Source organism: Eretmochelys imbricata, chromosome 21 (assembly GCF_965152235.1).
Source record: "Eretmochelys imbricata isolate rEreImb1 chromosome 21, rEreImb1.hap1, whole genome shotgun sequence".
Lineage (NCBI taxonomy): Eukaryota > Metazoa > Chordata > Testudines > Cheloniidae > Eretmochelys > Eretmochelys imbricata.
Window position 1 is genome coordinate 1093151 of NC_135592.1, and position 72089 is coordinate 1165239.

The 72089-nt window shown below is 47.2% G+C and overlaps 1 protein-coding gene across 1 annotated transcript; it reads left to right on the forward strand.

Moving 5' to 3' along the window:
- Nucleotides 1–2710: 2710 nt before the first annotated feature.
- Nucleotides 2711–60491, forward strand: SYT6 (synaptotagmin 6). Its single transcript, XM_077839154.1, is given in 7 exon segments — nt 2711–2806; nt 2809–3215; nt 9005–9563; nt 47129–47249; nt 49924–50095; nt 50821–50971; nt 58084–60491. Coding segments are annotated over 7 exon segments (1578 nt in total). The 3' UTR covers nt 58156–60491.
- Nucleotides 60492–72089: the final 11598 nt, after the last annotated feature.

A 72089-nucleotide genomic window follows, 5' to 3' on the forward strand; every position in this document is an offset into this window, starting at 1 on the left:
TACCAGCAGGGGGGGGGGGGGGGGAATAAAACCTTTTGTAGTGATAATCAAGGTGGGCCATTTCCAGCAGTTGACAAGAACGTCTGAGGAACAGTGTGGGGAGGGGAATATACATGGGGAAATAGTTTTACTTTGTGTAATGACCCATCCACTCCCAGTCTTTATTTAAGCCTAAGTTAATTATATCCAGTTTGCAAATTAATTCCAATTCAGCAGTCTCTCATTGGAGTCTGTTTCTGAAGTTTTTTTGTTGAAGAATTGCCACTTTTAGGTCTGTAATCTACTGACCGAAGAGGTTGAAGTGTTCTCCGACTGGTTTTTGAATGTTATAATTCTTGACGTCCGATTTGTGTCCATTTATTCTTTTACGCAGAGACTGTCTAGTTTGGCCAATGTACGTGGCAGAGGGGCATTGCTGGCACATGATGGCATATATCACATCGGTAGATGTGCAGGTGAACAAGCTTCTGATAGTGTGCCTGATGTGATTAGGCCCTATGATGGTGTCCCCTATAGATGTGAACACAGTTGGCAATGGGCTTTGTTGCAAGGATAGGTTCCTGGGTTAGTGGTTCTGTTGTGTGGTGTGTGGTTGCTAGTGAGTATTTGCTTCAGGTTGGGGGGCTGTCTGTAAGCAAGGACTGGCCTGTCTCCCAAGATCTGTGAGAGCGATGGGTCGTCCTTCAGGATAGGTTGTAGATACTTGATGATGCGCTGGAAAGATTTTAGTTGGGGGCTGAAGGTGATGGCTAGTGGTGTTCTGTTATTTTCTTTGTTGGGCCTGTCCTGTAGTAGGTGACTTCTGGGTACTCTTCTGGCTCTGTCAATCTGTTTCTTCACTTCAGCAGGTGGGTATGGTAGTTTTAAGAATGTTTGATAGAGATCTTGTAGGTGTTTGTCTCTGTCTGAGGGTTTGGCGCAAATGCGGTTGTATCGTAGAGCTTGGCTGTAGACAATGGATCATGTGGTGTGGTCTGGATGAAAGCTGGAGGCATGTAGGTAGGCATAGGTTTCAGAGTAGCAGCCGTGTTAGTCTGTATCCGCAAAAAGAAAAGGAGTACTTGTGGCACCTTAGAAACTAACCAATTTATTTGAGCATAAGCTTTTGTGAGCTACAGCTCACTTCACTGGATGCATTCAGTGGACAATACACTGCACATCTACCAATGTGATATAGATGTTCCTCAGACGTTCTTATCAACTGCTGGAAATGGCCCACCTTGATTATCAGTACAAAAGGTCCCCTCTTCCCCTCCACCCCCCCTCCTGCTGGTAATAGCTCACCTTACCTGATGACTCTCATTACAGTGTGTATGGTAACACCCATTGTTTCATGTTCTGTATGTATATAAATCTTCCCACTGTATTTTCCACTGAATGCATCGGATGAAGTGAGCTGTAGCTCATGAAAGCTTATGCTCAAATAAATTTGTTAGTCTCTAAGGTACCACAAATCCTCCTTTTCTTTTAACAATACTGTGGCAACCCAGGTTCTTGAGAGCTTTGGGTACTGATGGTGTGAGCTTTATTTTCTGCATGTCAACCCATGGCCCAGCTGTCTGCACGGACACAGGACAACAGGGGGCACAGTTTCACTTCGGACCACATTTTGGAACATTGAGATTTTTCCCTTTTTGCCTGTTTTTCTGTTACCCATTTTGCACCTGAGAGTCTTGGCTAGATCCTGGAATATAGCTTTAATGGTCACTAAGCTGCACAGCTAGGCAGGGGAACAAATCTGCAGTTGTGTACTCAAATCCAAAACTACCAAAACGGTTATTTGCAACTCTGTGCACAGACCTACCTCAGCTCCCAAAGTCCCAGGGCACACGTCGATGCTGAGTGGGCCGTCTCTTCTTCATATATGCCAAAGTGCCAGAATCTAGGCTATGGGGAGGAATCTTCCTATGATGTTATATCAGTGATTTGTCCATTAATATGCTGCAAAAAGTGATGTAAAAATAAACTGTCCTATCCTGTTCTGAGATATTGTGGATCCTATTAAACCCCATGTCATGTGCATGCTCTTTATTTGTTCCATGATTCTTCCACTAATGTTATGAACCCTCTTCCCTCTCCAGAGAAGAGATTTAAAACCTGAAACCTACACCATATAAGGGAAAATGACTAAACAGCCAGACGACAGTGTCAGCTTTCACTTTGGGTTTGTCTGTTTTATTTAATGCAGGGGAGAACATGTACTGCCTGCTATAAAACCTCCCTCTCTATTTGATTTCACTGTGTCAGCAGCCTGTGGTTTTGTATTCTCCATGAGCCCAGCTGGATGGAAGGTGCACTTTAATAGGCCAATAACCAGCCTGCCTTTGAGAGTCATGGCAGTGGGTTTTTAATAGCACATCAGAAAGCCCGTGTTTTGCAGTGGAAGGCACTTTCTGCCATAACAGCAGAAAGGTGCGTCTCCAGGGTGGTTTATTAAAGCTCGGTCCCACCGCAGTTCTGCAGTCAGGCTTGCGGCTAAGCGGCCTGCTAGGGACACAAACCCAAGTGCAAACTCAATATCTGACAGTGCCAATGAGCCAGATCAAATGTAGTTTTACCCCTGAATCTGAGCGTTCTGAACCATTCACAGCAGAGATCGCTATTGCCTGGTAGCCTTGCAGCCCCCGCCCCTTCTCGTCCCTGCCCCTTCTGCTGACTCCGTCTGTCTGAGTCCAGCGCGCGACAGGGGACCTGTGCGTGTTCACCGGTCATGCACAGAACTGCAGGGCCCGGTGTAGAGACAAGACAAGCCAGCTTGGACCATCTTCTCATTTTACCTTACAGCTTTCTCACAACCATCTTTTCTTTTTTTTTCTTTTCTCTTCTCCCTCCCTGCCCCTCCTGCTCCCTGCCTGTGTGTCACCCTCACCTCTCCTGCCCTTAGAGCTCTCCATCAGCCTCCTTGCAGTGATAGTTAGTGTGTGTGGCCTCGCCTTGGTGGCAGTTTTTCTCTTTCTCTTTTGGAAGCTGTGCTGGGTGCCCTGGAGGAACAAGGCCATTTCTTCTAACGTCTCCCAGAGCGAGGCGGCCTGCAACCAGGAGACCATGGCAGACAAGCTAAAGGACACAGGCACGCTTGGCTTCCTGGAGGCAGCTGTGAAGATCAGCCACACCTCGCCGGATATCCCAGCCGAGGTCCAGATGTCCATGAAAGACCATATCATGCAGCACGCTCGGCTACAGAGGCAAACAACAGAGCCGGCATCGTCCACCAGGTGAGTGCAGTGCTGTGCTCCGTGCAGCATGGAGACCGCATGGGTCTGTGCAGATCGGCACCACGAGCTTGGCTGAAATGGCTTTTCCATTTACATTCCGAGAGCCTTGCATTTAAGAAGCTGTGCAATACCTGGGCTGATCTGCAGGCCTTCCCAGACACCCCACACCTTGGTGACTGCTGGCACTTAAAGCAAGAGGCGTAAGTTCAGGCTTCGGTTGGATTCTTACTAGCATGAGCCTGCAAGAAGAGACAGTTTTGCCCCATACATAGAAGAGATGTAAGTTTCCTTGTTAATACAGCACCTCCTGGTGGCTGGAGGTGGAGCTGCGTTGTTGGCCATTGGTCAAAGACTATTTGCCTACTCTTCCAGGAGGTGGTCAAGGATGGAGTTAGCAACTGTTGGGGGGAGGTTGGGTTTCTCAGGGAGATGTTGTTCCCTGAATTTACAGAAGGTACAGTAATCCTGAGCACAGGCTGAAGAAGAATGGAGCCTGGCCAGCAAACCAAGAGAGGATTAGAGATGCTGTAGGTATCCATTGACATGGTCTGCGGGCAGAGGCTGTTAGGTTCTATATCCCTCATGTACGTCCCAGCCCATGTTCCCCAAGACCGCTCCCACTGCACTACTCCTTGGGAATGGCTTCAACTAAATTTACCAGGTGGTGCCTTTCCATAGGGGAGAAACGCTGTCTCTGGAAGTTCAGTAGTAAGTGGCACTGAGCTGCCAACAAAAGCGAACCATTGTTTCTAGTTTCAGAGTAGCAGCTGTGTTAGTCTGTATCCGCAAAAAGAAAAGGAGTACTTGTGGCACCTTAGAGACTAACAAATTTATTTGAGCATAAGCTTTCGTGAGCTACAGCTCACTTCATCGGATGCATTCACGAAGTGAGCTGTAGCTCACAAAAGTTTATGCTCAAATTTTGTTAGTCTCTAAGGTGCCACAAGTCCTCCTTTTCTTTTATTGTTTCTAATGTCTGCCTGGCGCTAGAGAGAAGCCCTAAAAGCTAGAGTACAGCCTGCAGCTTCTTGGCTTCTGTGCCTAAACCAGAGGGGCTCCATGGGCCCCTGAAAGAATCCCCATGATGTGTAACGGGGGCGTTCTTCATGTTCAAGTTTAGCCTGGACGATTCATCCCATCTGATCAGTCCTGGAGCTCAGCAATGGGAAGTCAGACTTTCCAAAACGGTTATTAACTAACTCACAAGGAATCAGATATTATATCACTCTACACTAGCGACCCTAGATATGTGTACGTGTCTAACTTACTCCCAACAGGGTAGTTATACCCTGGGCTCAATGCTGTTTGATTATTGAGAATGTGTGATAACACGTACCTCTAGTTTCCGGCAACTGGCTTGCCTTGGGTGTGTTCTTAATAATTATTTGTTGTTCGATATGTAAGAACTATGTCTGAGCCTGAGGGGAGATGTACCGAGTGGGGCTGAAGGAAATACACCCATCCCCATGCTGGAGCGTTTGCCAAAGATTTGTTTGGTTTTGAACCAGCTGTCGTATTAATCTTAGGATAGGCTCTTGATTAAAAGTAAAAGATTCAAACCCTGTTACTGTGACTTGCCCTCATTGTGTCAAGCTGTCAATATGCTTGTGGCCACTTTAATTTTGTGACAGCACAGACAGGGCGAGGGAAGGATTGGTATATTGTCAGATAGAATTAGACCCCTTTGCTCTCTTCTTGCTTCTCTGGCTCACAGCAGGACTCACTGGATAAACAGAATTGAAGTATCACTTGCTGGCCACGTGTAGGAGTAGCTGCATGCCAGTGCCCCTGATCAATGGCTCATTGCTGCCCCAGCCACAGCCCAAAGGCCTGTGCATGAGAGTCATTAACATTAGAGGTGAGATGCATGGGCCTTGGATGGCTAGTCTGGGGGAGAATCCAAAAATTCTCCCTGTGTCCAGAGTCTGGGAAACAAGGGCAGGAAGCTGAGTCCATGCTTCTGGCTGAAGTGCTGGCCACAACTCCAGTGAGGTGGGCAGCACCACCGTGCAGGCAGCTGTTGCTCAGAACTCTGCTTGCACTGGTGCCCAGCATACAAGACACACATCTCAGTCTCCCGTTTGAAGGGGAACTAAAGCTCAGCTTGTGACAGCTGGAATTATGCCAGGCTTTGTCTGTGACCATTGCATTGCTTTTCGGGCAGCTCAGTCACATGGACACATGACACACGTGCAGCATGTGCACACGCACACACACAAACACTGCACACATGCCCAGACCCCCCTCTCTGTGCACACACAAACACACACACGCTCTGCCTCTCCAGCACCTTTCATGCACAAGAGAGGGTAAAAGCTCGGTCAGGCTGAGCATGTGTGGGGACAGCTTGCCGGGGCCTGCCGACGGTATGCCAGCCCTGCTAGTTTTTCGTAGTCACTTGCATCATTAAATTCACCCCCAAGATGCAACAGAGAAAAAAATTAAACAGGAATTTGTGTCAGACTCCACTGGCAAACATTTCACTGCACCCTGAGTTACAGAGGGGTATTTGGGATAATGGTGCGGATGTGTTATCGTCACTCATCTCCCTCTTGCACCTTCCTCAGATGTACGGAGGTACGAAACTGCATGGAAAAAATCGTGTACAAACCTCCAAGAAAGAGACACAGCACGTTGGCCTTTGTGGTAACACACTCAAAATTCACCTGGGCTCCAAGATTTGCATAGTGGAGAAGGCCCCCTGGGTAGCAGCCCTGTTTCTTTTGTGCACTTTAATCATCGTCCTGTCACATCATTTCTGGCCCCTAAGTGCCACATCAAAACCAGAGATCAAGCTGCTAACGCTGCCCTCCTTTGTTTGATTCGCTGCCCTGGGGCTGCTTCCCTGTACTGAGTATTGCATAGCTGAGTATCCTCTTGAATCCCTAATTAATGCATGTGGATGGGTCTGAATGATCAAATCAGGCACATGAGACGTCTCTGTAGCAGGTCCAGCTGCTGTGGGTGTTGAGGCTGCAGGTAGGGTAGAGACAAGTGCTGGAGCAGGGATTGTTCTTGGATTTATTTCCAAATCGCCCCTTCCTGTGCTAGCTGAATGCCAGGCACGCACATTTTCATTCTGTACCCTCCTAGTGCCTGGTGAGATCCCCATCCAGCTCCACACAACCACGACACACTCACTGCCAAGTCAAAACTCCCCCTAGCCCTCCTGAGTCCAGTTCCCTGCTCTCACAGGCAGCCCTGTCACATAACCCTGTTCATAAATGCATCGCTAACAGCTGTCGTAAAGCTGGTTAGCTGGTTGGCCCCACTGCTCCTATTGGGAGGCTGTTCCAGAGCCTCCCTCCTTTGATGGGTAGGAACCAGCTTCTCATTTCCAGTCTAAATGTATTCATGGCCAGTTTATTGCCATTAGTTCTTGTGCCCACACCGTCCTTCACTTAAACAGCGCCTCTCCCTCCCTGGTGTTTACCCCGATGTGCTTACAGGCAGCAGTCGCATCCCTGTCAGCCGTTGTGTTGCTAGGCTAAACCCGCCAAGCTCTCCATCCTCCTTGTCATCTAGTAGCCCTTCTTGGTACCGCTTCCAGTTTGAGTTCATCTTCCTCGGGGCCTGCTATATTAAGGAAGGGTAATTCCAAAGCCAAGCTACATGACCCCCAGTGTCAGCCTTCTCCCCTCTCTTGGATGCTCCACAGTCCCCAGGCCCTAGAGTCTTCTGCCAGAGGGGTTGTTAGAGGGCTTATTCCTTCACCCACTTACTTCCCTGGTCCTTCTCACATGAACAGAGAGCAACAATACCCGAAGTCCAAAGGTGCAAACAATTCGATGATTATTGGGGTGAACTTCCAGCAAGCATGATTCCAGTTTCCTTCCTTAGTATCCTCCTTCCCAGCTCTGACACCACAGAGCCTTACACCTGTGTCCCTGTTCCCATTCCTACCCTTAGCCAAACATGATTCCAACTTCCTTACTCCCATTCCCATTTCCCCCTTTAGCAAAACATGATTCCAATTTTCTTACCCCCATTCCCTGTTCCCATCTCACACACCCACATGCCCACCCCTCCACCCCCCCAGTCACTTCCTCATTGACTACAGATTATATAGTAAAACTTGAGTTCTGCTTAGCTATACCTTAACCAATCATTTTCCTGAAATTTAACTAACCAATCCTAACATATTGTAACATGATTATGTAACCAATTATATCCCACCACGTTAATTAGTTTACACCCAGCAAAATTAATTATACAGTAGACAGGAACAATCACAGAACAGACAGAGATTATACAGACAAACAACAGCAAAGTGGGAACTATAATGACAAGACAATACAGAAGTGAGGATTTCACATCCCAGCTATTGATAAGTGAGTTCTTGCCAGACAGGATGCTATCAAACTAAGTTTCCTTTTACATTTTCTAGGCACTTCCCTTTCTCTGGAGGTGATAGGAACTATCAGGACAGGATTGTATTCCTAACAGCCGAATAGCACCTTATTTCAGTGTGACTAGTTTGGAATGTGAGGATGTGACTGTTTGCTTCCCAGCTTATGGCTGCCTCTGTTGCTTAGCCAAAGGCCTTAGCCTAAGAACAGGGCCTCAGACTGTCACAGTAAGAGAAGGCCCTTACACCAGCAGACAGTGATTTTGATTCTTTCTTTTATACCTCTATCACTAGCCAAGTGATAAGAATACACCTAAATTCTTAGAGTATAGGCCTTTACAGACAGGCCTGAATATCTATATCCTAACAGGGGTGCTGCCCCCTCCCCTTGTATTCGGGGAAAGTCTAATGAGCTGTACCTGCCCCAATGATTCAGCAGTACCTAGGCTGATGCCCCAGGGGATCCTGCCATGCTTTCACATGGCCTCTCACACCCCACCGGGCAACTGGCAGGCTCAGCACTGTGTGGTACAGGCCCAGCTTTGGGAGTGTGGCAGGTTATGGGTGATCAGGCAGGGAATGGGGGCTCCTTGAGTTCTCAGTTTTTAGCTACAGAGCAAAAGGAAGAACTGAGAGGAGCCACTCAGCTCACGCAGGGGGAGATTCTGCAGCCCTGCAGAGACCATTAAAGTGAATAACAACAGCAGCATCCTGCTAGAGCACAGAGAACCTGTACTGGGAAATCAGCAGGGCCTCTCTGAGCCCCTTCCTGTCAGAGGGAAACATGAAAAATGCATCTGAAGTAGCATGAAATGCTTTTAATGCTGAGGTCCCCTGGGGCTGGAGCAGCTTCCACGCGAGATGAGGACCCAGCCTGCTAGGTCTGCATGTGCCACTGCCCGATTGCCATCTGTTGGGGAGGTCTGGGTGCAGCAGGGGCCCGGAGGCAGCCATCTTAGCTAGTCCTGCCTCTGCTTGCCTGGCTTTCACAGTTCTGTGAATTCTGAGGGGAAGGAAGTTTAGTGCCAGGGTCTGGCAATGGAAAAGGGCGAGAGAGCTGCAGAGTCTCCCCGGCCTATGGGCTCTGGCTTGGACACAGTGTATTTGCTCTCATTTGTGTCACAGGGGCATGGAAGGAGAACAAATGAGAACTGGAAGGACCCTGGGTGTCTGCTTGTTATCTGGGCTCCTCAGTCGCAGGCACGTCTCTGTGTGTGAGATGGGAGGCGGCACCTCTGCAAGCTAGGCTGGGATGTTTCCATTGCAGATCCAGGAAGAGAGCCTAATGCCCCTAGCCCATAACCAGCTCAGAGGTTCCCCATAGACAGCACGAGCACCTGTTCCCCTCTTTCTCCCATTCCCAGCTCTGCTTGGGCTCATCTTGGGAGGGAGCTGTGTGAATGCGCCAGGCAAAGTGTACAACTGTCCTCTTCCCCTGCAGGCACATTTCCTTCAAGAGGCACCTGCCTCGGCAGATGCACGTGTCCAGCATGGACTATGGCACAGACCTGCCCCTTGAGGCCGAGCAGCCAACCAGCATTGGCAGGATTAAACCAGAGCTTTATAAGCAAAAGTCTGTGGACTCCGAGGACCCCAAGAAGGAGGCGGCAAAAACCTGTGGGAAAATAAACTTCACCCTCAAATATGACTATGAGAATGAGACACTGATTGTGCGGATCCTCAAGGCCTTTGACCTGCCAGCCAAGGATTTCTGTGGCAGCTCAGACCCCTACGTCAAGATCTACCTCCTGCCTGACAGGAAGCGCAAGTTCCAGACGCGAGTCCACAGGAAGACTCTGAACCCCACCTTCGATGAGTCCTTCCACTTCCCTGTGCCCTATGAGGAGCTGACTAGCAGGAAACTCCACCTGAGTGTCTTCGACTTTGACAGGTTCTCCAGGCATGACATGATAGGGGAGGTAATCTTGGAGAACCTGTTTGAGGCCTCGGACATTTCCCGGGAAACCTCCATCTGGAAGGATATTCAGTACGCGACAACTGTGAGTATCTGCTGCAGGGGAGACATGTTGGCCTTCAGATGGGTTGAGATCTATGCAGGTATTGTGCATCAATGTTGTATGCACTGTCTGTGCACATTAAACTGGATAGTGTCTCTAGCCACCCGCACCAGGAGTGTGTCTTTGTCCTCTCCTCCCACACCAGTAAATAAGAGTTTATTAGAGTAGCCAGCTAATGGAGTTTCTTGATTAGCACAAGTGAGAGGGTCTTGTACTTTTAGCACTGAAGACCCACAGTTTAAACTCCACCAATGATCACTGCAAGCATAGTGGGGAGGGAAGATGTTGTGTGCGCAGGCCTGTCAGCTCTACCAGGGTCCTCATTTATTGCAGATGCCATTCTAGCTCTACTTGCTGTTATCTCCCTGTTCAGTACTGTGTGTTGTTCCCCACATGTGGTGAGTCAAGTACTCAGTCCATGGTAGCCTGAGAGCTCTCAATGTCTGCCATGTGCGTAGTATAGACATTAATAAATTACTCTGGAGGAACATCCTGGTCCATCAGATCACTTACCTCCATTTTGAGAAGTTACATCGTCTTTATTTACTGCGTGACTTGTTTCCACAGTATCAGAAAACATAATTTTGGAAACATGTAGGAACTGCTAGGTTTCCTGGAGTTTTTCTTTTTACCTTTTTGAAAAGTAACATTTTCAAGTCCTCTAAACAAAACAAATTAGCAAAAAACTCCAACCTCCAAGCTGACCCTGCGTGGAAAATTCAAACAGAGATGCTCCAGCCATTATTATTCAGTATTAATCTGGCTCTCTCAGAAGCCCCTTGGAAATCTATGCCCAGAGGGATCAGCTGGAAGCATAACTTTTGTTTGCTTTTCATTTAGAGGGTTGCATCATCATTTCACCTCTTTTAAAGTTCAACCAGAAGTTGTGGGATTAATCACTAGGTAAAATTCTATTCCGTGTGCTGTGCAGGACAGACTAGAGCATCGTAATGATCCCTCGTGGCCGTAAAATCTGTGAATCTGGGGATAAAATGTACAAATAGTGGCAGCTTCCTCATTCAGACACTGCCCTTAGCCCCAAGTGCGCAGTTGGCGTCTCATTGGGCTGTGATTGTCTGACGGGTAGCAGTCAATCAGCGCTGCTTGGCAGTGTCACTTCTCACTGCCCCCTGGCTATTGGTGGGGCTGGGCTGGCCACGTGAGCTGTGTGTGTGTGTGACGCTGACCAGTTACCCACGCAGTGCTACCCTCATCCAATCTTTGGCAGTGGAGCAGTTGCAGTAGCTCCCTCCCTTGTGCTGCACGGGGGGGGAGTACCAGCAATAAGGGTGATGGTGAGACAGGGCAGCACATTATGGACAAGGGTCTGTAAAAGGCTGCAGCGTTAGCTGCACGCCCCTGAGCCCTGTCAGCAGGTGATGATCCTGCTGGGGAAGTAAAACCTATGGTGCTGACTCACTGAAAAGAATGTTCATTACCCCTTGGGGATAAAAGGACATGAGGGTGGTTCTTTGCAGAGAAGATCTAGTGTGTGAGCTGAGCAGGCCGGAGGGAGGGAGGACCCTTAGGAGCAGTGAAGGCTGGAGACTCGAGTTTTGGTGGGTGTTTTGAATTCCTTTTGTGAATGAAGGGGGGGTGGTTCTGACCCATTGTGACTGGTCACACTGTGGTTATGGCCAGCTGGGGGCACCACCTGCCCACACTGACTGCTCAGTTCAGAAGTGTGCATCAACCACCACATGAATTGCTGCATTTCTGCTCTTCCCAGATCACCTCCAGGAGTGCCTGTTTGGAGACAGTTAGTCCTGAGGGCTAACAACAGACCATTTGTAGGTCTGGAAACGACTTGCTCTTTTTCTGTCTCATGTCACAGCCTTATTTCTGAGACTGCAGAATATGGGATTTCCGTAGCCCTGTGGCCCAAAGCAAAGGCCCTGCCAATGCTGCCTGGCTATGAGCATATCCGACTGACTGGCAAACGGAGTGAATGCTGTGTGTAATCCCGCCTGGAATTCTCCCAGGCTTATTAGGTCTCTCAGCTCTCTCGCTTTCTGCCTGGGGACTGAGCTCTTGCATAGCAGTAGCTATTCCACAGGGCCCAGCAATATTAAAGGACACCTGTTGGCACTGCTCCAAGCCCACTAGCAATATTGCTCTCACTCGCTGGCCACACTCCCATCTTGCCGCTCGATTTCTGCCAACAATATCACTCTGTCATCACACTGAGTTCTGACCTTTCCTTGCATTCCCCTCAAGCGAGGGCTCTCCTTGACCTACAAGTGCTGCCCGTCTGCTGCCTGGTGAGACTGGGCTGGTGAGGCCCTGTAGTTGTGCTCTGCCTGGGGAGGTGCAGTGCCAAGGGAAGGGAGAGAGCTGCACGTTGCTAATGCAATTGCTGGAGAGCCCAGCATGTGGCTGGGGCTGGAGTTTGACTGTTCTGCGTGGGAAAGGATGGAGTGAGCTGAACTAAGCAGTCAGTCCCCTGAAGTGTTTCTGAGGCCAGGGATAGGTGAGGCGTTCCAGTTCCTGTTTGACTCTGGTCTCCATCCCATCACACTGCCAGTTCTGACTCTGACATGCTGGCAGCAGCGACTTGTTTGGCTGGATTCCCAAAGACAGGGCCCTTGGGAGCCCGGGCTGCCCGCAGCCATACCAAACCAGTGTGTGGCTGTGGGTCTCAGTTACTGACACAGCATCTGGTATCTGTAGTGCATTTATCGTCACACCAGCCCATGTGGGGGGGGAGCTGAGGCACAGAGCGACCGAGTGACTTTCCCAAGGTCACACGGGGAGTCGGTGGTAGAGCAAGCACTCCAGATCTCCAAGCTCTACACTAGCCCCCCCCCGGATAGACCCTCATGCTCTGGCTGCCTCCAGCAACACTGTCTGCATGGAGATGGGGTGTATTTGCACCCAGGGGGCCCCTGCACTTGAGCTGTTTGCAGCTGGGATACTCACTAGGCAGAGCTCTGCAGGAGCCTCTTTGTTCCCACTTCCTCTTGGATGTCAGTTCAGCCTGTTTCAGAGAAATCCAGGACCTGTGATCGGGTCCTTCCGCACTGCCCTGCTGGTGCTAATCCTGAACGGTCCCGTGGCCTGGGCTTCACCTAAAACTTAGGTCAGCCTCGCTACGTCGCTCAGGGCTGTGCAGAATGTCCCGTCCGGATGGCCATCGTCAGGTCGACCTAATCCCTGGTGGGGATGTGGCTAGGTGGGCAGAAGGATTCTTCCGTCAGCCTCGCTCCTGCCTCTCGGAGAGGTGGATACTACGTTGCTGGAGGTACCTACGTGACGGTGCAACATCTGCGCCGCTGCAGCACCAGGACTGTGCCGCTTGTGGCAACTGCAGTGCAGACATACCCTCGGCGTCGACTTGAACTCAGCTCAGAGGGACCTCGCGGGGAGCCTGGCGTGTGCGCGGGGCGCGTGTCCATGTGCGCGCATTGCCGCGCACTGATTCTGTGCCCTGTTCAGGGGTGAGGTGGTTGCTCATAACTGACAGCGCTCAATGGGCTGCCTGCTACTCGGTTCCAGACAGGGGCGTTTTCAGAACAATGCCTGTGTGGCTGTTTCTCTTACAAGAGGATTTTCTGATTTTGTTGAGGGATTGAGGATCTGATCCAATGAACAAGAGGCACCAGTCGAGCCAGACACTCCCCAGCCCACCCAAAACACCAGCCCTTTTTTATCTTCATCCATCGTCCTTCTATTTCGGCACTTAATCAATACCCCCACCCCCGGCACTCACAGTACTGTCCCTGAACCCACTTCTTAGTGCTACTCCAGCCACTTGCTCCATTGTTTGTTCAGTTTGTGAGGCTCCTGGCTCAGGCCTATACAGTTTTGCATAGATTCAGTGGTGAATTTCCTGGTCCCAGGATGTACAGTCTAAACCTGCCTTGCTTTATCAGTTATTTGACATGACTAGTGCATTGGAGACTTAAGACACAGACGTGTTCTTTTGCTGATTTAATGTTTCTAACTTCAAATTACTACTAGGGAATCGTTCCCTGCTTTGAAATCCTAATACCAGCTTTGCACTCCAGACATTGCTATGAAATTGCTTCCTTTTCCCACTGTGAGAACATGCTTCGATTTCTCTTTGGCCACAGCTGGGGTTCTCTAGCTAATATTTACCTACCGGACAAAAAGAGTTGATTAGGTCATTTCATAGCCAGAGTCTGCCCTTACTCCCTGCAGGTTGATCTAGCTGGCTTGAGGCTGGCTTGAATTTAATTTTCGAATGGCTTTGAAAGGCTCTTCCTTATGAAATGTTCCTTATAAGAGGGAGTTTAAACAAAACCACTGAAATACGTAGTTAAGAAATTTGCCAGATTAATTGTCTTGCTTGAGATTGAAGTTTGTGTACTGGGCTGCTTTGGAAGGGTGTCTGTTATCTTTAACGATCGTCACATACAGGCATTATCTTTTCATCCTATTGGACAAGGCCAGGCTTAGCATCTGTCAATATGGCACCTACGCTTAAGCCATTCCTGACACCTAGAAGTGAGAGGTAATATGTATAGACTGCTCGAGAGAGCTTTTCTCAAAAGCATATTCAGTGGCTGGCGCGCTGGGCTGGTGTTGCTCCCAGACCCTTGTGTACCATAGATCACTTGCAGTTCTAGGTGTAAATTATTCTGGGTAACAGGGCGCTGCTGTGACTACCAGAGGCAGGTGGCTTCTTACCCAACCTGGACATAATGGAGTAGGGAGTGGCTCTCTGGAATGAGAGGATCTAGAGTGTAGGCTGAGCAATTCTGGGATAGGAAGCTGAGAAGCAGCCCAACTGAGGAAGGAGGCTTAAACCTAACTTTGTGTTGTTCATTTCTTTGGTAATAAAGCCAGCCCAGGTTGGGACAGGCATCTGCTAGCACACTGGTCAGCCCTTCGGAGCTGAGGCAGATGATATGGAGTTTTTATAGCGCCTTGCAGCGTGAAATCTGAAAAATACAACAGAGTTAAAGAACATCAAAGCCCAGAAGGAAAAGGTATTTTTCTTTCCTTTTCTCCGGAAGAAGGAAAACAAGTTTCCTCTTTATTGTAAAAGTGTCAGAGGGGAACAAAAGGATTGGATCGTCACGGGAGAGGGTCTGTGACAATGCCAGCTGTATAGTTTGTATTTGAATGTGCAGCAGAGATCAAGGTTGGGTGTGTAGGAAGTGGTAAGGGCTTTCTCAGGGGAGAGGGAATGGGGTTAGCTAATGGCACATACTGAACAAGCAGAGAACCCCTAACAGAGGGATTATTAAAGAACAGGCCTGTGAAGGGGTCATATTGGCTGTGGGGTGAGCAGAGCAGGCTATGTGCAGACAGTAGCATCGAGAAAGCCTTGAGGAACTCCCCCAGGACAGTATGGGACAATTGCTTGGCTCTATCCTGCCATCCTCTCCCTGTCACATACACGGTCCCATTCATTTCCATGGTCTGTCACAGCCAGTTGTAACTACCCAGGTACACTTCTGTTTTAGCAGAGAGTGGGAAGATAAATGTGGTTCTCATCCTACAGTACCAGCAAAGGCTTGAGCAGCGAAGAACATGTTAGTTTGTTCGTGTGGGAAAGCAGAATGTGCCCAAAGGAGGATGTACAGCCACTCAGACAGTGCCGCTGCTCAGCAGCTATTGAATGAACTGTAGCTTACGAACTTGTGAGCCATTCTGGTCTTGGAGTTTGCAAAGCTTATTGATCCAGACTTTCCGCTAACTCCGCCGAGCTGCAGAGGTGAAGTTAGGAAATGGCCCAGTGTCTCAAATGGGCAGGCAACTCACCCATCCAATAGGGCCCTTCTCACCCATCTCATTTGTGGTCACAGAGTAAAACCCTCCGGACCATGCTCCCAGTCAGTGCTGGTAGTGCCAGGTCCGTGCCCTGTGCAGCTTCTTGCAGGGCAAGGAGAGGAGAAGGTGCCTTTCGGATGCTCTCTCATTCTAAAGAAGATCTCTTCTCGTGTCCAAGGCCTCCTGCTAGACATACTCCCAAGCCAGCACTCTGACTAATGCATGGAATGAATAAAGGCCAGCACTGTGCCCTGCCCAAATGAGCAGTCACTGGTGTGCTGCACAGACCAGTCAGGCACAGAGAACCAGAACCAAGCACAGATGCTTTCCCACTCATTATTTGTCTGCTTGGGCATGATAACAAATGTTCCGAGCCAGAATGGCTGTTCCCCATATTTGTGTGTGTGAGCAGTGTCAGGATGAGCTCCACCCTGACATCTGGTGGTGAGGTGTGGCAAGTTGTGGAAAAGAACTTCCGGGGCTGATCTCATTTGCATAGGCACACTCACCCGCCTAGAATGAGGCCATAGCTACCCAAATGGTCACTTTGGCTGCTGTGGGATCCCCAGTGTCTCTGTTATTGGGGCAGGAAGAATAAATTGTTATTACCCTGATTATGGGAACTGTGCTTGGAACTGTACTTGGCCTTTTGTTATGATGGAGGGACTCACCATCAACTTAGTAGCACTCGCTTTCATGGGTTCCAAAATTCTGTGAATTGAGAGAGGTTGGGGATAAGTATTAATATTTGGTGGCATGGGCCCCTTGGTGAGGGCCTTACATGCTAATTGCACTTCCTTCTCTCTCCACTGTGGAATATCAGAGCTAATTTTGATTCCATTAGGAGTCTAGTTGCAGGCTGCTAAGCTCATTTTGGGCTAATGGTGGACCAGCACTGAGGCTCCCCTACTACAAGCTAAATTCACCAAAGAGTTGAACTGACTAAGAGCTGAAATCACTGAGTGTTGTGTTAAGTAGTGGGGGAGCCTGAAGATATATTGTGGAGCAGTTTGCGGGACGGCTGGAGTGCCTTGTGGACAGGCTGGTGGAGCAGTTTATAGGCCAGTGGGAGCTGCTTGTGGGACACGGAGCGGAGCAGAGCAGAGCCGAGCTGAGCGAAGCAGTTCATGGGGCGGCGAGCAGAGCGGAGCGAAGGCCTATGGAGCTGTGGGGCGGTCAGCTTCAGATCATGTAAGGTGCCCCTTACCTCTCCCTCTCCTCCACCTCCACCCAGGTTGGGAGGTAAAGCTCTGCAGATAAACTTTCGAACTCTGGGGCTGCCCTGACCAGGGACAGAGACTTTTGGGTCACTAGACTTTTGGGACTTTGGGTGATTTGGAGTTGCTGGACTCAAGAACCAAAGGGAAAGGGCATGCCCCAATTTGCTTGGGGTGGGTTTTTTGCTCATGGGTTGTGTTATGAATCCTGTTGGTGGTGTTTCCCCAACATAATGCCACATTGTTTCTCTCTGTTATTAAAAGGCTTTTTGCTACACTCAGACTATGTGCTTGCGAGAGGGGAAGTATTGCCTCTTGGAGGCGCCCAGCAGGGGTTGTATATATTTGTCCCAGGTCACTGGGTGGGGGCTCGAGCCGGTTTGCATTGTGTTATTGGAATGGATCCCCTAGATATTGAACCCGGCCCTTGTTGCTGCCAACTCTGACGGGCAGAAGGGTTACATTTTGGGGGGCTCGTCCAGAATCCCTGGGTCAGTACCCCTCGCAAGCACCTGTTGAGTGATCCACTACATTGGGAAACAATTTATATTTTGTTTGTTTGTGCTTATATTTTGAGGAAATTACTGTTTGTATAATGGCTAATATATCAGGTTTGTTGGGCCCTGGCTCAGCTGCTTCTAGCTCAGAGGCTGCAGCCTCGGCTGATGATTGGACAAAAGCTCTGGGGCAAACATTGGAAAAGGTTGTGCTGTCCCATGCTGCGTCAAACTGGAGGTCCTGGTGATGTCAAGGAACTATGATGTGATTGGAATCACAGACACTTGGTGGGATAACTCACATGACTGGAGTACTGTCATGGATGGTTATAAACTGTTCAGGAAGGACAGGCAGGGCAGAAAAGGTGGGGGAGTAGCACTGTATGTAAGGGAGCAGTATGACTGCTCAGAGCTCCGGTACGAAACTGTAGAAAAATCTGTGTCTCTGGATTAAGTTTAGAAGTGTGTGCAACAAGAGTGAGGTAGTGGTGGGAGTCTGCTATAGACCACCGGACCAGGGGGATGAGGTAGATGAGGCTTTCTTCCGGCAGCTCACGGAAGCTACTAGATCGCATGCCCTGATTCTCATGGGTGACTTTAATTTTCCTGATATCTGCTGGGAGAGCAATACTGCGGTGCATAGACAATCCAGGAAGTTTTTGGAAAGCGTAGGGGACAATTTCCTGACGCAAGTGCTAGAGGAGCCAACTGGGGGGGAGCTTTTCTTGACCTGCTGTTCACAAACCGGGTAGAATTAGTGGGGGAAGCAAAAGTGGATGGGAATCTGGGAGGCAGTGACCATGAGTTGGTTGAGTTCAGGATCCTGACGCAGGGAAGAAAGGTAAGCAGCAGGATACGGACCCTGGACTTCAGGAAAGCAGACTTCGACTCCCTCAGGGAACGGATGGCCAGGATCCCCTGGGGGACTAACTTGAAGGGGAAAGGAGTCCAGAAGAGCTGGCTGTATTTCAAGGAATCCCTGTTGAGGTTACAGGGACAAACCATCCCAATGAGTCGAAAGAATAGTAAATATGGCAGGCGACCAGCTTGGCTTAATGGTGAAATCCTAGCGGATCTTAAACATAAAAAAGAAGCTTACAAGAAGTGGAAGGTTGGACATATGACCAGGGAAGAGTATAAAAATATTGCTCGGGCATGTAGGAATGAAATCAGGAGGGCCAAATCGCACCTGGAGCTGCAGCTAGCGAGAGATGTCAAGAGTAACAAGAAGGGTTTTTTCAGGTATGTTGGCAACAAGAAGAAAGCCAAGGAAAGTGTGGGCCCCTTACTGAATGAGGGAGGCAACCTAGTGACAGAGGATGTGGAAAAAGCTAATGTACTCAATGCTTTTTTTGCCTCTGTTTTCACTAACAAGGTCAGCTCCCAGACTGCTGCGCTGGGCATCACAAAATGGGGAAGAGATGGCCAGCCCTCTGTGGAGATAGAGGTGGTTAGGGACTATTTAGAAAAGCTGGACGTGCACAAGTCCATGGGGCCGGACGAGTTGCATCCGAGAGTGCTGAAGGAATTGGCGGCTGTGATTGCAGAGCCATTGGCCATTATCTTTGAAAACTCGTGGCGAACCGGGGAAGTCCCGGATGACTGGAAAAAGGCTAATGTAGTGCCAATCTTTAAAAAAGGGAAGAAGGAGGATCCTGGGAACTACAGGCCAGTCAGCCTCACCTCAGTCTCTGGAAAAATCATGGAGCAGGTCCTCAAAGAATCAATCCTGATGCACTTGCATGAGAGGAAAGTGATCAGGAACAGCCAGCATGGATTCACCAAGGGAAGGTCATGCCTGACTAATCTAATCGCCTTTTATGATGAGATTACTGGTTCTGTGGATGAAGGGAAAGCAGTGGATGTATTGTTTCTTGACTTTAGCAAAGCTTTTGACACGGTCTCCCACAGTATTCTTGTCAGCAAGTTAAGGAAGTATGGGCTGGATGAATGCACTATAAGGTGGGTAGAAAGCTGGCTAGATTGTCAGGCTCAACGGGTAGTGATCAATGGCTCCATGTCTATTTGGCAGCCGGTATCAAGTGGAGTGCCCCAAGGGTCGGTCCTGGGGCCGGTTTTGTTCAATATCTTCATAAATGATCTGGAGGATGGTGTGGATTGCACTCTCAGCAAATTTGCGGATGATACTAAACTGGGAGGAGTGGTAGATACGCTGGAGGGGAGGGATAGGATACAGAAGGACCTAGACAAATTGGAGGATTGGGCCAAAAGAAATCTGATGAGGTTCAATAAGGATAAGTGCAGGGTCCTGCACTTAGGATGGAAGAATCCAATGCACCGCTACAGACTAGGGACCGAATGGCTAGGCAGCAGTTCTGCGGAAAAGGACCTAGGGGTGACAGTGGACGAGAAGCTGGATATGAGTCAGCAGTGTGCCCTTGTTGCCAAGAAGGCCAATGGCATTTTGGGATGTATAAGTAGGGGCATAGCGAGCAGATCGAGGGACGTGATCGTTCCCCTCTATTCGACATTGGTGAGGCCTCATCTGGAGTACTGTGTCCAGTTTTGGGCCCCACACTACAAGAAGGATGTGGATAAATTGGAGAGAGTCCAGCGAAGGGCAACAAAAATGATTAGGGGTCTAGAACACATGACTTATGAGGAGAGGCTGAGGGAGCTGGGATTGTTTAGCCTGCAGAAGAGAAGAATGAGGGGGGATTTGATAGCTGCTTTCAACTACCTGAAAGGGGGTTCCAAAGAGGATGGCTCTAGACTGTTCTCAATGGTAGCAGATGACAGAACGAGGAGTAATGGTCTCAAGTTGCAGTGGGGGAGGTTTAGATTGGATATTAGGAAAAACTTTTTCACTAAGAGGGTGGTGAAACACTGGAATGCGTTACCTAGGGAGGTGGTAGAATCTCCTTCCTTAGAGGTTTTTAAGGTCAGGCTTGACAAAGCCCTGGCTGGGATGATTTAACTGGGAATTGGTCCTGCTTCGAGCAGGGGGTTGGACTAGATGACCTTCAGGGGTCCCTTCCAACCCTGATATTCTATGATTCTATGATTCTTGTCGTAAGTTAAGATCATTTGCTGGGGAGGAGGAGTTTGAACCCTGGTTAGAGCATACCACTGAAATGCTGCAAATGTGGGCCGTATCAGGTGCAGAAAAGGGAAGATGCCTCATAGAGAGCCTTGGCGGCCCAGCATTAGATGTGATTCGCACCCTGAAGCTCATTGACCCTGGGATCACTGTGAAGGACTGCCTAGAGGCCCTTGAACACACCTTTGGGAGCGTAGAGGGCCCTGAAGACAGCTACTGTAAGTTCCTTAATTCCCGACAGCAAAAGGGCGAGAAGGCTTCAGCCTACATACAGAGACTGGAGAGACTACTTCAGAGAGCTGTCATGAGGGGAGCAGTGACTGCTGAGCAGATGGATCAGACCAGACTGGCTCAAATTGTAAGAGGAACTCAGTATCAGAACCCGATTCTACTTCATCTCCAGCAAAGAGAACGACAGGAACATCCCCCAAGTTACTCCCAGCTGATAAAAGAGGTCAGAGAGGAGGAAGAAAGGCAGACTGCCAGTGAGTTTTGGGAAGCCCAAACATCGGATCCAGCCAGCACAACACCACTGCAAATGGCCAGTGTACTGATAGTGAGCACCAGAGAGGAACTTGCCCAACAAATGCAGGTCCTGACGGAACGGATAGCTGAGCTGCAAAGTACCATTGACCGAGTTAAGACTTCCAGGAATAAGAAGCCTCAAACTGTGACGATTGAGAAGCCCGCACTTAGAGCCACCATCCCACCCAAGCGAAGGGGGAAAGGTCAATTCTTCTGCTACCGATGTGGTCAGGATGGACACAGTGCTGCCAAGTGCTGTAATGAAGAAAACCCCTCCTTAGTGTATGGAAAGCTGAGAATCAGTTGGGAGAGATCCGGTAGCTGCCAGAGGGTCTGGGGACGGGGACCCCCCAGGTCTGCAGGATTTGAAGATTCCCTCAGAAGAGACTGTCCAGCTGGGATCCCCACAGGACTGATAGGGCCTCGAGCAGAGGTCACGGTGAGGATTGAAGGGGTGGAGTGTAAAGCAGTGCTTGACACTGGATCTCAAGTGACTATTATATTTCAGTCATTCTACCAACAGATGCTTAGGCACCTGCCTATACAGCCACTGACTGGCCTTGGCCTGTGTGGCCTCAGCATGGATGAACACCCCTACCAAGGGTATGTCATAGCGCACCTGGAATTCCCAGAGGAGGTTGCTGGGGTAAGAGAAGAGGTAGACACAGCTGCCTTAATATGCCCTGACCCTAAAGGGACCTCTGATGTGTCTGTGCTGATAGGGACCAACTCCAGTCTCTTCAAGGTACTCGCGGATTACTGCAGAAGGCGGCCTGGGGACCAGTACCTGAATACCCTGATGATCCATACGCTTTGTGCTGAAGCCTATAGGAAAATTGAGAGCGCTAAAAGGGACACATCTGAGCTACCGCTTGGGGCACTGAAGTACGCAGGCACGACCCCCTTAGTAGTGCCTGCAAGGACGGAGCAAGAAGTGCTTGTCATGAGTACCTGGCTGAAAGGCAGTAAAGGGACGTTAGCAATGATAGAGCAGCCGATGGGAGGAGAGCTCCCTGAAGGAGTGCTGGTCCCCAGTGGAGTCATAACCCTACCTGCTGAAGCCCAGGAAAGGGTGACTATACTGATTGCTAATGAAACGAGTCGTGATGTTGTTGTGAAGCAAGGACAAAAGATAGCAGACCTCTTTGAGCCTGAGTCGATTGTAAAACCCCAGTGTGAAACTCCAGTTCCGACAATAGACCCAGCAAAGTTTGACTTTGGAGATTCACCAGTGTCCGAGGACTGGAAAGATCGCCTGAGGAAGAAACGTTGTGAAAGATCCAAGGTGTTCTCACTGCATGAGTGGGATGTGCAAAAGGAGTAGAGCACAATATCAGACTACATGACTCTCGACCTTTCAGGGAGAGATCTAGGAAGATTGCTCTCTCTGAGATGGAAGATATGCAACATCATCTTCAGGAGATGGCTGCGAATGGCATCATTACAGAGTCCCGCAGCCCATACACCTCACCCATTGTGGTAGTCCGTAAAAAGAATGGGAAAATCCAGATGTGTATTAACTACCGCACCCTAAACAGCCGTACTGTGGTCGACCAGTGCACTATGCCTCAAGTGCAAGATGCCTTAGACTGTTTGTTGGGAAGCCAGTGGTTCTCTGTGTTGGATCTTTGAAGTGGATACTACCAGATCCCTCTGGGAGAAGAAGATAAGGAGAAGACAGCCTTCATCTGCCCATTAGGGTTTTATCAGTTCGAACGCATGCCCCATGGGATTTCTGGAGCACCTGCCACCTTTCAACGTCTCATGGAGAAAGTTGTGGGAGACATGAATTTACTGCAAGTGTTAGTTTATTTGGATGACCTGATTGTGTTTGGAAGAACCTTAGAGGAGCATGAAGAAAGACTTCTTAAAGTGCTTGATAGGTTGGAGGATTATGGTCTGAAGCTTTCAATTGACAAATGCCAGTTCTGCAGAACCTCACTGAAGTATGTGGGTCACATCGTGTCCCAAGAGGGTGTGAGTACTGATCCTGATAAAATAGAAGCACTCACTACATGGCCACGTCCAAGTAACTACAGAGAACTCAAGACCTTTCTTGGATTTCTTGGATGTGTCAGTGGGGTTCTGTGGTCTCTGATAGGCGCCTTCCCCTGCAGTCTGTAAGAACCTTCACCTGCAGCCACTGGCTCTCAGAATTCTACCTTGGAAAACAACAACAGAAAAAACTAATCCCCATTGAATTCTTCTGCCAAATGTGTCACTAATCTGTATAGACAAGAGCAAATGCACCGACACCTATGCAGAAAGAGGGCTTGGGAACTAACTTGAGCCACAGAGCCAGAGAATCATTACAAGTGGTTATTGCTAAGCTCTGTGTAGAGAGCCAGGCCCCAGTGAGGGGTTTCTGAGGGATGTAAGTGATGTATGGAATGGGTGCTGCTGGCTCCCTGGATAAAGCTGTCATAGCCCTGCAGGTCAGGTATCACTGAGGGGTCCTTTCCATGTTCTCTTTTACAGGTACATTTATCATAGAATCATAGAATATCAGGGTTGGAAGGGACCTCAGGAGGTCATCTAGTCCAACCCCCTGCTCAAAAGCAGGACCCATCCCCAATTAAATCATCCCAGCCAGGGCTTTGTCAAGCCTGACCTTAAAAACTTCTAAGGAAGGAGATTCCACCACCTCCCTAGGCAATGCATTCCAGTGTTTCACCACCCTCCTAGTGAAAAAGTTTTTCCTAATATCCAACCTAAACCTCCCCCACTGCAACTTGAGACCATTACTCCTTGTCCTGTCCTCTTCCACCACTGAGAATAGTCTAGAATCATCCTCTCTGGAACCACCTCTCAGGTAGTTGAAAGCAGCTATCAAATCCCCCCTCATTCTTCTCTTCTGCAGACTAAACAATCCCAGTTCCCTCAGCCTCTCCTCATAACTCATGTGTTCCAGACCCCTAATCATTTTTGTTGCCCTTCGCTGGACTCTTTCCAATTTATCCACATCCTTCTTGTAGTGTGGGGCCACACAGTCTGCATCAGTTACAGTCTGCATTTATCCTGGCAATCCTGACATGTGCGGGGGCTGCTTTGTGCAGCTGGGGGTTCCTTGCACCATGTCTGCGGGGGGATGGAGTTAAACAGGAGTATGCTATCTGATACTTCTGATGCAGCTTTGTCAGGCTGGCAGTGCGATATCCAGTCAGTCAGCTCCAGCAGATCCCATAGGGTAAAATCGATGGCAGTGACACCAGGCTGTGACGTAGAGCCGAGCTTGGCTCTCTGAGGAACAGGCTCCATGGAGGAGTTCAGCACTTTCAGGAGCAGACCTGGTGTGGTGCATTAAAGTTCACAGGCTCTAAAGCCTGTCCGTACAACCTGGGAGGAGGAAGGTTTCCTTGCTCACGTTTTCTCCTGTATTTCCTGGGCTGGCTCCTAGCTATTTCCCCCCATCTTAGCTGCATGGAGGGTCAGAGCCTGAGTGGGTGCCTCTTTAATGTGGGGATAGCTCTTTGCTATCAGTGAGGAGCAGCTGGGCCTGTGCTCACTGGCGCCCAGGAAGAACGGGTCTGCACAGCTGTCCGACTCCTAGCGGTGCCATGTGCCAAGTTAGACGTTCTCCAGTCCATGCTCCTTACCCTGGTTACACCAAGCTCCGCAGGCGCAGATTGAAATAAACCAGTAGAGAGGAGCTAGGCCCAGCTAGCCCGAAATGGCCCCTGCGTGGCCAGCCAGGCGCACGAGTCCCTTTGTCTGTCTGAATGTTGCCGCATGCCCTCCCCCTATCGCGCTGTGTCTGGAGGAATGGAGGGAACCCGGAGCCCAGATCACAGGGAGCACCTGGGCTTTGCACGGGGGGCAATTGACTTGGCAATTGCATGGGATTAGGAGTCAAGATCTGTGGAATGCCCCCTTGAACCATAAACTAGCTGCCATGGAGCCACATGGGGCCCCCTGAGCTCTCGCCTGGGGCTGGGGTACGCAGAAGCCACGGGGCAAAGCCCGAGGGTAGAGCAGGCATGACTGCCCCTCCAACACCCACTGCATGGAGGGAAGCTGCTGGGGCAGGAAAGCTTTAAATGACGACTTAGCACAATATTCTAACTGAAGCACCAAGATATTCTGCTGCATTGGGGGGAGGGATAGCTCAGTGGGTTGAGCATTGGGTCTGCTAAACCCAGGGTTGTTAGTTCAATCCTTGAGGGGGCCATTTGGGATCTGGGGCAAGAATTGGGGATTGGTCCTGCTTTGAGCAGGGGGTTGGACTAGATGACCTCCTGAGGTTCCTTCCAACCCTGGTAGTCTATGAGAATTAATGACAAGAGGAAGATCTGGGCCAAGATATAGAAAATCCTGTGGCGAAATCCTCAGGGGGCCATGTCCCTCCTCACCACCACCATGTAGGGGCCAATGGTTGCATTGCAGCGCCCACTGGGTCTCTCCCAGGGCCTCTTGCCCTCTGTCCCTCACAACCCTGGAGCAGCTCCAGCTTCTTGCAGGTGCCCAGGCGCTACTCCGTACAAGGCTGGTCCCTTCTAGCAGGAGCTGCCCCAGAGGGTTCAGACACCCCATGGCCATGTTGACTGTCCCCAGCCCATAGCACCTCAGCTGCAAGGCGTTAGTGACAGGGAGGTGGTGGGACGTGCCCCTGGCAGTATTGGGCAGCAGGGTTTATGGGTGCCCAGCTGTGTATTACCCTCTGAGACCGCTGGCTTCTGGTCTAGGGACCAGATGTTTAATAAAAATGCCACTGAATGAAGGCTACGTCTCTTGCCTGTGGCGTGGCTGGTGCTGGGCAGAGGGGCAGGCAGACACCCTTATACTTGCCCAGTCTGACCACTGTTTGCACAATACTGGAGCTAACATGAATAAAACGTTACCCAGGGGCAGCACATATCTGGGTGCTTAAAGGGGACTTATGTGGCAAGTAGGTTTTGTCCTGAAGCTCTGCACAGGGGAGGGTTTCACTTTACAAGATGAAAAATAAAGCAATGGTATTGATGAGCGCCCTTCTCTTGTGCCTTTCTCTTTCCGTATGTTCATCAGCATGTGCTGTATTGTTATATTTATTCAGTGGCCAAAGTCTGTGCAATGAGCTTTGCAGTCGTATAAACCATACACCTTATAGAGCTTACCCTGCACCTGGGGGTAGGACGAAGCAAGTGACGCAAACAGACTGTGCAGAGTGAGAGGGGAAATAAATTACACTGGCTGGTTTAAATGGGGAAAATATTGTTGCAGAATGACATCCCACAGGGAGCACAGGGTCATGGACTCTGCCAAGGAAAAAGCAGAACAGTGGAGGTAGTTTGCTGGGCACTCTTGTTACAGGTTAGAACGTATCTTAGCCTCAGCGACTATAATTAAAATCAGAGTTCCATTCACTTCAGTGGGAGGTTTGCTGAGTATCAAAGAATCACATAATTCCACTGGGATTCCTCAACAAAAATACTTGATTTGTATTAGACTGAGGAAAGTTTTCCACGAGTGAAAGCAGACTTAAGTAGTTCTCCCTCTTAATCATACAGTCCTAAGAACTCAGTGGATATGTGGACTAGGATAACATTTATACTTTAACCAGATTCCTGTTCCAAACATCCCATCTGAGGGTACACTGAAGATCTATATAGTTTGCAGGAGTCAGGGATGATCACTGCAGAAGGTGATGTGAAGCCCAGTATGCAGACTGCAGATGGGCAGGCATGTATATCTGAACCTGAATACACAGCCCTGATACTGCTCTCATTCCTGTCAAATTGGAGATGCAATACGGACAAACTCTACTTTAGTTTGGAATGTCATGTTTTATGTTTCTAGGAATGTCCTACTGCATTCTGTAATATAACAGATACACAATATTGTCCTTTCTTCTCCTCTTTCTGGAAGTGTCCCTCCCCCTCAAACCCACTTGCGGGAATCTGCTGTAAATCACACAGCTGAGCAACTGCTCAAGACATTTGTTTTAATCTCACCCTACTTGAATACATCATTTCATAGCCTCTCCGTGGAAAAAAATAAAAAAACTCCACCCCACAGATTTACTGTTGTGATGAAGAGCCATAGAGCATACGGTGTAGCCACCTGTGTCTCCTCGCCTCATTAAAAAAGAAAAAGGAAACAAAAGAGGAGTAGATTATTAGATGAAACTCTTAGTGGGCTTGGGAACATTAAAATAGAGAATGGCTCTTTCCAAGAACTAATGATTAATACAGCTATAACACCGATTAGCGTAGCTAATGGAATTAAGAGCCAAGCCATTACATTGCAGAGTGAGAGAGTAAAGCTGCTAGCAGGACAGCCTAACTCTTCACTGAATGTAGATGATATCGCACAGGATAACTGGAATAGAAACTAGCAACATTTCTGCAAGTGTCTAAGCACTTAGGCAGCATTGTTCATTCATATTCTCTCTGAGCTCAGCGACCTCACTCAGAAGCAGCTATTATTTTCAAGCTATCTGCCTGCCTCATCTCTCTGGCTGGGAGTAGTTGGACTTCAGTCAAGACCCTGAAGCCACAGAGATTCTAAAAGCTGCAGATGATATGCAGAGAACTCTGATGCTTTAAAAAGGCCCCTTGTTAATATTCTGGGAAGCTAGAAATTCAACTCACAATGGACTTGTCAGTAGGTGCTAAGGATAGGGCAATATAATAGGTGAAAACACAGTCACTAGGTTGTATCTCATTACTGAACGTTGACAATGAGATTGGGACTAAGATGTTTTTGTCATGCCATTAGACGAAACTGTGTTTGTCATTTTGAAGGGAACGGTCTTTAGGAGAGTTGGTATTTTAAGACGAGAGAGATCCTGGAGGGAGCTCTGAATGGACTGGTATATCAAACTCTTTTACAAGCAACTTGCATCTTCTGTGACAATGTGTCTTTAGATTCTCACAAGTCTAGTCATACAGCCCCTCTATCCAGAAAGCATTTAGCTGTCAGTGCTTCTTTCATACTCTTCGTGTTTGAAAAAAATTGGGATTTATTTGCTAGACAAGAGAAGTCTAGTGTCTAGAACCAATACTTTAATACATCGCTCATTAGTATTCTGCACATCTAAGTGGAATAAATATCTAATCTTTTGCCAGAGAAAGAGTGGGAAATAATTTGGCATAAATCACATGCATCAACAAGACCTAGTCCGCTACACATGGGCATTTTACCTTTCCCCAATGCATATACTTCTCTTGCGAGTTCTGTCACTTGGATACTAACAGCTGCAATTTCAAGAGATAATTGTATCACAATGGAAGGAACCAAATACCCTTTCTGCAATGATAAATGGATTGTATGCCCTATGCATGAAATAAGCAAACTTGTAACCATGCTTTGTATATGTTTGGGGATTTTTCTGCTTAGTTCAGAGGATAATGTTTTTCCACAGTCTGAGAAATACCAATCTGTTTATAAACTCAGTTTGGCTTCACTTTTTTTTTTTAAATTCCCATGAGCAAGACAGTGATACACACCAGACTATGCTATTAGAAGGTGTGACAGGGCGGGCTGGGCCTACAAAGGGTGTTAAGAGCTGTGTGTAAAGAGCTGTACACAAGAATCCATTTGCGGTGCACAACAACATGTGTTATTGGTCCTAGAAACCCCAGGAACTATGCTACGTGTTCCTGAGCACCAGCTACTGGCCATGTATCTGTTAACTTGCTATTTACATATATAGCCATCCTAGAGGGACCAGACATCCCAAGATTAGGGGCTTTGTCTTATATAGGACCCTATTATCCCCCCCCTCCCAATTTTTCACACTTGGTATCTCGTCACCCTAAGTAAGTGTTCCACTCATTTATAGAGCACTCACAACAAGGGGTTAAAACCCCAGTGCAGCCTGCAGGTGGATCAGGTGACTGGGTCATTTGACAGCAGCCTGGAGGCAGAGCTACTATAAAAGGCAGCCTTTTCCTCAGCAGTAGAGATTTGGGGGGTGGCTCTCTGGTAGTGAGGACTGTGTTCAGTTTAGGGAGAGTCAAGCAATGTCAGGAATGGGGGGCGAGGAGCCTGTGACTGCAACTCAGTGCAGTAAAGGGGGTTATTTGTGCTGGGAGAGGAAGAGTTTGTGCCTGGCATGGCCAAGCAAACTGATTACATTAGTCTTGTGTTATGCCCTAATTAAGAGGGAGGAATGTGATGAGGCTGCATGCAGGTCAGCAGAGAGTCAGAGGAAAAGTGGAGGCCTGGCTGGCCAGATGGGATGGAGCAGACTGGCCCTCTGACGGTAGGTTACTACTACAGCTTTCAGCTCTCCATCTACTCCATTCCTGAGTCTCACTTCCACCACTCTGGCAGTGCAACAGGGCTGTGATATATAGAGATAGAGAGATAGTTCACTTAGATTTTCTTAACTTCACTTGATTATGTGCTACGGAGCTGTAACATTCCTATTCATTATAATGCTTGGGGTTATGCCTCTGAATGTTTTCTCTTTTGCTAACCTTTCTCTGGTCTCCTTTAGTCTTGACCAATGACTGTGAAATGTCAACAACTGTAATGGCAGTCACTGCATACCACCATCTGGGGTGTCTCCTTTGCCTGCTCTTTCCAGAGCACTTGGTCACCATTTAAGCCTCTTCTGTTGGCTGGAGTGCCCTGTTTCTAGGACTCTTCTTATATAGACGGTAGAGTAGGCAATAGAGCTGGAGAGGGGATTATGGACTAGCCCCAGAGGCACCTGAGCATTTTGCTTTACAATTACAACACACACTGATCTGGCAAGGCAGGAGGATGCACAATGTGTGTTTCGTGGGTACCCTGGAATGTTGGTGTAGAATACCAGGGAAGGAAGTAGTAAGATGACACAATAATTAGTTGTGATTCTTCTCTCTGTTTGCCAAGTACCAAGAGGCCAGTGAGCCATTAATCCAGTCCTGACAGCGCTGAAGCAGATTACTGGGTGGCACAGGGAAGCAGGGAGAGAAAAAGGCTGTAATTTATCAAAACACCAACCACTTCCTCCAGGAACTAGCGGTTTGGTTTCCTTGGAGCTGGGGTGGCAGAGGCACTCCAGAGTTTGCTTCAGCCCTTAAGTAGCTTTCACTAGTGATTTGATGCAAAAATGTAGCTACTAATTGCACAGTTAACTACTGGTCCCAGTACAGCTAGTTACTTTCTTCTTCTCCTTCGCTTACCTCAGTCAAACTCCTCTCTGGCCCCGTTTACTCCAGTATGTATGTGTCAGGTCAATGTACATGGTCATACATGTTCCGGTTCCGTGACTAGTTCAGCATTTTCATGCTGTGTAATTGTGCTCATTAAGCATTGCTGTACTTAAAACCTCTACTGAAAATGGGTCTGGTCTGAGAGAGCCTGAGATGCTAATGAATCTGTGCTTGCTGAGCTTATAAAAGTGGGGGCTGGGTGGAGGTAATTCACATCATAGAGATGTGATCCAGAGAGAGACGTTCCCTGGCTTGGGGCTTTTGCATGCAGCAGGACAGCACGTAATCCCTTTGCATACATACTGAGTTCCTAAGGCAAAGATGAGAACACTCCAGGACACAGCCAGTATGCTTTTGTTGATAGGATAACGGTGTGTGTACGTGGGGAATAAGCATGAGTAACTGTCCCCAGTGTCATGTGGACAGGCTCATATCTATGACTTGCACCATATTGCTATTCTAACCTTTTTTCGTTATATTAGCAGTTGCACAATTTGGTCCCCTTCTAGCCAGCATGCACACAAAATTGAAAACAATGCAGCATGCGTCCACAGTGATTCTTGTTTTGCCTGTGTATTGAAGTGTTCTATTAAACTGCTGCTGTGCCACCCCAGAAGTGTCTGCATTTTGTTAGTGGTTGATATATCCCATACCTATCTCACAAAGATTGTGAGACTCTGTTAATATTTATGTAGCACTTTATTTTTGCAAAGGATAAAAAGCAGAGTGTGGACTGTTAGATGAAGGGCACGGCTTTTCCATTCAGACATTCACGAGATCTGTAGGGGGAAGTGCCTTTGAGAGCATGCCCAATTGCACTGGGGATGGGATAGGGAACAGATGCAGACCTCTAGGATTACATTTGAATCTGGTCTGGGGGGGCCTGTAACTGTCTGACCACTCTTTAGTGGCCTCACTCTAGATTTTACTAAACATCACAAACCCACAAGCACAGCTGACACTAATGGCCTCCTTACTGGTAGCCTCAGAGGAGAGACTAAAAATTGAATGTACTATGGCAACTTAAGTCTCCTTTCTGCCACCAATTCAGGGTAACAGCCTCTCTATTCTTGCCTCCATGGCTCACTGCAGGAGTTCTCAGGCAGTCTCAGATCTCCAACCATCACCTGTCTGGGCACTGGGCAGGGACACCTGCCCCTCTCTCTTCTGATTGAGGGGCTGTAAGGCTGCACAGCTTCCTGCCTTACGCTGTGATAGCCCTAGCAAGCCAGTCTGCCTAAAGGCCAACACCTGAGCTCTGCTTATGTCTATGGGCTATGAACTGCATATTGCCAGCAGTTACAAGTCCCCACGCAGCTCCTTCTAACAAGAACATTTTTTTTCTTAAGGGAAAAGCATTACAGCGAACACACACACAACCACTAAAAGTTCCTATTCTCATGCTAACAGCATACGCGTGGTCCCCCCCTGAGTCATGTGGAACCCTAGTAGGTCAAAGCCCTTTGTCCAGGGTGGAGGCCCCACAAAAGGCACTGTCCATTTAGTTGGATTAAAAAGGAGACCCTGAATCCATTTAAATGCTATGTATTTATGTCAGAAGGCCTTCCTTTGTTTCCAATGTCTGGAAACCCATTTGAACCAGAACATGCAAACCTCCCTGGTGATGGCTCCTCTCTGGAGGCTCTTACAATGTGAGATTCAGATTAATCCCCTCTTCCTCTCCTGCCCCCGCTTTAGTTCCTGAGGGGAGTTGTGGTAGCCTTCTCCCGTGAAGCAGACACAATCACATGTACAGTGATAGATACTCAATACAGTGTCTCCCCAAAGACACGCAATATCTACCATGCTTTCACTGTCCGAGGCGGGCATCCCAGGCCAAAGCACTTTCTGGGGACTGGGGAAAACGTGTGCTGCTGTTGCCTGTAATATCTCTGGCTGGATAGAGGACTTCAGAGATTTCAAGGCCAAAAGGGATCATTGTGATCATCTCGTCTGATCACCTGTGTAATGCAGGCCAGAGATCTGCTCCAAAATCATTCTTGGAGCAGATCTTTTGACAGGAGTTCTCACAACAAAATTTTTGGTGGCCTCAGAGTGCAGTTACCAACCCCTACTGATCGCTACTCTTACACTTTGTTCTAAAATAATTAACTTTAGGAAAAACAAATGAATACGTACCTAGACACGTCCAAATCATTGTAATGTATTTATTGCTAGCTAGTAAGTCTGCAGGTGTGAAAAGCGATATTAACTAATATACAAGTATCACTTTTCACAGCAGCCCTGCCAAGCCTGGGGAAAAATTAAGTCCTGGATGGGGAAGTGGATGGATAGACACCAGGGGCAATGAGGGGCAGGGGCGGCAATGGGGAGCCAGAGCTGGAGCGGGGAGCCAGAGCTGGAGCCTGCAGCCAGGGCATGGGGCCAGAGTCTGAAGGCCCAGGGACCGAGCATGAAGCCTGAAGCTTTGTGGCCAGAGCCTGCCACCCCAGGGCTGTAAGCCTGAACATCACCAGCCCCAGGAAGGTGGGGAACTCACTGGCTGACTGCTCCTCCAGCATTATGCTCCAGGTGTGTCAGACAGGGCCCAATCCCTGCTGGCAGCCCCAGCAACCAACAGCAAGGCGGCACATCCAGGAGCAACAGGGAGGGGGAAGGGCAGCTGCTTTGTCTCTCAGTCACTGTCCATGAGACTGTGACCGCAAGAAAAGGTCCTGGTGGCTGCATTTGAAAAACGCTGTTTTAGAATACCTAGCAGTTACCTAGTGCTTTTTATCTCCAAGTGCTTTACAGAGGTGGTCAGTGTCGTTATCCCTAGTGTACAGATGGGGAAACTGAGGGACAGAGCGGGGATGTGACTTGCTCAGTGGCCAGTGCCAGGTGCCCCAGAGGGAATGAACGGAACAGGTAATCATCAACTGATCCATCCCCTGTTGCTCATTCCCAGCTTCTGGCAAACAGAGGCTAGGGACACCATTCCTGCTCATCCTGGCTAATAGTCATTGATGGATCTATCCTCCATGAATTATCTAGTTATTTTTTCAGCCCTGTTATGGTCTTGGCCTTCACAACATCCTCTGGCAAGGAGTTCCACAGGTTGACTGTGTGTTTGTGTGAAGAAATACTTCCTTTTATTTGTTTTCAACCTGCTGCCTATTAATTTCATTTGGTGACCCCTAGTTCTTGTGTTATGAGAAGTAGTAAACAACACTTCCTTATCTACTTTCTCTACACCAGTCATGATTTTATAGACCTTCATCATATCTCCCCTTAGCTGTCTCTTTTTCAAGCTGAAGAGTCCCCATTCTATTAATCTCTCCTCATACGGAAGCTGTTCCATACCCCTAATAATTTTTGTTGCCCTTTTCTGAATCTTTTCCAATTCCAATCTATTCTTTTTGAGATGGGCGACCACATCTGCCCGCAGTATCCAAGATGTGCGAGTACCATGGACTTGTATAGAGGCAACATATTTTCTGGCTTCTTCTCTATCCCTTTCTGAATGATTCCCAACCTTCTGTTTGCTTTTTTTCAAATTTTGCCACCTCGCTGTTTACCCCTTTTTCCAGATCATTTATGAATATGTTGACTATGAGTGGTCCCAGAACAGCCCTCTGGGGGACACCACTGTTCACCTCTCTCCATTCTGAAAACTGAAAAACTAGAGTTGCCAATTGTAGTTGGACGTATTCCTGGAGGTTTCATCATGACATAATCTTTAATTCCAGGAAACTCCAGTACGACCCTGGAGGGTTGACAACCCTAATTCCAAATCTTTCAGTTGGTTTGGCTGTTTTAAATACTTAGGAGCGGTTTCTAGACTTTGCTCTTTGTCTCCTCCCAAGGAGGAAGCATTTTATAGGAAGGGAAAGTCCTTCTTGCAGGCAAGGTACATTGCATTGAGTAGTATTGCTTGTCTGGCATCTGCAGGTGAGACCAAAAAAAACCAGTTGGAAGGCTAATATTCAGGTAGGTCCAAAGAAAGCTGGATTAAAGTTTCTGGGGTTTTAGGTTAGATTTCAATTCCACAGCATAAGGAGGACTGAGTGGTTTATTTAATGTCTGCCAGCGTGCACGGTGGCAACCCAGGAGCTTGACAGTCCCAGCGTTTTGAAACATGAGCGTTTGTATCCTTCCCAACTGGCCTCAAGTCAGGAATCTCTGTGACATTAAAGAGCCAAAACACAGTATAACAATATGGGTTGAGCCAAAGTCAGTCTGTATTTCCTAGAAGCGAAAGATACTGGGAATGAATTACTACCCCAGTCACCCTGATGTGTCTCTTTCTGTCGCATCGTAGGCGCGTTGTCCTCTGCAGGCAAATGGCAGACTATGGCATGAGACCTAGTCCAGCACGCATCAGTCCTACAAGATAACACACCTCACCAGTGCCTATAGCATGATAGAGGGCAGTTGGTAGGAACAATACATGCAGGTGAGCTACAGCATCAAGGGTGACTGTACAGAGAGCAGAGGAGGAAAATCCAGAGTGGACAAGTCCAGACTAATGAAGTGAAAATCAGTAACAAAATACTCCTAACCCATTTTCTGCCACAGTCTTTTGGCAAAGTTTTATTTATTTATTTTTTTTCCAGGTGGGTTTGCCATAACAATACCTAGCTCTCAGCGCTTTTCATCAGTAGATCTTAGAGCAATCATAATCACGAACGTATTTATCCTCACAAAACCCATGCCATAAATGTGACCCACTAAGAAACCCCCCAACAAGGTTTTGTAGTTAATTGAATATTTGGTTTGGTTGTGGTCTGAAACACTGGGAGGGCGGGGACTTGTTTCAAAGTGAACATGTTTCAAATTTTTCAGTGAACAGAAATGTTGGAAAAAAGTTTCATCATTTGGATGGAAACATTTTGGTTGACATTTTCATATATTTGTTTTATTTACTTCCAAAACAGTTTGCTGAAATAGACCCAAATTCACAGATGGTTTTGGTCGACCTGAAGCTGCGTGTTTTTTTTTGTTTGTTTGTTTTTTATTGAAAGTTTTGCCCAGCTGCACCCTCCAAAGGCATCTCTTGCCTGAGGGGAGGCTGGGTTTTGCTCTGGCTGTGCCAATGGAGTGGAACAATTAGAAAGGAGCTCTGCCTTGTTTATCACATTAGACAGCCAGAAATCCAAACTTCTGGGATGCAGTCAGCTCCCTAAGATGACGTGCTCACATTCTGTATTGTCTTTTCCTGTCTCTGCTCTATATTCCTGGAGCAGAGGAAACAAATGTCACATGCTTGGCAAGGGAAGATATAGTAGTAGCTGGCGTAGCTTGAATGTACAGCATATAATTTTCCTAATGGTCTTCATTGGGCATTACATGTCCTTTCCTCTGCTGTTGCTTATACAGAAATGAAATGACAAGTGCATTGGTTGTAACAATGAGAAGTAAGTGTTGCACTGTGCAGGGACTTGCATATTCCTTGGGAGGCAGAGAACGGTTAACCTGAGCTGTAGGATAGGAGTCAGGCTACTTTGTAGGTCTGTTCCAAATATTCAGCTTTTAAGAGAAAGGGGAAATACGTGCCTGGGGCACACGGATACACATTCCATTATGCCAGGCCTAATAATATAGTGCTATTCACTGCAAAATTATGGGGCGAGGGGAGGGAGGAGAATAGGCTAGCTTAGTGAAACTTCTGGGTGTATCAGTTTTATAATTCAAGAGGGACAGACCAAATTCTGTCAGGATAATGATCAACTAATTTCTCCTCCAATGTTATCTTTTCTTCCAGAATAAAACACATTTAACAGACACCAGTTAGAGCGGTGTCACTCACTTCAGACCTTGATCCTGGAACAAAAATATTTGAGTTTAGAAATTAGCTTTATTACAAAATAAGTTGGTGGGTTTATTTGTTCCAGGCAAATGGCTGGCTGGATGCAGATCGTTAGAATGCCAGGCTGTCAGGTCGCAGGGTTTGTCTGACTCCTACACGTACTGCAGACTCTTGAGTACTTTCTAAATCAAGGCAAAATCCTTTGCTTGGAGCCTTTGCCTGGAGTTTTGCCACCCCCATCACCACCCTGAAACCAAATTGTTGTGAAAGAGACTTCCAGGATAACATCCATTCTGAATTCAGCTCTTCATCCTGTTAATGAATTAATTTACATTCAACAACAAACGGCTTCTGAGCGGTCTGGGCCCATGTCACAGATTGCAGTGTTTCCCCACCCTGCAGTGGGCTTGCATTGGAGTGAATCCTGCCCATCCGGCTGTTGGGGGGTGGGGTGGGGAGGGAGGGGATTGTGTGCCTTCTCTCCATTCTCATTGTCTGTTCCGAGTCCTCACTCAAAGGGGCCAATGTGATACCGAGTGTGACCACTTGCATAAAACAGGCCAGAAGACTTCCCTGATGGGAGCAGATATGTTAGAAAACCATCCCACCTTGGTATAAAGACTTCCAGTGACATTGAATCCACCACAACCCTTGGTAAGCTGTTCCAATAGTTAATTACCCTCACTGGTAAACGTTTGCGCCATATTTCCAGTCTGAATTTGTTTAGCTTCAACCTTCATCCACTGGATCTTGTGATACCTTCATCTGCTACATTAAAGAACCATCTATTTTCAAATGTCTGCTATCCATGTAGATACCTGTAGACAGTGTTCCAGTCACCCTTAACCTGGTGAGCTCCTTTCACTATCAGGCATGCTTTCCAACCCTACTCTAGTCTTGTAGACTCTCTTGAACTCTCTGCAGTTTTTCAACATCTGTCTTGAATTGTGGCTATCACAGCTGAACACTGCATTCCAGTAGTGATTGCACCAGTGCCAAATACAGAGAGAATATAGCCTCCCTTTTCCTACTCAGTATTCCCCTATTTATACATCCAAGGATCACCTTAGACCTTTTGGCCACAGTATTGCACTAGAAGCTCATGTTCAGCTGATTATCCACCATGAGTCCAAGTCTCTTTCAGAGTCCCTGCTTCCCAGGGTAGAGTCATCCATCCTATAAGTATGGTCTACGTTCTTTGTTGTGCGAGGTATGGTTTTACATTCAGCCATATTGAAATGCATATTATTTGCTTTTGGTCAGTTTTCCAAGCAATGCAGATCACACTATATCAGTGACTTCACCTTTTTATTTCCAACATCCTCAGTCTTTGCCATCTGCAAACATTCAGAGAATTTTTTTTGTTTTTTCTTCCACGTCGTTGTTAATGTTAAATAGTGTAGGGCCAAGATTCAATCCCTGAGGGACCCTGCTAAAACATACCTGTGTAATAATGATTCCCCATAGGTCTCAAAATGTATTTGTATATCTGTTCAGTTTTTAATCCATTTAATGTGTCCCATGTTGATTTTGTATTCTAGTTTCTTACTCAAAATGTCTTGTTGTACCAATGTTACATCAATTCTCTTAGCTGGAGTGGCATCTGGACCTATTTCTTCTCTTCTGTTAGACTGACTCAAGCCCCATTCCAGTAGCTAGTTCTGTCTTCTGGGAAGGTCTAGTGTCGTGTTATATAAGGTTGATTTCTGGTGATGAATCTACAGTATGATACAACATAAAGGCAAGGAGCCTACATGAGGAAAATTACTGGTATTATCAGTCTGGCTTATGGCCTTGAAATCCATAAAATAGAGAGCTAAGGGCTGAAGTGTTTCATGTTTGAGTTCCTGTTTGCCAGGTTACCCCATGTCCACTCTTTAAATACCCTCCCACACATGTACATGGGAGGATTTGGGGAAGAGATGGGGCTCTTGTCTCTGCATTCCCTGCCTTTGGGAATTAAAAATAGAATGGCTATACTGGGTCAGACCAAAGATTCATCCAGCCCAGTACCCTGTCTACTGACAGTGGCCAATGCCAGGTGCCCCAGAGGGAGTGAACCTAATAGGTAATGATCAAATGAAAGAAGCTTCTTCATCCTATTATCATTTATTTTTAAAATAAAAAACCAAGCCCCCCAGAGCGGTATCTTCTCTAAGGCAGCTCCAGCTGGACCTGCTTAGGCTCCTTACAGTGCAACAACCTACTGGAAACTTGATGGTCCACTGTGATCTTCGGGGGCATAATTAAAATGACAATGGATAAAAATGGGCCCCAGGACAGTCACTTGGAGGGTGGATGAAGTTCTGTTGGTGCCTGGTAACATCTACGCATGTTCTCTGCTCCAAGTGATTGAACACGGGGAATGGCCTTTCCATCTTCCAGAGGTGGGGCTATCCCCACGCGGACCTGTTTGCCACACAGAGCAACAGAAGGTGCCAGCTGTTCTGCTCTCTTCAGAATCGCAGACACCTTTCACCTCCCAAGTACGGGTCACCTGTTCTGTGTTCCTGCTCTTCCCTCTCGTACATAAGTTGGTCCTCAGGGTCCAGCAGGACAGGGCTTCAGTGATCCTCATCTGCAAGGCTACGCTGGTGCACTGGTTCACCACGTTGCTGAACCTATCAGTGGACAGGCCAGTAGCCCTTCCTGTGCTCCCAGACCTCAGCACACAGGACCACAGCCAACTACAGCACCCCACCCTGGAGTCCCTCCATCTCCTGGCATGGAAACTCCCTGGCTGAATCTGCTGGAACTGCAGTGATCGGACTCTGTTAGGGAAGCTCTGTTGGGGAGTAGCAAGCCCTCCACTCACACAGCGTACCTGATGAAGTGGAAACGTTTCTCCATTTGGTCCCTAAGAAAGGTACTGCCCCGCAGCAAGCTCCTATTCCCCTTGTGCTAGATGACCTTCTGTACCTGAAACAACAAGGGTTAGCGATATCATCTATTAAGGTGCACCTGGCTGCCATCTGTGCCTTCCACCCAGGCATAGCGGTTAGGTTGGTCTTTGGACATCCCATTTTTGGCCTGTTTCTCAAGGGCTTGGATAGGCTTTATCTGCAGGTGAGGCAGCCCTTTCCCCAATGGGACCTCAACCTGGTTCTCTCTAGACTTATGGGGCCCCCCTTCAAGCCCATTGCAACCTGCCCTCTATCCTACCTGTCCTGGAAGGTGGCTTTTCTGGTGGCCATAACCTCAGCCAGAAGGGTCTCTGAACTCAGAGCGCTGACTTCCAAGCTCCCCCTACACTGTTTTTTATAAACACAAGGTGCAGCTATGCCCTCACCCAGCATTCCTACCCAAGGTAGTCTCACATCTTCATGTAAATCAGGACATACTTTCTACCGGTATTTTTTCCTAAAGCTCATGCCAGCAACAGAGAGAGTGCTCCATTCTCTGGAGGTCCAGTGTGCCCTAGCCTTCTACATTGAACCCACAAAGCCATTTCGTAAGTCACCATAGCTCTTTATTGCAATCGCTGAAAGGATGAAAGGGCTTCTCATCCCAGCACATTTCATCATGGATCACATCCTGCATCAGAGCAAGCTATGACTTAGCTAAGATTCCAGCCTTGGCATTGACGTCACACTCCATAAGAACGCAGGCTTCTTCCGCTGCATTCCTCGCACAAGTCCCTATTCAGGACATATGCAAGGCAGCAACATAGTCTTCCATCCACACCTTCACCTCACACTATGCCATCACCCAACAGGCGAGGGACGATGCGACCTTCAGCAAGGCAGTCCTGCAATCAGCAACTCTGTGAACTCCGACCCCTCCTTGATGGAAACTGCTTGGGAGTCACCTATTGGAATGGACATGAGCAAGCACTCGAAGCAAAAAATGGTTACTTACCATCTCATAACTGTTGTTCTTTGAGGTGTGTTGCTCATGTCAATTCCAAATCCTGCCCGCCTCCCCTCTATTGGAGTATTCCGGCAAGAAGGAACTGAGCAGTCCTATATACACCGCCATGAAGGCGCTACTCTAGGGGGCTCCACAGCCAACCCGACAGTAGGGTAAAACCGTCTGATGACTGTGCGTGTGGTGCGTGCACACCTATAGGAATGGACGTGAGCAACACATCTCGAAAAACAACAGTTACGAGATGGTAAGTGACCGTATTTTTCTTACAGGGAAAGTGAGAGGCAGGGATGGGCCTTTCTACAATGAAGGAGATGATTTTCAGCATCCTAAGGAATGTGTGTATGTATGGAAACAGAAATAATTCCTCTTTGGTTTTGTTTTGCTTCTTCAGAAATAAGATAATCAGACCCAATAGTTCTTTTCAAGGCCCCCCCCAGGGTGTCAGGTCTCATTGAACAGGTATCGATAGGGGTAGTGAACCATTGAGGCCAGCATCCTAGCACAGAATTCTGAGTGAACAAGAAACTCATGCTTTCACAATTTGCAATTCAATCTGACACGAGCAATTTGTCTCATTTAGACTCTTACCACAAACAGTGCCAGCTTCTCCAGTGATATGAAAGGTCTTAATGTGAAAGCGCATGTTAATGTATCTGATTTTGTCTGAAAAAGCACAGTATTAAGTCTATTTTAATTGCAGCTTGCTATTAGCACATTGAATTAGGTAGGTTAAAGTGAATTGCTCTGGTTAATGTGAGCTATCCAAGTGAGGCTGCGTAAATGCTATCTTACCAACAACTCATTCTACATGATTGAGAAGACAGGTGGCAGGTTACCTTCTAGCCAGATGTGGAAAATCTCATCTCTTCCTTATGAAGATCCAAATCAGAACATGGAGAAAGATAGTCTTCCAGAAACTGCAAGAAGAAGAGAAGCTGGTTGTGCGGGGCAGCTTTCTCCAGGGTGAAATGTATGCTGGCATTGAGGGACAGCCAAATGCTGACTGACCACCTAAGAAGCAGTGTGGAAGCCTGGTGCTGGCCCTTGGCACAGGGTGTATTTTGCCATCCATGAGGATCGGGGGTTCGGTGCAATCTCAAATGCTAAATCAAAGCGACTCTTCCAAGGAAGGCCTTTAGGTGTTCAGAAAAGCGCTTCTCTCATTCTATTCACCCTTCACATGCTGTTCTGGGCCTACAGTCACCCCACTGGAAGAAGGAAATGGGCTGTGTTTTGGGTGTCTTAACAGCAGCCATATATTGGACAGTTTGTGTTCTCTGAAGCAAACCCTGTAAACTAGGAATTTGTGTGCCAGCAAATGCCCAAAATAGAGCCTTTCATCTTCACGTCTCTTCCAGAAAATATCCTGTCTTGCATCAGGTGTTTCCATGAGTACTGCACAGAAACAATGTAACTGAGGCGGTAAATGCAGATTCCATAGGCGTTACTAACCCTAAACGTTCACATAAATCAGTGAAATCCTGTTGCTCACAGAATGTAGTGTGAGCTGTGCAGCATGCAGTGCTGTTCAGAAGGGAAATCTGCAGTAGTTTATAGGCTGTTTTTAGAATCCAAGCATGGAGTAGCCAACGTCCCTTGGCTTTGGTGTAATTCCTAATAACCCCCTCCTATGACTGCTGCCCACAAATGCACTTTTCTATTCTCCCAGCAAGCCCCTCCAAACTGTTCAACTGAGAGGCTGAAGGTTGGGCAAATATTGTCAAAAGAAAGTAATTTTTCCTGAATGGACTGAAAGGTGTTTGCCTGCGTCCTGTGCTCCCTTCACAGCTAAGGGCTGCTCATGATACCCAGGGCTGAAGGTAGATCCCCGAAATCAATAACTCATCTTGTGGAATCAGGGGCTACACAGTAGAAGTCCTGCATGTGCTCAAAGAGAACAGGACAGTTGCAGAGTGTCTCAGAAATCTCTACCTGCTTCAACTCCGTCAAACTGAAGTGAAAGCATCACTTTGGCTGGGTCTGTTCACTTCCTTTGTGTCTGGAGGAGTCATAGCCCTGTCTTTGGCCAGGGCCGGCTCCAGGCACCAGCTTTCCAAGCAGGTGCTTGGGGCGGCATTCAGAATGGGGCGGCAGTCCGTGTCCCACGGCGGCAATTCCATGGCAGCTCCGCTGCTCTTTCGGGTGCGGTGGCAATTCGGCGGTGACTGCTTGGGGCGGCAAAATTGGTAGAGCCGCCCCTGTCTTTGGCATCAAAGTCCGTTTTATTATAGTCTCACATAAGACACCTCAGTGCCCACGCTTGCTGTTCTCTCATACTATACCACTGCTCTTCAGAGTGAAAAACACACTCTCTTCTTCAGCTCAGATACACACAGTGGAGGGATGCCGCAAACACAGCAACCACCCCAGAGTGTGCAGCATCCCATCATGCTTTGGAAACCCACAGGTGTTTGTGCAGAGTTCCCTCTGCACCCTGCTAGTCCAGGTGGGCTTGGAGCCTCTCAGCAGGGAGACACCCATTAAATGGGATCACTACATCTCAGAACAAACCCCAGTTCTGCATTGGCACAGCTCGAGCTGGCATTCCCATCAGAGCTTCCCTGTCCATGCCAAGAATTTGAGTCGTGGTCTTTTCCACAGAAATATCCTCAGACGCTCTCTAGCTTGCTGCTGCTTGTATTCAGACACACAAGTTTCTCCATCACTCGAACAAATATCAGTGATTTTTAGAAGCAATGGACATTTATGTTTCTTTCCTGCTGCCTGCATTCAGAAGAGGGAAAAACTCAGGCCATGGCTTTCCCTTGTATGTGGTTGGTAGGGACATGAGGATTTTAAGTTAGTGAAGTCTTAAGATGCATCCATCCATCCAAAGGAAGAGGAATAGACACGGGTTCTGGAAGCCAAACTTGAAAGTTTGGCATAATCAGTACTTAGACTCTTGTCAGTCTCTACCCTGGGGATATGCCAGCTATTTGGGGCCATGCTTTATTACTCAGGGATGTACCTCCTATGTGGTGGACACTTTCCAAACACTCCAGACATGGTCCCTGCTTCAAGGAGCTCACAGTCTAGGGGAAAGTCAGCCTGAGGAAAAGCTTTCCAGGTTCATTGGCCCAGAGCAGCATCCCAAAAGCCAATGGAAACACTCAAAACAGCTTTCAGAGTAGCAGCCATGTTAGTCTCTAAGGTGCCACAAGTACTCCTTTTCTTTTTGCGAATACAGACTAACAAACTTATTTGAGCATAAGCTTTCATGAGCTACAGCTCACTTCATCAGATGTGGCCACTGAATGCATCTGATGAAGTGAGCTGTAGCTCACGAAAGCTTATGCTCAAATAAATTTGTTTGTCTCTAAGGTGCCCCAAGTACTCCTTTTCTTTTTAGTCAAAACAGCAATTTCCTTTACAGAGCACCCCTCACTCCAGGGTTTCCCAGCACTTTGCAGGCAATAACTTATTAAGCCTCACAGCATTCCTGGGAGATGGGGCCCCATTGTATTAATGGGGAAGCAGATGTGCTCACTGTCTCAGAATTACATCTAGGAACTACCAATATGTGAAGCTGGCTGTTGGGTCCACACCTGCTTTTAAACTAGCATCTGCAGATTTGGTGATTTACTTATACTATATTGTTTTATGGTCCGGATACGAAATTGCAGCCTCTGCTGCCTCTGAATGCCAGACTCCAAGTCTTGAGGATACTCGTGTCATAGGAGGCAATAGCTCTGGTATGTGCTCTTCTGCCTTGTCTAGCTCTGCTGGCTCAAGTCTCTTCTCAAAAGAAGCCTTGTTTGGGTGGGGTTACAAATGAGTCTGATTTCAGAGTAGCAGCCGTGTTAGTCTGTATTCGCAAAAAGAAAAGGAGTACTTGTGGCATCTTAGAGACTAACCAATTTATTTGAGCATAAGCTTTCGTGAGCTACAGCTCGCTTCATCGGATGCATTATGCCCAAATAAATTGGTTAGTCTCTAAGGTGCCACAAGTACTCCTTTTCTTTTTTCAAATGAGTCTGAGCATCTGACAAACACATCCCAGTAGCTCTGTTTGTAGCCAGCTTCCCCACTGCTGATGCTTAGGCCACCTGCCCCTATGTATCAAGCTATCCACAAACCCAGCAATGCTAAGGAAAGAATGCATGCTTTTGGCAGAGCAAGCCGGGCTGGAAAGAACAACGTTTTGGAGGTCTGCATCAGCTCCCTGAGTCTCTTAATTTGCAAAGCATCTCCTCAGTTGTGAGTTTAGTATGCTCCAGTTTCACACATTACTGTACAATAAGGATGTAGTGGATCCAGAATCTCTGATTCTCTATAGCACCCAACACTTGTTGTTGCTGAAACTCTGTTTCAGCCACCAAAATCCTCTTTGTATAATATTGCCTTCCTCTCCCGGCATGAATTGTCAGCAGGGCTGGAACTAGGAACTTCAGAGCTGCACCAGACTTCTTACTGCTTCAGCTAGAGAAACAGCTCCATTCAGAATCCAAGGCCACCATTGACCATCTGTCTGACCCCCTGTACCGCACAAGCCAGAGACCTTCCCCCACAATCCTTCTTAAAGCAGAGCTCTGAGAAAAACACCCACTCTGGATTTTAAAACTGCCTGTGATGGAGAATCCACCACAACCCTTGGTAAATTGTTCCATGGGTAATTACCCGCACTATGAGAAACATACACCTTATTTCCAGTCTGAATCTCTGGGAGATTGAAGAGCCTATTAAATATTTGTTCCCCATACGACCGTAATCAAGGCAGCCATTAACCTCCTCTTTTTGTTAGGCTCCAGGAGCTCAATCTATTTAACTTAACACTATAAGGCATGTTTAAGTGGTAGCAGTGGTAACCTGTCGCCCTCTAGTGGCCCAGCAGTATAGCACTAGTAGAATGCCAACATCTCCTCTTGTGGCCTAGCCACTAGAGGAGGAGATGTTGCCATTCTGCCAGCGCTATGCTGCTGCTCCCAAGATAACTGAACTCTTTTCAACTCTACCAACAAGTCAGTGCTGCTCCTGAAAGGAGCCAAGACAGCAGGCTTCCTTCTGCCTCTATCCTGAGCCAGCTCCCCGCATCATCTTTACTAAGGAGCAAGAGCCTTTGAAAAGCTATTTACAATCTGGAAGTTCCAAACACGATGCTCTTCAGAAATTAAATCAGAAGCATTAGGCTGTTCCAGTGCATGCTCCTCATTACCAACATATGGACCCCTCTCTCTCTGTTCCTCCCCCACTCCCCCCAAATACACATTGCCATGCTGTCTGGAGTTGCCAGAGCGACTACTCTCCAGTCACAAAGCCTCTCTAGTTAGGATAAAAAAGAGACCAAAACATATGGTGCCCCTTTACAAAAGAGCAGATAGACAAGGTGAGCTGACTGGCAGATTTACTGCCTGGCAATTTCCACAGCAGAGGAAGGTTAGGTTGGAATTTTAAAGGCAAAGTGGAGGAAAGCTAAATACTCTGAGAGATGTGGGCTTGTCAGCCTCTTTGCTCAGTGTTTTTTTTTTTTTTAGTCCCAGTTCCTTGTATTTGCTGAGAAACCTCATTTACCCCATCCATACTTAAAGCAACTAATGAGCTCTGTGTGCTGTGCAGGTGAGGGTTAGCTAGAAGTAGCCTTTTGACCTGTTCACTTCTGGTTTCATGAGCATACAGTTAGCAAGATTTGGGTGGCTAGGTGTTAGACCTAGGGAATGAGCAGAGTCCAGTAAATGAAAGAGACGCTAGGGAAGATCTGTGATTGAATTATGATTGTCACATAGGCGGCCCTTCCCTGAGGTCCTTAGAAGCACTATCTGCAAATGGCTAGGCTTTCCACTAGCAGCCATGAGTAATGCAGCCTGATTGCACGAGTTGATTAGAATGAACTATTCTGGTAAAACCCTCTTCTGGGAATTGGGCTCCATTGTAGAAATACTGTGTATTAGGCAGACTAATACGCTCACTGAGGTCAAACCCAAGCAAAGTGTAATACTGTGATGTGCAGCTTATGTCACCTTGATGAGCAAGGTGGAGTAGTGGTGTTCTGTGGGAACCACCACCACACTGATACAGGGACAGTTCCCTGGCTCTGTGAGGAACAATGTCCCAGCTAATAGCAAGTTTGCACATGACACCCCAAAGAAATTCTCCAAATGATACAGTACTAGGGCAAGACGATATCCCAGGCCAGTGAAACCAAATTAGGAAGGCAAATGAAAATCACCTTGTGTCCCATCCAGAGGGTGCAGGAATTGTGTGGTATGTAACGCATGTTTGTAATGGCCTGCAGTCTGGTTTGGATGCTTCGTGCTTTCCAGGCTGTCTGCAATGCAGCTTCACATACATCAGTTAATGAGATTGACAAATAGCATAATGTGCCGCAGTCCTGCCCAGGATAAGCAGTGTCAAGGGTCGCTGTCATGGTGACGGGCATCTCCCCATCTGTGTGGTCAGGGCACGGATAAGGCATCAGAAGACCTGGGTTCTGTTCCCAGCTCTGCCACTGAGCTGCTGGGTGAGCTTGGGCAAATCACTTTCTCTTCCTGGGCCTCAGTTTCCCCTCCCATCCAGTGTCCGTCTTATTTGTTAAGACTGAAAGTGCCGTCTCTGACTAGATGTACGGGCAGTGCCCTGCACAATGGGGCCCTAATCTTGGCTAGGCTCTCCAGGCGCCGCTGTAATGCGGTGTACAAATACGGATAGGGTCAGAGGCTGCAGCCTAGGGTCACAGGAAGCACCTCAGCTCAGTTAGAATACAGTTTTTTAGCCAACTGAAGCTGTGCTTGGCCTGGCCTGAGATTTTTTTAATGGCTGTATAATGGCTGTCCCTTGATGTTGGGTGCTCAGCATGGGGTTTTGTACAGCGACTGGAGTCAGAAGAGATATAGCATCTGTTTTTTAAAATGGGATTTTGGAGCTGCTGACTTAAATACAATCCAGTTTGCAAGGATTCATGAAGAACAGTGACGGCTGAGCTGATAGTGTTACCTCTGCACCTCTCCCGCCCCTCCAAACGTGGGAGTCCTGTGGGTCCTGGCTCATTACACTCCATAAATGATTTAATTAGTTGGCAGGACAGATGTGGAAGGATGAGTCTGAGGAAAGGGAGGGGTCCCATCGCCTCCTAGAGGAATTCTAGTGAACCTCATTCAAATGGCTGTGGAAAAGCAACATCCGGGCAGGTATTTACCACAATAAGATGAGTTGACTCCTTGAGACACTACAAATAAAACCAATGTAGGGGTCTGAGCAGTGGTTGTAGAGGGGTGGGGGAGAATGTTGACCCCTTTGTGTCAGTTAGTAAAACAGAATGAGACAGGCAAACTGACTCAGATGAAGAAAAGCCTTTGCCCAGAATTCAGACTAACTCCCCAAGTCTCTGCCCACTATCCAAAGAGGCCTGTCTACTGAAGCATTGTTGGACATTATGGTATCTGCCTTGCCTCTCACACACTGATGAGATAGAGAAACTTGGGATATGTTGCAATTTGAGCAGGAAACCGACTGGTTTCTTTTTCACAAGAAACCTGGGTTGAGCAGAGAATATTTGCAAAATTAGGATTTTTAAACAATACTGACTTCCCCAACAGATATTAACTCGGGAGAACAGGAAGCTTTTTAGTCCATGGTATCTAATTCAGGTGCACTGCTAGCATTCAAAATGCATTCCCCAGAAGTGGGTTTCTGGGGTGAGAGAGAAGTGAAGCAGTTCTGCAGAGTGAAAAAGGAAAGATGGGTAAAAGAGTCAAAAAATGCAAAGGACTGACCTTGATGCATGGCTGGTTCTTACACACTTCTAATGCTCTGTCCCCTCTTTTATTAAAGGAAAGCGTGGACCTGGGAGAGATCATGTTTTCCCTTTGTTATTTGCCAACTGCAGGTCGCCTCACCTTAACAGTCATTAAATGCAGGAATCTTAAAGCTATGGATATTACCGGCTACTCAGGTATGTGTTCATTTGCTCAAAGAGTTAGTGTCATTCCTTTTTACTTAACCCACCTGGCAGCTTGCTGGCTTTGATGCTGTGCTAGTTTGTGTTGTTTCTGAGGTGCCCTGATAAAGGGTGTGGGGTGTTTGTGTGTGCAGACAGATATAGAGCTGTACTCACAAAGCTTTAAAAATAAAACTAACTTGGAAAGCCAGCCCCAGGAGAATGAGAGGGGTGCTCGATCCTCCCAGGAGACACGCACCACTCGGCCCAGGGAAGTGGGGACAGTTATGGTTCGTCGTTCTCTGCTGGGCATGTCGTGCTGCATCACCAGTTACAACAGTGCGGTACTGGTGGATTGGAGCTCAGACATGTCCCTCCACTTCTCTCGGCACTCCCGGGGCCTGGGGAATGATGCAGGCACTGGCTCCAGCCGCTTTTTGCTAGCAAGGACATTCCCCTCCACCTATGGAAATTTCTGCTAGCCACTTGTTGCCAGAATCTAGACTATTTGCCTGAATAATCTGACCCATGATGAGCAAATGTGTGTGACCGGGAATTCCACTCCACGCACTGCCCTAGCACTCCAGTGTGAGAAAGTTTAATCAACTAGCAAGGTTTTGTGCGTTCATAGTTCCTAAAACCAAAATCTTGCCTGGGAACTCACCATGCACAAACACTAGTGTTTAACAAGAAAGCCAGCCAAGTTCCTTACCTGGAGGTCTAATGGAAGTACTTGAATTCTTCTGACAAACCTTTTAATAAACAGGTTTCAGAGTAACAGCCGTGTTAGTCTGTATTCGCAAAAAGAAAAGGAGTACTTGTGGCACCTTAGAGACTAACCAATTTATTTGAGCATAACGAAAGCTTATGCTCAAATAAATTGGTTAATCTCTAAGGTGCCACAAGTACTCCTTTTCTTTTAATAAACAGTAACACTAACTGAAGAGATCTCTGAGCACACTCAGCTCTGCTCAAATGGAACTTGCTGCAGTGTGAAATGTCTGAGAATCCCAGTTTCAGATGGAAGGCAGCTTAGTAGCTCTGCAATAACATGCTGTTTGTTTACTGGAACTTCAAAATGCATTGAGATTTCCCCAGCAGTCTACCCAGCAACCAAGCTGTGCTCGTAACTTAGAGGCACTCTGCCAAAACCAGCCACTGGTGAAGCAAGTGACGGCTACCCTACCTCCTCTTCTTCCCCCTGCCCTTTCGCACCAAGAAAAAGGGCTGTTAAATGCCACTTCTTGCTATCAGGCCTCTGATGTGACAGCCATTTATTTCCTCGCCACTTAAACAATAAACTTGTATGTGCAAGTTATGGAAACTTTCCTAGAGAATGGTCCTAGAAATAGGATATTTTTGGCTAAGATACAAAGGCATTTTGCTGTATCTAATTAGACTGTATGCTGAGTACCTGCTGTGTGTGTGTGTGTGTGTGTCTGTCTCTCTCTCTCTCTCACACACACACACACACACACACACACACACACAGCGCTATAGCAGCAAAAGATCTCTGTAAATTAAGTTCCACTTCATATTTTGATCTTCAAGGTGGCTGTGTTACATTTTTACTCTGTTCTACAAGTGTTTGAAGTTGTTGTTTTTGCTTCAGGAAATGTTTTGGGGTTGCTGTATTGTCAGATGCATTTGCAGATTCAGTTCAGCTCCATTGTGCTAGGAGCCGTACAAAATGGTAGGAAGACCAGGTGGTTTCCCCAAAGAGCTGACAATGTAAAATGACAAAAACTAAACAGGGATTGAAAGCAGTGGGATGAAGGTGAAAACTGGCACACTGCTGGCTTGTTCTGTGGAACATTCCCTCCACTTGGAAATACAGTGAGGATTCTATGGTAGGCACATGGCACCTTCCTGAGGTAACTTAGACACTGATGTATCAAGGCAATGTCAGGATGAAACCTAATGGGGGAAAAAGTACAATGAAAGATTCTCCTTAAGAGACTGACAGTTACTCTGAACTGATACAGACGGCAGCTGAACTGTCTCATCGTTGCAGAGAAATGAGTCATTGCTGCTACATATCCTGTGTAACTCATTGGCAAAATGCATGTTGGGTCCCATTCTATTAGTGGGTCCACTACAGGATAACAGTCTACTACTTCTACCAGCTTCATGGAGTTACTCCTTTAATTAAAGGGGTAGAAGGCTTTACTTTGGTGCTGAAGATCCTGGTTTCAAACCCTGATGATGACCCATGTGGGCTGAGTTTATTACACATTCACTTCCCAGTGGTGAATTGGTGAAGAGAGCAGTTCTTTTGGGGCCCCTTCTCCCCTTGGTCAAAGTAAGTAGAGTTCTGTCAGGTCAAATGTCTTATAATTATCGCTATAACCAGGGAAATTTGAATGGGGTTCTTGTTCATGCCATTCCTGCATTCTACAGAATATGGGTTTAAATAAATTTTCTTTTTGCAGCAAAAAATAACCTCCCTTGTTTAATCTGTTTGTTGCTCACTCATGTTACTGAGCCCTGAGCTACTGCTGTGGGACAGAAATTGGAATATTTGCAGGTAGAAGAAAAGGGTGGAGTTTTTTTTTTTTTAATAAATTAGCTGCGTGGAATGGCCTCTTATAAACATCCCACAGAGGTGGTGTTATGCATTGTATTTACCTCCTATAGGACAAAATGATACTCCATAAGCAGTAGGTTTTTCCCTTCCACTCTTCCTCAGATCCGTATGTCAAGGTGTCTCTGCTCTGTGATGGGCGGAGGCTGAAAAAGAAGAAAACAACCATTAAGAAAAACACTCTTAATCCTACCTACAATGAGGCGATAATCTTTGATATTCCCCCAGAGAACATGGATCAAGTTAGCCTGTTCATCTCCGTCATGGATTATGATAGGTAGGTTGGAGCTTCTGGAGAGCAGAAAGAAGGGACAAGCCCATTCGGCCTGGTTTTCATGCTCCATTCTCCATGCTCAAATCGCCTTGGTATTGCTGCCTGGATTACACAGCCAGTTTCTGTCAACATGCATCCCATAACGATGCATTGCAAAATGTCATGGACATTTAATGCTATGGATAATTATGTTGCTAGAAACATGAGAACAATAAACCTGATCCTTAGGTTTTAAGTAATTTTCTCCTTGAGTGAGCACAATATGCCCCATAGCTGCAGAGTGTTGAATGCATTTCATCTGAGCCATCATCCCTGTTAGAAGGCAAACCACTTCCCCCAAAGTGGAGCCGTTCGTTTCTGAGGGATTCGTTTATTAGTGAGCCCCAAGCACTTATTCTCACTCCTCAGTTATCAGAACACACATCCATTGGGATCCTGTCTGTTGACCTAGTCTGGAAGTCAGCCCAACATACAGAATCCCAAAAGGCCTGTAATTGGATAAAACCATCAGCATGATTTTTATTTATATTTTGGTAGCTCCCAGAGGCCTAGCTGCAATCAGGGCCCCACTGTGCTGGGAGCAGCACACACGTTGCAAGAGATAGTAAGAGATTGTCTTAGCAGTCCACAGGAAACTTCCAGTACTTGTAAGCAGTATGGCTGTATAGGCAACGTGCACATGCGCTTTCTAGTCAAAATAATTACGCCACTTTCCCATTGCCTTTCAGAGTCGGTCATAATGAGATCATTGGAGGTTGCCGTGTGGGGATCAATGCCGAGGGCCTGGGCCGAGACCACTGGAACGAGATGCTGGCATACCCTCGCAAACCGATTGCACACTGGCACCCATTAGTGGAGGTGAAGAAATCCTTCAAAGAGGTGCTTGAAGTCAATTACTTCCTTTTGACTGCATGTGCCACGCATGGCTGAGCTGGTGCAAGGATTGCAAAAAGCTTCTGTTCTCAGTTGGGGAGTTTCTGAGATGGGCTGAGTGGAGCTTTTTGCTGGAGGTGGACCCCAGAGAACCAGCATCTCTGCTCTGGCTTGACATAGTTCCTTGGCTGGCAAGCAGGAGTGGAAAGGAATGGAATTTACAGATCAGGTTGTTTTTGTGGTTTTCTTTTTTTTTTATCTGAGAGAACAGACAGGAAAAGGGAACACTGCTGTGATCCAGAATAAATACCCGAGGCACACCACATGTTTCTACTCTTAACTGCTCCAAACATCTTTGGAGAGCATTTTGTTGCATCTTTGTATCCCTCAGTATGGTCACTGGACTTGAAAAGGCTGGACAACTTCCTGACCATCCACAAGGTTTCCCTTTCCCTCGCTCTCCATTTCCTCCCCTTCCTCCCGCAGCCTTCTGGTCTCCGTTGCTATCTGTCTAATTTGGATGGTAAATCCCTAGAGATGCAGTTGCCAACCTGCACAGTGCCAGGCACATCAATGGCACTTTAGTGATGATAAACAAAGCTACCATTTACAGCTATGCCATCTAAAGCAATAAAGACGATAACATCCCCACGCTGGCCAGGGCCAGGGCCAGGACAGCCAGCGTTCCCCTCCTATGCAGCATTGCCCAATGGCTAGGTGTGGTATAAGGAGTATTTTGTTGTCCTCTGAAGTGTCAGAGATTGAGCTCTGCTGGTGGCCAGATGCTGGGCCCCATGGATCACAGCAGTGGCCTGAACCAGTATGTGTCCATTGAAACCTGGTCATCTATCACCAAGATGCTTTAGAATACCGTAAATCAGGAGTCAGTAGTGTAAAACTGGTGCAAGTCAAACTAGAATCAGACCCAGAATCATCTCTGATATGGAATTTGTTTGACAATAGCAGTGACTTTGGGTGGTGAGCTGTGCTGTGAAATATACCACTCAGGCTAAAACTGCAGCATGTCACACACCCCCTCTGGCAGGAATATAGGAGTTATTCCTGTCTGCTGGGCTGGCATTTAGTGGCTGCTAAGTTTCAGGATAAATATGCAGTATTCAGTGATCCATTAGCCAGGAAGCTTAACCTCCTCTGCAGTATCAGTAGCAGCCACACAGCACCTGGTTCCAGCTGTCATGTCTGATGCAGGAGGATAGAATCATTTCTCCATTTGGCAGTTTGCATGATTTTATTCCATTATATTTAAGACCCAGATTGCAGTTTCAAGGCTCAGTTCCTATAAAATTTCTGGTAACAAACAAGGAAAAATTCAATTATTTACAGGAAAATTTAAAGAAACAGGCACAATATGAAACCCACTTAAAATGGAAATCAAAACCCACTGCTGGGCCACCCAAATGTTGAAAACAAAAAATCAAATGCATCATTTCACCCTAATGCTGGGCAGATCAGGGGGACAATTACGAAAGCCCAGCATCATCGAGTCCTGTATTCTTGCCACAACCCACTACACACAGCCAGCAAGCAAATGGTCCCTTTTCATAGATGCTAAGGTCAGAAGGGACCATTATGATCATCTAGTCTGACCTCCTGCACAACACAGGCCACAGAATCTCACCCACTCCTGCGAAAAACCTATCAACTATGTCTGAGCTATTGAAGTCCTCAAATCGTGGTTTAAAGACTTCAAGGAGCAAGAGAATCCTCCAGCAAGTGACCCGTGCCCCATGCTACAGAGGAAGGTGAAAAACCTCCAGGGCCTCTTCCAATCTGCCCTGGAGGAAATTCCTTCCCGACCCCAAATATGGCGATCAGCTGAACCCTGAGCATGTGGGCAAGATTCACCAGCCAGATACCCAGGAAAGAATTTTCTGTAGTAACTCAGATCCCACCCCATCTAACATCCAATCACAGGCCATTGGGCCTATTTACCATGAATATTTAAAGATCAATTAATTACCAAAATCATGTTTTCCCATCATACCATCTCTTATTTGTGTTTATTTTTTAGCCCGCCTGTGTGCAACTCTTTTGTACACAGACATATCTAAAAACCAAATAACAAAACACAACAAAAAAAACCTACCAGAGTCCCAAGCAGCAATTACTGGGGAAATGTTTTTTCTATTGCACTAAATATAGATAGTCTTGTAAGAGCGTTTAGGGTCAAGGTGTCTTTAATCTCCCTCTGAGCATAAAAATAGCTCTGCTGCCCCCCTGCTGGATCTGCCGATCACTTTCCTATCGTGGATTCTCAGGAGGTCAGGACACAATCCCTGTGTAAAACAGATGGGTAAGGTTGTTAAAATGCCTTGATGAATTAGCTGCTTCATCCCTGCACATCCCCCTCCTCCTCCTGCTCCTTAATGGTCTGTTGTGTGGTGTTGGGCATCACCCACTGTCATGTTCGCAGACGTCAATTCACAGAAAACAAGGTGGGTGGCAAATGAAAGGTTTCTCCTATAAATGCTGGGTATCTTGTTCCCAGAGCTTGTCAGCAAGTGTGCCTTTTCAGATCTTGTGTGTGCAGCTGAGATTTCCAACAAGGGAGCTGATTGGCTCTATTCTCATGATGTACAGTCTTAGCAAAGCTGATGACTCAAATCTTTGGTCACACTTCTCAAGACAGAGGCACTTGTTTGAGATGTCCCTATCCAGTGTACTCGGTACGCATCACCTGCATCGAAAGATCCTCTGGTGAAAACACCTAGGTAGTGTGAATTGTCACAATGAAGCAGCCACTGTCTCCCCTTCCTGCCCTCTGGGGTTGGGTGAGCTTACTTTGCATTATTGTGGGGAACAGTAATAACCAGGCTATTCAGGGCAATGTCTCTATTAGGAAGCTTCCATTAGAATAAGCAAGTTCTGGATTCCTTCTCTCCGTCCACCACATGTGTTCCCTCTGAATATGAGGAATATCAACAACTTTAGAAAGAAATGGAACAATCTGTCATGTGACAGTTTCTTTCCAAATGCAGACCTGGATCTTAAGTCAAAAGCAAGGAAACCAATTTGAATTTTTTTTTTTTAAAGTGATCTAAATTGTAAAACAGAAAATTGTGTCAACCTGGGGGAATTTGAAGTGACTTATGCCATTCAGTTCTGTACGTCTTTCCTCTCCTCCTCTCAGATAAAGCTCCTGGCCATCTCATCTTCCTTTCCCAATTTGACTGCACATGTGCAAACTGAAGAGCAATGTAGAATTCCTTGCTAATTGTTATACGTTCTCTAATCTGCACTCAACTAATGCCTATTTTGTGGGGAGGGGGCAGAAATCTGTCTAAAAGGTGCTCCTGTCACACTCTGGACTTGGAATAAGATCACAGACCTCAAATAAATCAGAAAAAGACATTCCTTGCTAGGAAGGACTTTCTTTAATGAAATGAACTAGTCCCTCCCCCAGGTTTCCTCTCCTCCAAGGCTGCTGCTGCCCCTCCCTGTACAGTTCCAGCTGCTGGTGTGTGTTCCAGACACAACACTGCACTATGGCTTCTCAGTGGCAATCTTCCAGAGTTGTGTAAAACCTGGATTTCTCTTCCAGGGACTTCTTGCCTTCCCGTTGGCATTTCCTGACTATTCAACAAGAGGAACCTGTGTGCTGCATGGCCTGGTTCCTCCAGCCATTGCATCAGTCTTACACTGATGGCTCCTGCAGGAATAGCACTGGAGTAGTAAAATGGTGAATCAGGCCTGAGTCTGCATGAGCCAAGTCCTTGCTCTCCCTTTCCCTCTTTCATGGCGATGATCTCCAATGAACCATTGTCAATAGCCACAGCTCCGTTCACTCTTGTCTTGCTGCCAGTAAGTGAGAAGCTTGCACTTCTTTGGTGACTTTCTTCGAAGGATTTCAAAGCACTTTAAAGTAATTAATTAATTACAGGCCCCTATTAGGTAAGGAAGTGTTATTCCCCCTTTCTTTGAATGAGCACAGACCGATTAAGGGGCTTGTCCACATTCACACCAACTTCAATAGAGCTGGTCATGGAACCCAGGAATCCTGCTTTCCAGTGCCTTGCACTAATTGGTACCTAACACACGGTTCCTACAATCATCAGCACACGGCTAAAGAACCAACACGCTGATCTAGGACAATTCAGCATCTGATGAGTTTCCCCTTGCAGTACTAGGTATGCTTCAGCCATTCCAATTACTTTCTCATGCCTTGCTGTCTCCCTCAAAATACTTCCTGACATCAGTCAGTCAGGATCTTTAACTGCCATGTTTACAGGAAGAGATTTTTAAAAATCAGAGTATTTTTAGGAACATTGAAGGAAACAGTGAAAAGTGGAGATTTGTCTCTGTCTCGGAGCACCTAATATCACCAACCCAGTATAAAATGCGTCTCCAATGTTACGAGGCAGTTTTAACATTCAGCACTTGGGCATTTATTTGTTTTTAAACTTTTTTCTGGAGAAATAATTTAACTTCACTGGGAGCAGGATCTAGTCCATAATGAAGGATAACTGCTCATCTTTAATGATATGCAAAGCCAATCTCCTCTAGTCCTTTGAGTCCATCTGGCCTTCCAAGAACTGACACTTTCCTGGCTGTTACAGAAAGAATGGCTCACTTCTCTAATTAAGAGAGGGGAAAATTATCCTGAGGTTTCTCAAGACACATAGGTCACTTGACCTGGTCTCACTAGAGCTTCCTTCACTGTTAAGAATAGATAACATTATCAATGTAAAAGCAGGAGAAATGCTGCAATGGCACATCCTAAACTCTACCAAGAGCTTATTTCTGGAGTAATTTCTGATGTCCCATCTTTTTGGAGGCAATTCTACCATTGAGATTACATCTGCATTGTGCTTTCCTCTGGGGCTTTAGGTTGTAGTGAGCAGCCTGGCAGGACTGCAGAATGCCTTTTATTACCTTAAGGTATCCTAGGTCTGAGAGACCATTCTTGGTTCTTAACGCAGTACTTTCTGCTGACCTTTAATTAAATGCCCACTCTGCTGTGTAGTGGATTGCTTTGGAAATGAAAAGGTCTGTCCTCTTTGAGGAGAAGAAGTAAATGCCAACCCTTAACCCCCCAGTTCTGCCCCCTGCCTCCCCAGAATGAGTATTTGTACAGATAAGTCATGAAAGCAGGTCTGCTGCTGGCATAATGTTAGCTTTACATTAATTTGAGTGTACCCTGCAAAGGCAGAGCTGAGCCAAGATGGGCAATGGCCAGCACACCTTCCCCTGTGACTTGCTCAGCACTGACTGGAGACCTCACAATCCGGCCAGGCATATCTGTGCATTAGCACATCCGATCCTCTTGGGCAGATGGACTGTGCCCATTGCAAAGAACATGGGGAGTCCTGAGAAACTCCCCCCATACAAGGAACCAGCCCAAGGCCTATGCAACCCTGATGTCCCACTTGCAGCCCTCTGGCTTTGAGTAAATGACTCTTACATGGAAGCAGGATTTTTTGACTATTTTTCTCTCTGGTTGGTCACTATCATGTTCCCACCACCATGCCTTTTCCCCATGCTGACTCATTCTTCTCACTAATGGGCCTGGGCCAAAGCAAGCATTTATTTTCTGAAGTGAAAAACGGGGAAAGAATTAATGAGAACTCTTACAGGCCAGCGAGTGTATTCAGATAGCATGTCTTAAACAGGATCTTTGGAGCCAGCCATCCTACACAAAGGAGATTACATAGCTCTGATCTGCCATCCTGTGCTGGTGGCATAACAGAGTACAGGAGAGAACTGCACGTGGAAGGGACAGTACCTCCAAGGTAGCAAGTGATGGGTGAAAGGCCTGATTGGCCACTGCTTTGCACCTCAGATCACCATTTATATCTGAGCAAAGTAGGTGTTAAATGAAACTGAATCCGAATTCTCCACCCATACATACTTGTCATGGCATTTTCCACCCACTTTACATGGAATGAATTACTAGACCATCAGAGGCCAAAGCTGCAATGACATCTCGTGGACATGAGCCACAACCAGGTATGGAACCACATTTGTTTCTCTATGGCAGTAAACCCAGCCACTTGCAAGGTTTATACTGGGTTGGGGGAGCAATTACTCTGGAACTTATCACAGTTATTCTGAGAGTTTAAGTGAGTAACTGCACCTCTCAGATCCTACTGGGCAAGTTGATTTTCCCCAGGGTCCTGTGTATGCTTTCCATGGCACAGGGTGCATGGATGATGGTTGAGAGCATTGGTCCTCCTAAACAGTGTAACATTCACGTTGCACGTTTGGACTGGAACAGGGAAACCCTGTGGCAAAGCCAGTCGGTGGTGTGACTTTTGCCTGGATTCATTCATTTGCAGTGATTTGGTGCAAATCAGCTGGTGAATTTTCTCTTACGTGAACTTCATGCACTTTGAGCTCTAATATTTACATGCAAAGATTTTTGCTGGCTCAGGAGAGGAAAGATTTGGTTTGGGGTGGACAACACTGCAACAGGAGCCAGGAGCAGGTGCAGTGTGAAATACCATGTTCCCTGCAGTCTTTGGGAGATACATGTAGTTTGTCATTCGCATTCAATAAAATGAGAGAGAGAGAGAGAGAGAGAGAGAGACTGGCAAGACGTCAAAAACTCGAGTGATACTGGTTTTAAACTACACTAATAGCTCAAAGACAAATTGCTAATAATTTATGGTCTGAAGTCCCTGACAATGAAGTGTTTACTACACACTAACCTATCCATCCATCCCCAGTCTGATCTGATTTTCAATTTGAAAAGTGGCTCCGGCACTGGGTCCTGTGGAGTCTCATTATTTCTCTGTGCTGCAGTGATTTAATTCACTTTGCTGTCGTTCAGTATTACCAAAAAAAAAAAAAAAAAAGTTGCATGGTAAAATGGGAAGCAGCGGGAGGGCAAAACTTTCTCCAGCTAAGGAGCATGGGCATGATTTAGCTGATGCTCAGTCTCTGCACCGGGGTTCAGGATTAAAAAAGTAATAAAACGCACTGGCAACCTCCCATAGGTGGTGTCAGGCAGGTATGGCTGCCACCAATGAGGTCTTAATGACCAAGTGATGGAAGTAGACAATCATAGGCTAAACCTAATTCAGCAGCAGATGAGACTGTGGAAAGTAAGACTGTGATCGTGACAAGGGAAATAACGTGCTGCTTTTCTCTCCCATCAGTGGCAAGGCCGAGCAGCAAGCTTCGACAGCCAAGGCTCATGTCCATCTCCTAAGCCACCTCCCACACCATGAGCCACTGAAGCAGTGAACTAGAATGGAACTAAACAAAGTTATTTTGCACTTGTCCTACAGTCTGAACAACTTGTTGCTGAGTGGCACCAGTGAGGCGTTCCAGGCCTAGTTGTTCCAACGTAGGTAAAGGCAGAAGAAACACTTTGTGGTCAAATTTGTCTTGGTCTGTTATGTCTCCCAAGACGATGTTTGTGGTTTGCATTTTATGGATCTGCTGCCCGAGAAAGAAGATGGAATAAAACATGAGCTGGGAGGTTGGTCTGTAAAATAATGTGTAAAATGCTGGACCAGTAACAGAGACCTTCTCAGCCTATCTGCACACCGATGACATGCCCCAGGGAAGAGGCATGGGGAGAAGCATGCTGCTGCATTTTCTGACTGATTGGAACCGTATAAATAGAAGCCTTGATTAGACTTCATGTGACCAGCTCTTTATTATTGTGATCAATCTGAATTCAGCCACATGTTTACAGGTTTCTTATTCACGTAGAAATGTTCATGAGCCTTTCAAAGTTTGTGCCGTGTGTACCCCAAACTTCCTTCTGTGATGTATTGAAGATTTGTTGATTCCTCAGGGAAAATGATCCATTTTTTGTATTCTCTCTAGGGCCATTTGCATGAACACAGTTATAGATCATAGAATATCAGGATTGGAAGGGACCTCAGGATGTCAATCTAGTCCAACCCCCTCCTCAAAGTAGGACCAATCCCCAATTTTTGCCCCAGATCCCTAAATGGCCTCCTCAAGGATTGAACTCACAACCCTGGGTTTAGTAGGCCAATGCTCAAACCACTGAGCTATCTGTTCCCCCTGACCCCTGTCTGCTACTGCTGCTTGTTCCTCTGTGACGTCACTTGTCTGATGCGGAGTGAAGAGTACTGTGTTGACACAAGCAGGGTTCTGATGTGAGGTGGGAAATGGGTTATAGGAGCAGGTGAAAGTCTTGCATAAACACTAGATCTTTATTTTTATAAATGATCCTTAGCAGTACAGCGTGAGAGAATACAGGGGAGCACAAAAAATATAAACAAGTTGTTTTTTAATTTTTAAAGCTTTAAATTAGGGCTGTCAAACAATTTTTAAAAAATCACAATTCATCATAGAGATTTTTTTTTTAAAAAGTTGTGATTAATCGTAATTTTAATTGCACTGTTAAACAATACTAGAATCCATGCTGAATTTCAATTGGTAAGCATGTCCTCTGGAATGGTGGTGGAAGCACGAACGGGTATACAAATGTTTAGCATGTCAAGCACGTAAATATCTTGCAACGTCAGCTACAACAGTGCCATGCGAACGCCTGTTCTCACTTTCTGGTGACAATGCTGCCCGCTTCTTATTGACAATATCTCCTGTAAATGTAAACAAGCTTGTTTGTTTTAGCGATTGGCTGAAAAAGAAGTAGGACTGAATAGACTTGTAGGCTCTGAAGTTTTACATTGTTTTTGTTTTTGAGAGCAGTTATGTAACATTTCTATATTTGTAAGTTGCACTTTCATAATAGATTACATTACACTACTTGTATGAGGTAAACTGAAAAATACTATTTTGTTTCATTTTTAATGTAATATTAAAATGAGCACTGTACACTTTGTATTCCGTGTTGTAATTATATAAATATATTTGGAAATGTAGAAAAACATCAAAAATATTTATAATAAATTGATATTTATTGTTTAAATTTAACAGTGTGATTAAAACTGTGATTAATTAGAGGTTTTTTATTGTAGCTAATTTTGTGTTAATCTCTTGATTTAATTGACAGCCCTACTTTAAATTTTTCCATAAATTGTAAGCAGCTACTTAATAAGAGAAGTGTCTAAAATCTCAAACCAAGGTAAAAGTCTGTTGTGAATAATGAATGGTTGCTAATGCCACTCCCTGCAAGATCCAGAAAATGATGTTACCACATCTCAATGTACCATGTTTTTGAATCCTACAAAGTCAGCTGGTATTTATCAGCAAATGGACTTTTTGAGACTTTTAATCTTGGACTTCTGTTCTCTAAGTTACTAAATACATTAGTGTTTGTTTCACTGATATTAAACAATTTTGGCCAGTCATCCCCTTCCTCTCTAATCACCAATGTACAGGTACGGTGACTCAGGTTAGCAAGCACCTGAGCCAGCAATCAGTTTCCAGCTCAGCCTCATTTCCCCTAAATGTCACACCATGCACTAGTCTATACTGTGCATCATGATTGACTGATCTGAATGTTCTAGACTTGTATGTATATCCTTGCTGGGTGAGAGGAGGAAGCCTTTGTTCGGTGAAGCACAAATACCTAACTTCTCACTAGACTTTGTATCTTAATACTCTGTGTGCCACATGCTAAAGGAGCAGAAACTCAATAAAAGATTTGATTTGTAATGCCTGTTTTACTGGCCTAAATGCTTGTTTCTCTTGGGAAAGTAGTGACTGTGTCTATCCATGTCCAGATGTTCAGCCAATCAGACCACACACACAAAGACCCCTATGTGACTTTAAATTTGATTGAAGACACCCTGCTGAAAATGAGACAATCCAATGATATTGGCAGTGGTGGTGTAGCCGTGTTGGTCCCAGCATGTTATGAAGACCGGAGGGGAGGTCAGATCTTTTACTGGCCCGTCTAATGGTGAAAGAAGAGCTTGAAAATATTTCTCTTTCACCAACAGATGTTGGCCCAATAAAACATATTACTTTGCAGTCCACTGCTACGTACACTTTGTTTTAAAAAGAGAAGTGAAAGTGCAGGGAAGGTGCAGAATTAGGTGTGGTGATTGGTGCTATAGCTTATACCGCCCAGGTGGTATCCTACAAACACCTTCTGGACAGTATATCCTTTCCTGTAGTGTCCTGTGTCTTCTAGTAGGAAAAAGCTTTAATAGGTCAAAATAGTGACTCACAAGCAGGGCAAGCCGAACCACTATGGACCACACAAAGACTGACCTAGCCCTTAGTCTAGAAAAGAGACACTTAAAGGGGGGAAATAGAATAGAGGTCTATAAAATCATGAATGGGGTGGAGAAAGGGAATAGGGGAGTGTTGTTTACCATGTCACATAATACAAAAAAACTAGAGGTCACATAATGAAATGCTGAGACAGTAGGTTTTAAACAAACATAAGGAAGTCCTACGTCACAACACACAGTCAACCTATGGAACTCCTTGCTAGGAGATGTTGTGAAGGCCAAAACTAATATGGGTTAAAAAAAGAACTAGATAAGTTCATGGAGGACAGGTCCATCAATGGCTATTAGCCAAGATGGTCACTGACACAACCCCATGCTCTGACTGTCCCTAAACCACCAACTGCCAGAAACTGGGACGGGACAATGGGGGATGGATCGCTTGATAAACTGCCTTGCTCTGTTCATTCCCCCTAACTCATCTGGCACCAGCCACTGTCTGAAGACAGGATACTGGAATAGATGGATCTTTGGTCTGACCCAGTATAGCCATTCTTATGTTCTAAACCACGGTCTGAGCTGAATTGAACCTGTTGAGGGTCGCTATCATAAGTTAAAAAGTGCCTCCCACTGCTTTCAGGGGCTTATGTTAATCTTCTGCAATGCATGCATGCTATTATCTCCTGATGGGCCTTCTGGGGCCACTGAGAGTGTGTCTACACCAGGAGCGGTGAAAGCTTCCTAAAAGTAGGGGGTCACTGGTGCCTGAAGTGTGCCCCCCCTCATGCCACCCTTTCCCCTCTGAGGCCCCGCCCCATGCCACCCCTTCTCCCTGAGCCCCTGCCCTGTCCTCTCCCATGAGTCCCCACTCCCACACTGCCTCTTCCGCCCCCCGACAACTCTGTCCTCGCTTGCTCTTCCCCCGCATTGCTTGCCTTTAGGGCCGGTAAAAAGTGGCAAAGCCATGCTCCCCCCCCCCCCGCAATTCCAGCACCCCTGGTCTACATTGCAATGTGAGTCCAGGATTCAAGCCCAATCCCTTTCGGTCTACACAGCTATCATGCTAGGCCCCCACAGGGCTGGAGGGGCCAAGTCTGAGTCAAGCCCAAGTTTTATGCCCTATTGCTTTGCAGTGTAGATGTGGCCAGACACTGCGATTTGGCCAATAGTATCCCACAAGCCCACGGACCATCTTCTGGACAGTTAAGTTTGGATGGGCAGGCAAGTTTTCTCATGCTACACCATGAACAGAGGGCTAGAGCGGCCACGTTGTGGGAGGGCACTAGAAAGTCTGGGCTGTGGGAGGTTGGACTCAGGTCCATATAAAACTGTGTAGACGCTGTTAGAGAGGAGTGAGGCTGGGCTCAGGGTTCAACAATTCCTAACCTGGGGGTTAAAAATGGGTGTGGACGTGCAAGCCCTAGGGTAACAAACACAGGCTCTGCTAACGCTAGTCACTAACCCTAGGCTTACACTGCAGGCTATGGCTACAGTGGGCACTGAGCCTGGGTTCTGGCTCGCGTTTGAACCCAAGGACCCAGAGCTTAAATTCAGGAGGTGCTGGCCAGAGTGGTGTTCCGGAAAATATTTTAAAACCTGCTGGGCAGAAGCCCTGAGCCCCAATTCTTCCCGGGGGGGCTTCCTGCCCTGTAGCTGAAGCCTGGAGCCACATAGCCACACAGGACAAAAGCCCCTAGACCACCCCACCTTGCAGGGCAGAAGCCCCATGCTCTCCCCCCCCACAAATCCCCTAGCTCCATGACCTCCCCACTTTGCAGAGCTCCACCCCCTTCCCAGTCTGGTAGGCAGAGAATGGGGAGGATGTCGCGGGGGGGAGGGGGAGGCACTGGGAACTACTCTATGAGTCTTTAAGCCCTGCCAAGACCTCATTCTGTCTACACACAAATCAGTCTGGCTACCTACCAGGGCAGGTCAGAGCCCGACTCCCACTGAGCCTTGGACCCAAGTCCTGGCATGTTTGCAGTGTGGCCGCAGCTCAAGCCACAGCCCCATCAGCAGCTCTGTTAGCACAGCTGTGAGACCCAGGGCCAGCAGTCGGCCAAACAGGATTACAATGAAGTGGGGATGCTGAGTCCGTAGGCCAGTTCCTTCAGAGCTGTGCTCACGAGGCAGCACAGACACCCTGAGTGTCGTGAGTCCTATGGTCGGACTCTGCTCCCCAGTACACTAGGTTCACTGGCTCTGGTATAATTACTCTGGAGTCATTGTGCTGTAACTTAGATTCGATGTGGGCCCCTGCTCCACTCTTTCCTTTCAGAGCTGGCCTGGGTCCATTGCTCAGTCTCTTTGGTGACTGAGCGAGGTGCACAGCTTGCCCCTGCCCCACTACAGCCTCCCCACGAACACTCAGCTGCTCATCAGCCAGCACAAGAATGACGGTCTCATTAGTCAAGTTCCCCAAGGGTGTGGCTGCAAGACCAGTTTGTTCGTGGCACATTGGGGTGTGAATCTATCCCATGCTAGCCAGCCATGGCCTCTGTGTCCACGTGGCTCCCACTGATGCCAACTGGTGTTTTTTAAACTGCTCAGACCTAACCAGCTTTGACCCAGGCCACGTTAACTGGGGGAGCCCAGGTTCACACAGGCTGGTAACCTGCTCCCTCTGCAGTGAGAACAGGTGAGTGCTCAGAGCTCTCTAGTGCTTCCTGCTCACCCACCCCCAGAGCAGTTCTCCTACAATTCCCTAGGCAGGAATCAGAGAGCGGCTCAGCTAACTGTAACCCAAAGAACCCTGGTTTGTGCTCCCAGTGGTCCCAGTGAATGCAGCCCCAGGGAGGTCACAGCAATGTAGGCAGGGCTTTGCTGCAGGGCAGCTCACACCCCACCTAGGCTAACCCAGGGCTCAGATCTAGGTGCCCACCACAGGGGTTACGGTTGCAGGGAAGACTTACCTCCTGGAAGCTGCATGTCCAGTTTCGGCTGGATGGTAAGATGTAATCTAAAAATGTATTAATCACTCTCCCACTCCGTCCCTTGCTTCCTAAAGCCTCGCTTCTTGGGCTTTGTGCTTCTGTAACCATCACTGCTTTTCCATCATGTCTCTCATTAGCTGGGATTTAGTCAAAATAGACCTGGGGTTTGGCATCAAGCTTCTATTTTTAATTCCTGCTTCACACAGATAATCAATTTCCTCTTGCTATTGATTGTCAGCGGCATTGCTGAAATGCTGCCACCTTGTTACTGAATAACACCCCCAACCCACCATGCTACGAAACCCACAGTTAGAGTAGAAACACCGCAGCTGAGCTATGACTCTTGGTGAGGGGATAATCAATCCACTGTATGTTCATCAGCGCCTGACCTCAACTAGGCCACAAGCTGACCACACCATTTCCCTTCGTCCCAATGGAAAACCTATTCTTTTAGCTCTGCGAGCAGCTTGGGCCAGCACATGTGGAATGCAGAACCAATTCTTTCTTTCCTCGTGCAGAGGGGCAGGCCAGGGCCATGCACCACGTACGCTTTGGACTTAGGTGGGATGTCAGTGCTACATTGGTCAATGGTCGCCCGCTGCACAAGGGTGATTTTCACCCCTCTAGTACGGATTCATGCCAATGGTCCCATTAAAATCAGTGGGACAGCTCCTGGGCCTGATCCAGCCAAGTCACTGGCAGTCTTTCCAATGGGAGCTGGAGCAAGGCTCTGCTAAGTACTCCTCAAAGTATGCATTGCCCCTTCAGCCCCTCAAGCTCCAGCCCCTGATTGCGTACACCCTCCACACAACGGAGACACATAACTCTTTACAGGGCACGAACCAGTTACTGGCAACTTTGCAAAATCAGAACAATAGCCACAAGTGGTGAATTTTACTCAGTGTAAGGGAAACTAGCTAACCAAACCCTGCCAAATGTTCCCAAGCCCTGGGCCTGACCTCAGCCTCATTCTTCTCTTTGTTACAGCCTCACACAGCTCCTGGTTTTCAGAGCCATGCTAAAGGGCAGAAAAAACAGTGGAGTGCTGTTGCCTGAGGTGCAGCTTAATTACCAAGTGCTCCTGTGGGACTCTCTGAAATGAAGCTAGAAGACAATGTGACACACTGGGTGTATCTAAATACTTGTCCTGCAAATACGTTTTTGCATGACACACTTGTCATGGTCTGCCATCAATCCTGCCTTTACTTTGCATCATATACAGGCACGTTAGTGTTCAGATATGTGGGAGAGAAAGACCTCTGGGCATCCCTCACTGGGGGCACGTCTTCACTAGCAACCTTAAAGTGCTGTCGCAGCAGCTCTGTAACATGGCTGTGTAGTCACGGCAGAGCGCTCTCCCAGCGCTATAAAAACCCACCTCCACGAGGGGCGCAGCTCCCAGCGCTGGGGCACTGTCTACCCTGGCACTTCACAGCACTGAAACTTGCAGTGCGCAGGGGAGGGCTTTTCACCCCCCTGAGCAAGAAAGTGTCAGCGCTGTGAAGTGCCAGGGTAGACAGGCCCTGGGTTATAGCATCGATTCCCCAGTACTCTGTGGAAGGAAACGTTTCAAATGACTACAGCTGATTTTGTTCATCCTCACACAATCACACTCTTTTAAAAACAGGTAACAGTCAGAGTAAGAAACATCTATTGTAGCTCCAGACTGAGCTATACAAGCCTGACTCCACAGCTACACTGGAGCTGTATGAAGGGGCCACAGTGTGGATGAGAATCAGGCCCGGATCTCATACACTGCTGCAACTCTGAAGTAACCTTAGTGATCTTGATGAAATTAACTGGTGTGAGACATGCAGGACTGAACGGGACTGTGTTAGGTCATCTAGTCCAGTCCCCTGCACTGAGGCAGGACTAAGTATTATCTAGACCGTCCCTGACAGGTGTTTGTCCAACCTGTTCACTAATGACGGAGATTCCACAACATCCCTAAGTAATTTGTTCCAGTGCTTGACTACTCTGACAGTAAGTTTTTCTTAATGTCTCACATTAATCTCCTTTGCTGAAATTTAAGCCCATTGCTTCCTATCCTGTCCTCGGTGGATAGAGTGACCAGATAGCAAGTGTGAAAAATCGGGACAAGGAGGTGGGGGGTAATAGGCATCTATGTAAGAAAAAGCCCCGAATATCGGGACTGTCCCTACGAAATCAGGACATCTGGTTGCCCTACCTGTGGATAAGGTGAACAATCTATCACCCTCCTTGTAGTGAGGCAGCATGGCCTCCCTCCAGCAGAGAGGGGGTTAACTCCCCCAGGATGTGCAGGGCAGGGCAGGCAGTATAAGAGCAGGGCCCTGCAGCTCAATTGGGGCTGGAGCCAGGAAGGAGGCAGACATCTCTCCCAGGGAGCTGAGCCCTCAGCCCCACCCACTGCCCCAGGAGATTGAAGATCCCAGGGAGAGACGGGAGGAAGGGCCACCAGACTGAGACTGAGAGCCAGGTCCCAGCAGCGAAGGAGCAGCACCAGCAGAACCCAGTAGGAAGTAGTTCAGGGAAACAAGATTTTGGTCCATTTGTGCTGCCAGGACGCAAGGCAGCGACTGCAAGTTTCCCTGTTGGCCCCGCGGTGGGATCGCCCGTCATTTCTAGGGCCCTGGGCTGGGACCTGGTGGAGCAGGGTGGGCCTGGATTCCCTACCTCTAGCCCCGTATGCGGGGCTGGTTGCATGCAAACCTTTAGGCCAGAAGGTCAGTGATTCAGACTGTTTAATTACTCTGCCCATGCCAAAGGGCCAGCGCCCCAGTGTATTGCTGCCCACCCAGCCAGAAGGCCGAGGCTACAATCTGACTGGTGGTGTGCTGAATCCTCCTTTTTGCACCCTGAACTGTCATATGGGCAATAGTGCGGCCACAAGTCAGACTGCCTGGCGAGCTGCCAACGGGCATACCACCTGCCCGACACTATCAAAAGGGGTCGCCCCAGCCCCGAGAGGGAGGAACTGTACACTCCTCTTCATAACACCCTCTTATGTACTTGAAAACTGTATCATGTACCCCCTCGGTCTTCTCTTCTCCAGACTAAACAAACCCATTTTTTTCAATCTTCCCTCATAGGTTATGTTTTCTTGATCTTTAATCATTTTTGTTGCTCTTCTCTGGACTTTCTCCAGTTTGTCCACGTCTTTCCCGAAGTGTGGTGCCTCGACCTGGACACACTGCTCCAGCTGAGGCCTTAGTGCTGAGTGGAGTGGAAGAATTACTTCTCTGTCTTGCTGACAAGCATCCTAGAATGATTGCTTTTTTTTCAACAGTATAACAATGTTGACTCAAATTTTGCTTGTGATCCACTATGACCCTCAGACCCTTTTCTGCAGTGCTCATTCCTAGGCAATCATTTCTCATTTTGTATTTGTGCAATTAATTATTCCTTCCTAGACGTAATACTCTGAATTTGTCCTTATTAAATTTCATCCAATTTATTTCAGACTATTTCTCCAGTTTGCAAGATAATTTTGAAATCTAATCCTGTTCTTCAAAGTGCTTGAAAACCCTCCCAATTTGGTATCATCTGCAGACTTTGTAAGAGAGCTCTCTATGCCATTATCCAAATAATCACTGTAGATATTGAATAGAACTGGACCCATGATGGATCCCTGCAGGACCCAACTTGATGTGCCCTTCCAGCTTGACTGCAAATCATTGATAACTACTCTCTGGGAATGATTTTCCACCAGTTTTGCATCCACCTCATAGTAGCTCCATCTAGGTTGTATTTCCCTCATTTGTTTATGAGAAGGTCATGCGAGACAGTATCCAAAGCCTTACTAAAGCCCAGATATACCACGTCTATTGCTTCCCCACAATTCACAAGGCTTGCTTGACAAGTATCCTGTCAGCTGGTTGCCCTCCTTCCCTAGGCCCCCAAGGACTAGTTTATCGCAATATCTTCTTTTCCTTTTTAAATAAATTGTCCTTTTTAGTTGGGGAGCTTGGCCATCTTCCTCCATCTGCCACAGATTCCAGGCCAGTTGCTGTGTCAGGAAACTCTCCTAAGCACCAGTAGCCCAAGACCTGATGATGACAGGAACCTTGTCCTAGCAAGTTATTGTTACATCTCAAGGAAGTCTTTGAGCCCTGATTTTAGACTGTCACAGCTGGACAAATTGAAAATGGAGGCCAGAGCAGCCACAGAGGCTTTACAAAGCCTTAAGAAATAAATGACGGTTCTGTGCCGTTATCTGAGAGAGACCAAAGCAATAAATACAGAAGACGAACTTCAGCACTGCCATGCAGTGAGTGTGTCCCCCACTGTCTAACTCCCTGCAGCTGTCTTGGTAATGTGGTGAAGTACCTGAGCAGTCCTTCCCCCTTGCAATCATGGGACCCTCAGCTGAGTGAGAGCTCTCCCAGCAAGCATCTGTGCCAGTTTGAGAAAGTTCCAAAGTCTGCCTGCGATGCCAGGAGCCAGGGAAAGGTTTGTGCAGTTGGGACATTATGCCCTGATCCAGCAAAGCACTTTGCACACGTGCTTTCCCTAGAAGCCAATAGAAATATAGAGCTGCCAGACTGCATCTGATCTGGGGGCCATCTAGTCCAGTATCCTGGCTCTGCCAGTGGCACTGGCTGCCTCAGAGGAAGGTGCAAGAGCCCCCCAATTAGACAGATTTGGGATAATCTCTCTGACACATGTATTAATGACTCTCTATTTTGTAGCAAAGCTTTGCATATAGGCAAGAAGGGCAACAGGTCCAAAGAGAAAATCTTTCCTGTGGCATCCAGTGCGTGCGATCAGTGTCGTTCCACATGTTGGTAGCCAAATCCAGCCCCGAGCTCTGCCAGAGCAGAGCTGTCAGCAGTTTGCTATACATGGACTTCTACTAGAGCAGAAGCCCAGTCACAGGTGCATATTCTCCAGCAACCTGGACGTCATTCTAGCAGAAACTTCACCCAGAGTTCATAGAAGATCACTGTCACCAAGTCTGATCTCTTAGGTAGCACAGGGCAACTCCTAGCTAAAAAGCTGTGACCGTTTCTATTATAAACCCCTGAGCTCTGCTGCTGTCAGACTTTCTGAAACGTTCCCTTTCCAGGCTGACATATTCCAAGCTTGCTCTCTGTCCAGAAGAGCTTTTTAAGGGTGAGCAAAAATGGCTCAGCTCTTTGTTGGTATGAGCAGCAAGGGAAGATACTTTCCCCTTTATGAAAAACATTCTGGTCATTTCTTTAGCAGCTGCACAGCAGAAACGGCAGAGGGCTGGAGGCCAACCCTTGGCAAGGAAAAAGCCCTCCCAGGTGAGAAAAGTCTTGGAGCACCCTAAGGACCATTGTTTTAGCTCTAGCTGTGTTGTGAACATGTGGGAATCCTGCGACACAGTGTGCAGTCAAGTTGGACTGTGCTTTTTTTTTTGCTAAGTGTGCATGAAAAGGGCACGTGCTGTGCAGACTATCCGTGGCTGTCACAGTTACAACCTCCCACAGTCCATGCACACATTGTGAGGCAATTGGAAGGAAATTGCCCTTACTGATTCCATCATTCAGTCAGGACTTCAATGCCCTGGGTCTCCCTTAGCTTTTGTGTTGTGCTCTGTAGTCCGTTCCAGCAATGGGTTCGGTCTTGGATCGCCACCTTATTCCGCAGGCCCTGCTGAGAAGATCAGCTGCAGTGTGTGTCTGTGCATGGGGCTGGAGTGGCTCACTCCTAGTGTGAACTTACGTCCCGTTTTGGCCAGCACATTCCCTTTTTTAAGCCCTGCCCTGGCCGTCCTGACTTTTTTTTCCAAAAGGAGGCATTTGTCCCTTGTGCTCTTGCTGGCACAGTTGGCAAGAGAAAATGGGACAAATGCCCACTTTTTCAAAAAGGTGGGGTGCGGTGTGGAGGAATTTTGGGGGGAGGGAAGGGCAAGCAGAGATGCCAGCTCCCTGCAACAGGGGAGGCAGGGCTGGGGAGGGGAGGCAGTGTTCCAGTATGGGGGGGAGGGAGGGTAGTAAGGTTCTAGCAAGGGGCCAACAGCCTCCTGAGGGCTCCCCGCAACCCCTGCAGGGTTCTAGCCATGGGCAACAGCCTCGCGGAGGGGGTGTGTGGAGAGAATGGTCCTTGGGCAAGCAGCTGGGGGTGTCCCATTTTCTCTCTGGGAAATATGTCACCCTACTCACTCCTCACAGTGCAGAAGGGAAAGATGTAGGCTGGTTCTATTGCCCAAGAAGGAATGCTGCCCCATGAAAAGGGCCAAAACTAGGCCAGTGCGCCATTTAAAGTCTATTTTGTGGTAAGGTCAGACTTTGTTCTGGTCATCTGCCCATGGTGAATTTGGGACTAAGAAGCAGGCTCTCACTCATTGTTACAGTCAGCCTGGGTTTACAGAGAATGGCACTTAGTACATGACTGCATTAAACATCTTGGGATAGTCCTTGTGCCTTACATCCTCAGTGCACCATCACTGGCAATTTTACTTGAATCTTTGTGTTATGAGGAATGTTTATTTCCTGTACCTAGATGTGTAAAATATTTGTACAGTTTTGTGCCATGCAGTGATTGTCTTTGTCTTTAGAGAGTCTCTATATTTTAAAACAGGGCATTAAGCATGCAACTATGTGTATAGTTTATTTTTTCCATTTAACTCCTAATTAAAAAGAAAAAGGAATTTACAATACACTTTATTTCCAAAATCCAGTCTAGACATGAATTCAAAAATGTAGTTTATTAAATTTAATAAAATAACTTAGAATGGTTCATTGTGAGTCTTCATTTTAATATATGTTCTGTTGCCATGGAAAACACCCATGGTGATGAGCATAACCTGCAGCTTTGTCAAGTACAAAATAAAATGAAAACAAACAACCCACAATTCCCCCTGTTCCTTCCTGTCCCTCTGTGAGTGTCTGCCAGTGAGGCTGCAATGCCCAGCTAAGCCCAAGTGCACAACAGCCAGTCTCCCCTATTGCGTCTTCCTCATACCACCAGACATGTGGGTTATAATACATTTCTGTTGGGCCCCGGAATTTCCCTCCATGTGCAGCGTGGTACTGCTGGACAGGGGCATTTGGAAGATTTTTTTTCTACCTCCTCCAAAGCTGAGCTGCCAGACTGTATGTTCCAGTGGTTGGAGCTGGTGGAGAAGGTAGTGAGCTAGCTGAGAAGACAGATGGATGGTCTGGCACAGCAAGAGGCAGGATACCAGACTGTGGTTAAGGGATTGATCCATTACTATAAATCCTATATACCTGAACAAAGAAAAACTGAACTTCCTGTACCTAGGACAGTGTCAAACACCAGGCTGCCAACCTAGTCACAATGCGGGTCATTGTAACTGCAGAGCTCCTGCACCCCAAGAAATCAGGGCCTTCAGATCGATTTGATTTCCAAACAGTGCTGGAACATTCAGGGACCAGACTCAGAGTCACCCCCAAGAAGTATTAAATATATGAATGAACAAGAGGAAAAAGTCTCACTGGAAAGCTTAGGAAGGCAAGAAAATTACCATAAAGTGATGGAAGCATCTCACAGGAACGTCAAAGGGGCACATTCAGGGAACTGCTTAGTTCCTGAGGACATGAGCCAAGCTGTGCTCTTGCTTCCTGGGTCTTACACGACACATGTGGATTACAGCTTCCCTGGTTATTAGGCTAATGATTTTGGGTGCCTAGTTTGAGACACCTTCGAGGGGCCTGGCTCTCAGAGGGTGGGTGCTTGGCATGGCCTGAAAACCAGCTCCTTTATGGCATTGTGCACTGGGCACCAACTACCACTGTCTCTTGGGAAAATGAAGGCCTGTGGAGCCAAGAGACCAGTAAGCAGAGCATTGAGTCTCCCGCCCACAGCCGAGAATCCTGTGTGTCAATGAGAGAAGGCACTGACATATAGCCAGATATTGGACCTAGCACTCTCACTGGCAAATGGAAAACATGGATAAATACTTCAACAAGGCCAAGAAATCACTGTACTGTGGGAAGGACTATCAGCAGCACAGTGTACAGAGATGCCTAAGCCATGTGTGAGGCAAAAAATTCCCCTGGCTGATCTGGGGCAGATGGACAATGCTGCTACTGAGGGCCAATGACAGCTGGAGCGGGGAGGATTTTAATTCTGGTGGGTCCAGTTCACTAATGGACATGAGATTTTTTTTCCCTGGCTTTTTTCCCTTTGGTGCATTGC